At 39.9% G+C, this 60,556-nt stretch overlaps 2 protein-coding genes and 1 long non-coding RNA gene across 6 annotated transcripts in view; 2 read left to right on the top strand and 1 right to left on the bottom strand.

The window, feature by feature from the left end:
- The first annotated feature begins 243 nt into the window (after window positions 1-243).
- Window positions 244-30,177, top strand: LOC119741739 (DNA polymerase delta catalytic subunit-like). 2 transcript variants are annotated; one of them, XM_038217732.1, is made up of 23 exons: window positions 244-410; window positions 3,175-3,385; window positions 4,497-4,613; window positions 7,567-7,833; window positions 8,524-8,698; window positions 9,428-9,651; window positions 9,874-10,040; window positions 12,020-12,265; window positions 12,543-12,653; window positions 14,352-14,543; window positions 14,793-14,881; window positions 16,670-16,780; window positions 16,963-17,076; window positions 17,917-18,064; window positions 18,624-18,719; window positions 20,881-21,018; window positions 21,960-22,132; window positions 23,605-23,757; window positions 24,106-24,208; window positions 25,477-25,609; window positions 27,185-27,354; window positions 27,901-27,998; window positions 29,770-30,177. In XM_038217732.1, the coding sequence occupies exons 2-23, from the start codon at window positions 3,190-3,192 to the stop codon at window positions 29,864-29,866; spliced, it is 3,318 nt and encodes a 1,105-aa protein (XP_038073660.1). In that variant the 5' UTR covers window positions 244-410; window positions 3,175-3,189; the 3' UTR covers window positions 29,867-30,177. The 2 variants fall into 2 exon arrangements, with proteins under 2 accessions (XP_038073660.1, XP_038073586.1); XM_038217658.1 differs by having other exon boundaries at window positions 245-410; window positions 3,154-3,385.
- A 1,015-nt stretch (window positions 30,178-31,192) lies between these two features.
- Window positions 31,193-32,590, top strand: LOC119741687. Its single transcript, XR_005272767.1, has 2 exons — window positions 31,193-31,625; window positions 32,090-32,590. It is a non-coding gene; the product is annotated as an uncharacterized LOC119741687 (long non-coding RNA).
- Window positions 32,591-57,695: 25,105 nt separating this feature from the next.
- Window positions 57,696-60,556, bottom strand: part of LOC119741492 (protein C-ets-1-like) — a 12,057-nt gene continuing 9,196 nt past the window's right edge. For 2 of the 3 annotated variants that reach the window (XM_038217458.1, XM_038217304.1), the window contains exons 7-9: window positions 59,986-60,276; window positions 59,573-59,768; window positions 57,696-59,172 (exon numbers count right to left, since the gene is read on the bottom strand). In XM_038217458.1, the coding sequence (XP_038073386.1) occupies window positions 59,049-59,172; window positions 59,573-59,768; window positions 59,986-60,276 (611 nt within the window). In that variant the 3' untranslated portion in view covers window positions 57,696-59,048. The remainder of the gene's footprint in view (window positions 59,173-59,572; window positions 59,769-59,985; window positions 60,277-60,556) is intronic. The other variant, XM_038217382.1, reaches the window with a different exon arrangement.

Here is a 60,556-nt window from a genome sequence, read left to right as displayed (position 1 = left end):
AAAAGTTGACCTATACTTTTTTTATACCCAAGTTGGAAATCACAGCAACAAACTCGTCCAGTCTTCTTCACGTCATGTGCAGCTAGCGCAACCTCCCCTCCCCCCCCCCCAAAAAAAACCCACACACATTTCAATGTCCTTTTAGGAGCTCCGTACTCACAAAATTCGCAACCTGCGAGTAAAATGAAATATGAAAAGAAACGGCATGAATTCTTATAACCCTCACTACAATTGGACATTCAACGGCTTGGCACACTACCAGCACCAATCAGCGACGATGTAACAGATGTCTTCGTCGAGATGAATAATCGCGCCACTTTCGAAGGCGAGGGAAATGTTTTGACGTCGTCGAAAACGTAAGGCAATTTCTTGCTCCAGAGAGAGCGATTCGTCACCAATTTTCGTAGAAAGTAAGTGAATCATGCCAAGTATACTTTAGGCTGTAGTGATAAGAGGTTGTTTGGACAAAAAATGCAGAAGATTCTTGGCATGCTAAGGCTTAGGCCTAGTCCAATTTCCGGACATACAGTTTGTATGCAGGCCTGATTGTATGTCCGGAAATTGGGCGATCGTTTAGTGAAGGGCCCCTGATTTGTTTCGAAATAGAATCAAAGGGAAATGTCCATACTGGACCACAACTTTACCTGCCGCTAAACACATCTATTTCCACCTCACCTTGTGATTTCACCCAAGAGGAATCCAGGAAGCTGTAGGCAGGTAGGCCTAAATCAGTAAATAAATGCGAAAAATAATAATAGGCAAAATGTGTTTTTAGAGCACATTTTGGATGCACATGTCGTGCAGAACTAAGTTGAAGCAGCCGGTCAAAACTGATTGAAGTGGCTGAAAGACAGCGGTACGTAATACGCATGACATCGACAACCATGACGTTGCATGAGCCGGCCAATGATAGTGCAATACGTCATTATGAATAGCCTAATTATTTTCTCATGAATATTTAGTTTATTTCAATGGATACTTCAAATACGTCCAAAGATTGCTTATTGCAACAGCGATTGTGCGCGGCCTAGCGGTTAAAAGTGTCATGGTCATGTATCAAGCAAGAGTCCGGGGTTCGAATCCCAATGAAGTAAGTGACTGAGTAGGAATAAAGGAAAGGAGAGGGTGGGAGTAGAGGAGGGAAAGTGGAGGGAATAACCATAAAGGATGCAACCTTTTGGCGCTTGAAAATTAATTGAAAAAGCAGTGCGTGAAATTAGACAAAAAAAGTGGTCGGACAAAATGTCCGAGCACAATCAAAAGTGTTCTGCCATTGTCAAGTTTTGATCTGCCATTTAGCGTTCCAAATTTGAAGGTCACATGAGCAACCAAATAGGTTATCAACAGTCGAGGACTAGTTAAAACATACTTACATAGTGCTCTCTTCATGATTGAAAACTTGAAATGCGTCCTTTTTCCCAATTAAATTACTCTGTGAAACCTTGCGAGACAAACTTTCAAAAGGCCGCGTTTACTATACTTCAAACACGTGGACGGTACATACACGTGTGTACATGTACAGTATGTATGTTTACGTACATTGTACGTACGTATCCATAATACACACTATGTAGTTGCAATGACAAGCGCCGGGCATTCACGCGCTCGTTTCTGTAGTAAGCCACGTTGTGAGAATTTAGTAACAATCACGCACTTAAAGCATACCGCACAACACAACGTACTTTGATCTTGCTAAATTCTCATTACATGTATTGGGGTGTAAACGCGTTGCATCTATTGCGTGAATATAAGACAACACGTACATGTAGTTAGCAGCCGCTCAGCGTACGGTAAGTATTACAGACCGGATCATCAGAAATAAACAACAAAATACTTTTGAGTGCAAGCGTTTATTTCATACTTCTGAAAAAGACAACTCCACAAAGAATACATAAATCGCTCGGACATTTTGTCCGAGTACATCTGCATTTGGTCGGACAAACCATGAAAGTGGTCGGAAAATGTCCGATGTCCGACTGTAATTTCACGCACTGAAAAAGTGGTGGCCCAGTACGGAAATTTTTCCGAATCAGAATTTGATTTTATTACTAAAAAAGGACATTGTCAACCCAACAAACCTAAAGCAGATTTTGTATAGGCCCCCTACGTCATGTTAAAGCGTAAATCATTGGCTTTCCTGTGATACCAAATTTATTTCTGTAGCTTTATTTTTAGGAAAGATTCCCATATCTGGCCATTACTACTTTTTCCCTTCAGTGACCTATCAAGTATCAGCCATCAGAAAAAAGGGGCCCGCCTAGTGTGTATGTCCTTAAAAGTCACATTTAGCAGGGAAAATATTGAAGTACGCCTAGGCCTTGCCCTATTTACTGAAAAACACTGACTTACAATGTAGACATTTTCAGACCAGTCTCATACAGTTTGTGCACAGGCACGGTGAAAAGTGATGGCCAGATATGGGAATCTTTCCTTAATTTATTCCAAAGATATGACGCAGGAACTTCAACATTATCCTACCAAGTTCCGCTAACCTTATTTCGAGAAATTTGTGGGTTTTTTTGCATCTGCAACTGATTTCTCATCATTTATTTCTGGAATGCCAAGATAAAATTCCAACGTGAATGTTTCTTGGGGTGATTACAGTTACAAATCATTTTGTCTAAAAGTATAGCGAGAGAAATAGAAGGGTTGCGGAGGGGTCCGGGAACTCAAAAGACAAAATGGCGTACTTTCAGGCTCTATACAGGTACATATATAGCCTACATTGAGACTATACACTGTATTCAGGCCAAGCCAATTTTGGCTTGATTCTGTCTGTTGTACAGGGTGCGTAATTTTTATTCCTAGGAGGGTTAGGGGCAATGTCATGAATAATTCATGTTTATCCATGAGAACGGACAATGACATCAACAGCATTGTTGTTAGTTACTCAACTAGTTAAAGCATTTTAAAAGAACGGTTGTCGTCGAGCTACCACACAGTAGCCTAGTGGATAGCGAGATGAGCTATGGATACAAAGATCCCTGGTTCGAATCCACGTCGTCGCTGCTCATTTTCATCAGCTATTTTTCTTCTCCAAATTTATGACTGAGATAATTTTAAATTAAGGGGAAAATAGAACGAGAACCTAAGACTTCCAATGATTCAAAGGAAAAACTGAATTATTCATGACATTGCTCCTAACCCTCCTAGGAAAAAAAAGTACGCGTACAGGGTCCAGAAGCAGCCATGGATTCAAAGCGAAAGCCCCCGATGTCCACCGGTCCGAGTGCCAAAAGAGCACGGAATGACTTTGAAGATGATCCGTCCACATTCGAGGAAGAGTTAGCCCTCCTGGAGAAAGTAGAAGCCGAGATGTCGCAGGCCTCATCTGTTGGATCGCAACAGTCAACACCACCGGGAAGTCGAGGGGGAAGTATTCCTGGTAAGGCACCTGTTAGAAGACTGATCCAATAAGCCCCGCCCGATTGTGTTATACCAATCACAGTACAGTAGTGATAAACATAGCTCCATGAAAATGTGGCCAATTTACTGGACTAGCTTTGTAAATAAGGGCCATACTTGGAACATGTTCCTCAAAATGTAGAACTTCTTTAAAATTTGATTTTCACATTTAGACTATATTTGTAGTTGATTTACGCTTTAGAAGCACACTCACCCTCTTTCAGGGGTGTTTAATCTCAGTTTTAAAGCTGATTTCACCTTTTTTTGTTTTGGATTTCAGCTTTTTTCCCTCACTTGCTGTGTACCAACGTATACGAGATTTCCTAAGTTCAGCTTTTTTATGCCTTTTTCAGCTGTTTTCAGCTATTTTTATCAGTGGTCACGCACACCCCTGCTCTTTATAGTGATGAAGCCCCGCCTTTCTCAGAAGTCTATTTTTCATGTAATTTCCAGGTTCATTTGCACATGTTTGCTTATGTAAATTTCAACATTGAAAAGATCACGCGCGTACTGGATCGTCAGTCACGTAGACTGGAGTCAAGGCACACGAGGCAAGCCAGATATGAAAAAAGACCATGCGAGTGGTGGAGCTCGTTGGTTCCGTGCCCCGCCACTGCACTCGTGTGGTCTTTGGGCAAAACCCAATAGGCTGGCTTCACAAGATAGAATTTGCATCATAATCACTCGGGGGCAACTACGTTTATATAACAAAGTAGAAGCCGAGATGTCGCCAGTGACTTCCATCCCCACATCTGAAGATGTAGGGGTGAGGGAAACAATTGATAAGGCGCATAACAGTTAGTCAGCAAGTCAGGTACAAGTAGTAGTAGGCATCCGTCCGTCAATACTGACGATGGACTGCGCCGGGGGGGGGGGGGGGGGGATTGTCGTCTTTGTTGCAGCAGCGGCTGTGGCTGAGCAGTCCAATTCTTGCATGACAGTCTCTGCCGCAGTTAGCCCAGACGAAAGGAGGTACAAGTACAAAGCGAATAATAGGCTAGCTCATTTGTACCGGCAAAAAAAAGGGAAAAAAAAATACAAGTGAGATTTCCTTTTCTTTTTACTGATACCCATTTTTCTTTTTACCTCAGCTTCATCAAAGCTGGCTCCTTACTGGAACCCCAAGTGGATTCGACCGTCATTGCCGCCTCCAGATCCTAGCAAAGATGCCATAGTCTTCCAACAGATTGATCTAGAACACTACATAGGTGAGTGATGAAAATCATTGAAAGTAAACTAAAATAATCTGTTTCTTAGTTATCATTCAGTGGTCAGATCATGTCTGTTCTGATAAGTAAGAGTTTATGGGTTCAAGTCCCAACTAAGTCAGCTTGCATTTTTTTTTCTCCTGCGAGCCCTTTTACAGCACTAAGGCCAAAAAAATAGTTCTGCTTCCAGTTTCCCTACCTACCGTATTCTGAAAGCCCCTACCCTAATTTGTTTATGGGAAAAATGAGAAAAAACAACACCCAAAACCATCAATTTCTACCTTTTACCCTTTGACTCAAGCAGACACCTCCATATGATCGAACACAACAAAAATGGGCCCCCAAACAATTATTCCCTACCTACCTACCCTATTTTCAAATGCCATGTAATCGGAAGCAGAACTGTTATTTTTGTTGGGCCCGAAGTGCTTACAGAAAATAAAAGGGTCCATGTCATGGATTTTTCTTTGGAACACATTTTGTGCAACTATCTTCTCTTTGAAAACTATTTGATATCCCTTTTAGGTTAAATTTATTGTAAAGTGCGCTTCTCTAATCAACCCTAACCCTCCAGGGTATTTTGGCTAGTAACCCTGCCAAACGCACCAACATGCAACACTAAATGGCAAGCCTGCCAAGTGCAGCAAGATCCATCAGGCCAAAAGTCTCAAGGCCAAACTACCTCAGAGTCTGTGGTCACCGAATGCAGCAGGATACAACTGAGGCATTGTTCAATGGGACTAGCTGTCATTGTCTCAGACACGATCGGGCAGGGTTGGGGTTAAACATTTAAAATTGTCCTCTCTCTTTCTGGACAACCGAGGGCACTGTTGATGTGATGTCATTTTAGGAAGACACTGCTCAGTTTAGGGGTTTTCTGTTCAAATTGTGAACCCCCAAATTTGCTCGTATTTTTTAAGAAAAAAAAATGAGAAAAGTTTGGTCATCGGCTTACTGGCATGCAATGAAACAATAACGAATCACCAAAGAAAAGAAAATTTACAACAGCAAAATATCCAAAATCTAGCAACTACCAACATTGAGGTTTCTGCCTGTTATGACATCACACTTTTACTCGTGAATATGGAAGTTCTCATTTCAAAAACAAAAAGGCACCAAAAATACCCTTGGAAATGGCAAAAGGAAAATTGAAAATAAGGTTAAATGGGACACAGAGGTGGAATTTCAAGGATTGCACTATAATTGCATTGCGTGGGCACTTTAAGTCAGGATCAAAACAGGACATTGAATGAACATCACCCTGAAAAATCAAACACTTTCAATCTCAGGCTGTGCTCCTCGGTCATACATGTATATGGGTCGATGTGGCCTGCAGCCATAGGCACCTTTACGTGCCAGCGGCCCGACCACGTTGTAGCCGCGTCCTTCGCAATTCAGCATACCAGCTGCGAGTAAGGATAATTAGCCTCCCAAATTATTATTATTATTATTATTGATGCAATATTCCATCCTAGGAATGAGAGAGTCTAGTGCGAAGCCTTGATGTACTTTATTAGGCCTCTGCAACTCTCAGATGTCAAACTACATGTTCCAGCCACAAGCACGTCTTAAAGACGTGAACACAAGTCGTACTTTAGTGCACGTGTGTTGGAAATACGTCTTCTGGTAGGGCCTATAAATTGATGAGGCTATTGTCATTTTAGGAAAGCATGTAGTATCCAGACGCCATATTTTTGGTCATGCAAAAAGTCTATGGAGAGTCGGGTGCATTTACAAAGTATATACAAACAAAATTGGAAATGGTTTTCAGTCTCAGATTCATGTCTTTTCAACATTTTTTTTGCAATGACTGACCTTCATTTAACCCTTACCTCACCTAAAGCTACAAAAGACTAATGATTAATAAATACCTTGGAGAGTTGATGGTTTCTGATTGGTCGAGTCTCGATCACGTGGCCGTGCATTAACGGTGATAATGACCGGCTTCAAAGAACAAGCGAAAAAAATGGCCCCTGAACCAGCATTGATCCAGCCCCATGGAAGGCAATGATTGGCCAAATTTACAACAATCATACGGCAGCTTGTAACAATACAGCTCTGCACATGCGCTCAACCACCTTCGCGTGAGACTGACACACGCGTATGCAACACAGTTGCTATGGGTGCGCGCGCGCGCGTAAGGAAGTTTTAAAACGACTGGACATTGTACGTACAGCAGTGCAGTATACTGAGGATGTTTACGATGAAAGCGTAGATCTACGATTTATTTTCTTTAAACACTTTGCCCAACGACATATTTACCTTTCCTAAACCAAGAATCTTTGTAATTCTGGACACAAGGAGTGTGTAAACGAAATTTCAGCTTCCCCCATCAGGAAAAAATATGAAAACATTGTTGTAATTTGTTTCGCTACGACAGCAGAAGTCCAAACCCTGGACGTCGTACGCGTACGCAATGAAGACGTTGTCCAGCAATGTCCAGCGCATCCTGGGCCCGGCTGTGGTGTATATAACAATGCTTATCGAAGAGACAGGGTACCACACATAAGTTAAAACATGGCCCATGAACATGAACACAAAAAGTCTGGAAATATCGCCGAAAGAAAGTCACAAAATTGGAGCATTTTAACTGTTTTATTTCGTTAAAAAGGTATTTATTAATGGGAATAACAGTGTGAGGATCCGGTCTTCACTGCGTGATAATGACCGGGCTTGGGGGTGACCGCTGTTAATGGACCTCGACAGCGGTCACCCCCAAACCCGGTCATTATCACGCAGTGAAGACCGGCTCCTCACACTGTTATTCCCTTAGTAATAACCTGTAGTACCGGGATACATTTTTTTCCATACAAGTGTGCACAACACGTGTAGTATTCTGTGGTATTTGGTCCTTGACCCCCAAAGAGCCCTTAGGACGTTAAGGTTAAATATAAAAAAAACAAGTGGCGTCAGAATACAATATTCTTTCCTCCTTTTATCACTTCCGTTGTAGGCAGTCCCATCAGGGGAATGCCAGGATCCACCGTGGGCCCCGTCCCTATCATCCGCATGTTCGGCATCACCATGGAGGGCCAAAGCGTCATGTGTCACATCCACGGCTTCACGCCGTATTTCTACGTTCCCGCACCGGAGAACTTCCGTCCGGAGCACTGCCGGCACTTCAAGGACGCCCTCAACCACATGGTGATCAACGACATGCGGTCCAACAAGGATAACATCTCGCAGGCTGTGCTGGCCGTGGAACTTGTCACCAAAGAGAGTAAGGTCATATCCAAATTACTTTGCTACGGTTAGCAATCACACTTGTGCCACTTGTCATAGTGAAACCTCTTTTTCCCCCACCTGCCGTGATTGACAACCATAGCCTTTCACTCTGTGACAACTGACACCACAAAAACCACTTGAAACGTGGCGCAAGCCTCTAAACAGACCCTTTTCATAAAATTGGTCACTGCTCAGTCAACCGTGAATGTAATGACATGATCAGGGTGTCTTTTTAAAGAGGAGATTCAACCCTAACAGAGGATATCTCCCTTTAATTCACACGTGCCCTACTTCTGTTCCAATTAGCAATAATAACTCGTTTTTTTTTTTTTATCCACCCTGTATAATGAGATAACTGCTGAAAAGTTTGTGTTCCTCGTGCGTGTTCCATCTTTAGTGTGTGTCAAGTTTGCTTGAAGATAAATCTGTTATCCCACTCATGCTCGTGGTACGTGGGACGCAGACGCACAACATTATTCCGTGTTCCTCTCGCGCATGGGATAATTGAATGACCTCACAGTTTCTTTACATGTTCACTTTCCTATGTGAGCTCAGTGGCTCTTGTTCCCACCTGGCTCCCATAAGAAAGTGCACATGTAAACCAACCTTGACGCAGGACTACTGCGACAAAAAGATACATGTAAATCCCACACCGTCATTTAAACAATTTGATTTTGTTTATCAGGTATCTATGGTTATCACGGCCCAAACGGGATGCGACCTTTCTTGAAGATCACTGTGGCATACCCTAAGCTCATAGCGCCATCCAAACGACTGCTGGAGTCTGGATTTGCCGTACCCAACCTGTACCCAGTCAGGGGTTATCAAACCTTTGAGAGCAATATTGACTTTGAAATCAGGTGAGTGATAATGTGGAGTGCTGTGGCCTCGTGGTTAAGGGCTCTGATTCGTGGTCTGTTGGTAAAGCTGCAGGTTGCGGGTTCGAGTCCTGGCAGGGTAATGGTGCGTGTGCCCTTGGGCAAGGCACTTCGTCACTCATTGCTTCTCTCCACTCAGGAGTAAATGGGTACCTGTGAGGGCAGAGATGGTAATAATGATGTAGCGCCTTGAGCACCAGTCCTGGTGGATACGTGCGCTTTATAAATATCCACTATTATTATTTTATTATTATTTGAATAACTGAGTGAAATGCTATAGACTCTTTGCACAAGTACCCCCGCAATGGTTACAAAGGGAGAGTTGGGGGAGACCACTGGGAGGGACATTCAAACCCATTGCACGCTGCGCCTGGTGCCCACATCATGTACTGCACATGTTCTTTATCCCTAAGCCGGCCTGATGGCCACAGTGGCTCATGACAGACTTTACTTCCTTTTTTTTTACTAGGGGCTTGGCAACCCTAAAGAAAGGTAACAAAAATGGAAGGAGACATTTTTTTAAAGTGAGCAAAATTGATAGAATGGCAGCGTGTAGCTCTCATTTCTGAAAGCATAGCAGCTGCAGCTGCTATTGGATTCCTGGCTAAAACAGTTCTTTGAGTAATGGTTTGGAAAGATTCTGTCTGATTAAATTGTTTGTTTTTTTCTCTGTTAAAACTTTTATGATACAAAACAAACAACCTTGCATAGATTCATGGTTGACACGGACGTCCTGGGCTGCAATTGGATGGAAATACCCGCCGACCAGTATCGTCTCCGGTCCAGTTCGTCCATCCCGGCACCAGTTTCTCAGTGTCAGATCGAGCTAGACGTGGCTTACGATCGTTTCGTCAGCCACCCAGCTGACGGAGAGTGGCAAAAAGTGGCTCCCTTCCGCATCTTGAGCTTTGACATCGAGTGTGCTGGTAGACGAGGTTAGTTTGATGAAAAAACCCAAACAAACAAATAAATGAATAAATGCTGTTTTGGTATTTACCTGACCGTTTAATATTGTTGTTATTTTTTTTAAATTTTAATTGAGGCACGTTAGTTTTTGATGAATGTTTTAAAGTAAACTACATGTACATAACATAGCTGAATTATTACAACGGTGATGTCTTCATTTCTTTCGCCCTATTTTTTCCTCATAATTGTAGGTGTTTTCCCGGAAGCTAACAAAGATTCGGTGATTCAGATCTCCAATATGGTGATCCGACAAGGGGAGAGGGATCCCTTCATTCGTAACGTCTTCACTCTTAACACCTGTGCACCCATCGTTGGGTCTCAAGTCCTGTCATTCAGCAATGAAGCTGATATGCTTAAGGTACATGAAGCAGTATTCCTTCAGAATAAGCCAGTTTGTAATTTCGATGACCTGAGGTAATTCGGGATAAGGGCAAAAAAAAAAAATATTCGGTCTCTGGTCAGACCAAAGTTCCGGAATTGACGCGGCCACACGGCTTTTTTTTTTGTTTTTGCTTTTTTTTTTTTTTCTTCAAGCTTGGATTGTACAGACAAGGTGGGGTACTATTTTGCTTTTTTGGTGTCCTCATGTACATTGGTGTCCTCCATAATTTGCCTTGGTGCTTTCGATCATTTGCCTTGGTGCAATTTCCCATTCCTTGTGCTCTTTGGTAAAAAAAAATTGAGGAGGTGCGGAAATAGAGAGCGCTGTTGGAGCTACCGTGGAACATTTTGGAAAAAAAAAGATCGACGCGCATGATTAAATAGATGCGCGCGCTGACCAGAGACCGACTTATTATTTTTTTTGGCCTAACATCGCTGACGTAGTGTTGCTTAATACACGCATGCCCATTCTGCTGGTAATTTACACGCAAGCATCTTGCACCCCCATTATCATGCGCCTTCGAAACGTTCTATTATCCCGAATGACCCGTGACCCATATCATTGTGAACATGCAAAGTTGAAGCCAGTTCCGTATTTCAATGACCCGAGGTCATTCAGAATAACATCGCTGATGTGAAGTTACAGGATGTAACGTGCATGCCCATTCTGCTGGTAATTTACATGCAAGCATTGTGCACCCCCATTCATGGGCCTTCGAAACGTTCGATTATCTCGAATGACCCGTGACCCATATCATCACCGTCACCACGAACTGACACTCACGCATGCGTGAGTGCGCTGCACGTGAGCGTATTTACAGAACCAGGATATTTTGGGTTTCATGAACTGACATCCTCCACAGTGCGGCACTTTTAGAGCGCACCCCGTGCGTTTACGGTTTCACGAACTGACACCGATCTTAATTTTACCAATTGAATCGCTTTTTAATTAAAAATGTGTACAATCACACAAGTACACAGAAAGATTAAATTTGTGTCAAACCTTTCAAACCGTTTTTCTCCGTTCTGTATTGCCGCATCATGCTTGGGTGTCAGTTCATGAAAACGAAAATGTACGGGGTGCGCTCTAAAAGTACCGCACTGTGGAGGATGTCAGTTCGTGAAACCCAAAATATCCCGGTTCTGTAAATACACACGCGTGCAGCGCACTCGTGCTCGCATGAGTGTCAGTTCGTGGTGACGGTGACGATATCATTGTGCACAAGCGCAGTTGAAATACCAAACTGGCTTATTCAAAAAAAAATTTACTGACCAATATTTATTTTTCTCCAAAGTATACTTGATAACAAAGAAGATGAATATTGTTGTGGGTCTATTCGTCCCCTGTTACTTGTGACTGGACTAGTGAAATCACTTGCAGTTTACTAGTCTTGGCCCAAGACGTAAGTGACTAATTGCTAGCGATGGTTGCATTGTTGTAAAGTGCCCTTGAACAATTGTTTTTTTTTTACTTTCTCGCGCTGACATCATGGGAATCCTGCAGTAATGGGGGCGTGGCCGATTTATGTAAATTAGACCGTTGATGTAAAAATTAGCATCTTTGAACAAAACAGGTGCTTCCCATTTGATACTGGTGGTCCCTCGCGCGGGGGTATCACTGCATTGCATGTGCGATGCTTGTTCACAAAAGTAGCACGTATGTTTACAGCTGTCGCGCTCGACTGACTATAAACCATTTCACGATCGCTGATTGGTTCCCTATGGAAAGTCTAGGTAGAAAATAAAGAAAAAGTGAAACGACTACTACATGATTCTCAAGACGTTAGTACGAGCAGATGTGCTGGTCTAATCATGTCGTTAGATGTGCACGATCCACTGTCGATCACTAGCTTCTTGGGCCAAGACTAGCAGTTCACTTGTGACCGGACTTGTCATCTACTTGTGGTCCATCACGAGTACCTCAACTTCTAAACTGCTGTGAAACTAATCTTTCAGGCGTGGTCGGAGTTTGTCAACGTGGTCGACCCCGACATTTTGACTGGTTACAACATCGTGAACTTTGACATTCCGTACCTGATCAACCGTGCTGCTGCCCTCAAGGTCAGTACTTTCCCACTCCTGGCGCGTATCAAGGATTCTCGCAGCGTCATCAAGGAGTCGACCTTTCAGTCCAAGCAGATGGGCAAACGGGAGAACAAAGTCATCAACATTGAAGGGAGAGTACAGTTTGATCTTCTTCAGGTAAGAAAGAGATCCATCTTTTCAATTTTTGAAACCTTAGAAGCACTGCAGTACTTGATTACATTCGGGGTACACGTAGTTAAGTTTTTACTTTTCAATGACTGCCCGCTATATATTATGCCAATCATTGTTGATTATTTTATCATGTTAATCACGTCAATCTGCAGACAGAATGGGAACACGTCAGCCTTTGCTGAATGGCTAAACGTTTAAATGATACTTAAAATATTTGCTAAACGTTTACAGAATCAAACGCAAAGTCACATCCTTATTTCAGATCCTTCAGCGCGACTACAAGCTGCGTTCCTATCGGCTCAACGCCGTCAGTTACCACTTCCTACAGGAGCAGAAAGAAGACGTACAGCATTCTATCATCACGGACCTCCAGGTGTGTAGTCCTCTCCAAAAATATCCAGGAGAAGTTGCAGAAATGTTTATCCGCTACAGGCTAGGGCTGTGCTGCGCACACAGAGTGTTCAATTATCAGTGTGGTGCTGTGGTCCAGTGGTTAAGGTGTTCGACTCGTGTGCCGTGGTACATGGGTTCCAATCCCGACCGTGGGAACATGGTACTTGTTCTCTTGAGAATGGTTACTATGCTTTACCATTATTGCTTTGTCTTTCGGATGGGACGTAAAGCTGCAGGTCCTGTGTGTTGTGTAATGAACGTTGAAGAACCCAGTTACACTTATTACTAAGAGAAGGGGTTTGCCCCGGTGTTTCTGGCAGTGGCTGCAATATGCACCGCAGCACCTTGTAATTATAAAGGTGCTACATAATGGGCCCTTCTCATGTACTTCATTTACCTGTCTCTAATAATAGACATAATTTGCAGCACCTTAAGTACCTAATTGTTGGTAGATACATGCGCTATATAAGACTCTGGTATTATCAACGGAATAGCCGAGTAGCATTTTATTATTAAAATATTCGAAAAAAATTTGAGCAGTCTCAGGGAGATGATGATTGTTGTCAAAATGCCACACTTTTGTTGAATGCCACTTTTGCACCTGATTTGAGAGTTTCCAAGAGGACTATTAGCTCAAATTTTATTTTTTTTCCCATAAAAATCCGTCATTCTGTTAACGGTTCATTGTATTATTTTAACAAGCTGTTGCTCATTTTTCAGTTCGATCGACGACCACTTTAGGCTTGGGCGCTGGGCATGTTTAACTTGATCAGTGCATTTTGAAATTAAATATTCAAATATTCAATCAAGTCTACGTTGGAATCATTGAATACCAAATTATTCGAAAAAAAATGCACAGCTCATCGGATACGATTCTGTACAACTTTGTTGGAATCCCTTGTAATGAAGTTATCACCACTGTGGCCTGGGTATGATTCCCGGCTAAGGTCATATGTGACCGGCTCCACAAAAAAGGGTATTAAGTCGCACTGTGTGCATTACATGTATAGTGTAATAATGACCTGCTCAACATTGAGAGGGTGAAAATTTTGTCAAAATGTGAGTTTTTTTTGTCATGAATGACATCTTTAATACATAATGTTTCAGGTTTCATTCACAGAAATGTTGATTTTGATGAACAAAATTGAAGAAACAACCATTTGTGTGCATCGTTCTGTTGTTTGACAACAAAGCCAGCTATTTCAAAGCCTGTTTCCCCAGTTGTATAATTTGAACACCAAGGAATTAAGGAATATGCAAATATGTCATATCTCCAGAACGAGATGGGGCTATCGGGCTCTAATTTATACCAAATGAAAGCTTACAATGTGGGCTTTCCAACAATGCACATAACTCAATTTCACTTTGTTGTGACACAATATCCTCTTTTGTGGAGCTGGTCACGTATGTGAGTAGTGTTGTTTGTTGATTCTCTCCCGGGCCACGAGGGTTTTTTTCTGGGTTCGCCGGGTTTTCCTCCCTCTGCAAACATCACTTAACACCTGGCTGTGCTGTGTGGTAAGACATGGTTGTATGGCAGCTGCCCTCAAGGTGCCTTTACATGCTTTCGGCTCGACCACGTTGAAGCTGCATCCCTCACAACTCAGCTTCTGCTATGAGTGAGGACGAGCACAATTTGGCTTTAATTACAAGACTTGCCTTGTTTTCGTATTTTCAGAACGGTAATGACCAGACAAGACGTCGCTTGGCAGTCTACTGCCTCAAAGACGCCATGCTGCCCTTGCGACTTCTCGACAAACTCATGTGCATCATCAACTACATGGAGATGGCCAGGGTTACCGGCGTACCCTTGCCGTATCTGCTCACAAGAGGGCAGCAGATTAAAGTGGTATCGCAGCTCTTACGAAAGGTGGGTCTTCTAAATACAATGTATAAAGTTTGTGGTTGCACAATGTGACGTGAAATCTCTTGTACGAGTCTGTGTGGTTCTGAGAAGAACCGGAGAAAATCAACTTTTGGATATACAATGTAATATGCTCTTTCTGTCATCAGGAGCCTAAGGAATCCAAATGGTGCTGTGATTAAAAATATAAAAAAAACGATTTGTGGTTAAAGATTCTGACAAGAGTATTGGTTATGGTAATCGTTGCTATTTCAGGCCAAGGAGCAGGATCTCGTCATGCCGGCTCATAAAGTAGAAGCTGGAGAAGATTACACTGGAGGTTATGTCATTGATCCAACCAGAGGGTAAGCAGGGTGTTTTCCAAATCTCGGCTTAATTAAAGCTAAATCACTTTAAAAATACTTATTCATTGGGGACGAAAAGGGAGTCTCTCTCACATTATGAAAAAAAGTGACACTTGGAAAACTGCGTTGATCAGGCCAAAAAAAAAAAAAGTCTCCGGTTTCTGGTATGGAGCTTGCCCCAAAAGTGGTGCAGCGACGCGGCTTTTTTTTGGGACTTTTTTTCCCCTTCAAATGTCGGCTGATGACTGCAAATGATGGCCGACTAAATGTAGTGTTATAATTGTGCAGCAGCAGGATTCCAGTCAAACCAGTGAGTTTGCCGGTTTTGAGACATCATCTTACATTGAAAAAAATACTTTTTAATTGTTTGGCCTTAGGGCAGCAAGCAGAAATAGCAGCGTGGCCTGTATCGGTTTTCCACAGTGCTAAACTTGCACGATGCGTGAATGCGACTTTGTATCGTATTATTTAACTTCCCAAAATTTGTATTAATTCTGTTAGAAAGAACATCTTTGTAAATACTGTACCTTCCCGTCTTTGTTAAATCTTAAAAAAACAGACGTTCTGTCAGACAACAGTCCTATCTTGTTTCAAATCATGAGCGAAATTAGCTAATCATAAATCAGTAAGGACAAGAGTTCAATCCAACACACACAATAACTGCAACTGTAATCGACTTATCGGGTTTAATGGGAGACTTAAATGCACATTGAGCGATAAACGATAGAACGAAGGCAAAAGGTCGAAGGTCACGAACGCAAGAGGGCGTAATCATTACTACTGGCGATGCCCATGTACGAGTATGGCACAAAACAGTTGTCTGATTGTAGATCCGTACCTTGACATCATCAAAATGGGTTCTGACATGTTCACAACAGCTTTTGTTTTGCGGCCAGCTTTTAGCAGAAAACAGTAATTGAATGTAGTTTCAAAGTGTGCCTGTTAGCAACGGCATCCATTTATGAAACACCAAAAGTATAAAGCATATGTTTGCTGTGTTCTCAAAATGTATTGTAGCCACATAGCTAAAACTACAACAGCAGCCAATTTCATGAAACCCTAAACAATGGCGCAACTCTGCTTGCGCCACAATTTATTGCGTAAGTTGCGCAACATTGCACGCTGCGCAACATTGCACGCTGCGCAACATTTCACTTATGACACATTTCACGAAAGTCCGACTTGGCGCAATAAATTATGGCGTAACTTGCGCAATCATTTTAAGTGGCGTAAGTTGTGGCGTAGCGACTGAAAATGACACATTTTACCAGCAAATCAGGACTGTCGTGGAGCCCGTTTTTGCACAACTTATCAAGGTAGATACAAAACACTCACAACTTTATGTTTGAAGTAAATGGATTTTTATTTTACTCGTAACACAATTTTTAGAGTTGCCAAACTATTCCGAAGGAAGTCGGCCAAATAATTTTCAAAATGGCAAGCTGAGGTGCTCCAATGACTCTCACACAAACAGCTTAAATTCTCACTCAAACAGCCGTCGTAAATGTTGTTTTTATCCTCGTCCAAGATGTTCACATTATTTAAAACGTTGCGCACCTACGTCAAGTTTTGTGAATCAATTGTAAGTTTATTGTGCAGCTGCGCAACAAATTTGTTGCGTAAGTCTTACGCATGGCGCAAGCTGTGCAGTATTTTGCGAAATCAGCTGCGGGTTTCTTATGCACCCTTAAATTTTGAGCAACTTTATTGCTTCTTACAAAAAAAAGGGACAAAGAGTAAATGATCCTGTGTACTGTAAAGTTAATTTTGTGTCCTTGTTCCTTACAGATACTACAAGATTCCGATAGCTACTCTTGATTTCTCATCTCTGTATCCCTCCATCATGCAAGCTCACAATCTCTGCTATACATCGCTGCTCTCACCTAGCCAGAGAGAGAAGTAAGGAATCTTCCTTAAATATGCGCTCCATTTTGTGTTCATTATATATTTAAAAAGAAAGTCATCTTAGACATATTTATAAACTTGTTGGTTTTCAATTATTGATGCATGTATTAGCTTATTACATGTATACATTATTTCAACAAAAAAATGTACGACCAGAATTTTGTTTTCTCTCACAGGATGTCAGCTGATGAGTTCATCAAGACACCATCAGGAAACTACTTCGTTAAGAGCTCCATTCGCAAAGGCATACTCCCAGAAATCTTGGGAGATCTTCTCAGTGCGAGGAAGAGGTCTGAAAAAAACAACCCCAATTTCTCATGTTTTGATTATGTGAAAAACGTCACAGTCATTAAGCAACAACTCAAAAGTTAGAATGTTCAAACTGAAGGTTTGCAGTATCAGAATGGAGAGATTTGTAGTAGGCACCGGTAGGTATTTCTTGGAAGAACCCTTGGAAGAAACTCAAAATAAGATATTTTGGAACTTTGTAACAACCAACCTTCACTTCAACTTCTTCACCTTTGCATGCAACGTGTCAAATCTTTGAACAAGTTTAGAATTGCAGTTTGAACTTTAGTTAACCACAGAATATTTTAAACTACACTTGTCAACCCTAGTCGGACTAGACTAGTGTACTACTTGTTTTTTTTTTGAACACGCCTGAAACCGCGGTGCATTGTTCTCGCCGCAGAAGTTTGGACTTTCTGCAAGGACGTCAGGTGCATGTTTATGCATTCAGTCATCAACATCAGTGCATAAACAGCCACTTCTGAGACAATGAGAGCCAATCTCATTGAACAATGCCACAGTTGTATCCTGCTGCATTCTGTGACTACAGACTCGGAGGCATATTGGCCTCGAGACCTTTGACCTGATGGATCTGTCTACAGTTGGCAGGCTTATTATTTAGAGAAGCATGTTGCTGCATTTAGCAGGGTTTCTAGCAAACAAATCCTTGAGGGCTAGGGTTAATCAGTTGACCAGCTCTTTCTAGCAATTTGAACTTGGGAGAGATATGTAGATAACACCTGGTAATGGTAAGTTCTGAGATGAACTATCTTGACATTTTATGCTTTTATTATCATCGAGAGAAAATAAGATTGTTGTTTTGACTTTGTTTATAATCGCAGAGCCAAAGCTGATTTGAAGAAAGAGACGGATCCCTTGCGGAAGAAGGTCTTGGACGGTCGACAGTTGGCTCTCAAAATCAGCGCCAATTCAGTGTATGGTTTCACTGGGGCGCAGGTGGGCAAATTGCCTTGCCTTGAAATCTCACAAGTAAGCTGTTTTTATGTATCGACTTGAAACATTGCATAACACAATAATGCATTTTTAAAGTTTTAAACATGTTTACTGTTAAATAGCCAAAATAGCCCGGTGTCTGTTGTCTAACACACACTTAGAACACACAGTCGTTTTTTGCTATGCTTCCGAGGATTGGCTTTGTGTTTTCCTTTGTTCCCTGATCTAAACCTTTCCCATAGACTTAGTGCACAAACCGGCGTTCGAGGACAATAGGCACCGTCGTTCGAGGATGAATGGCCCCTTTGTGCTCCTTTTGTTGTCTGTCCTCGAGCGTAATACAATACAGGAACACACAGGTTTGTTTATGGTGTACATTGAGGATTTTCTATTGTTCCTCTGCCCTTTTCCTTTGTTTATACTCTAACTTTATTTGCAACAGCTCTCATTGGTTTTGTACGCGTTTTCTAATCGTGGTCGTCCCGGATATGGTTCCTGTCCTCAATTCATTGATGATGTTGCACGTGTGTGTGCTCGATTTACACCATAAACCTGCTTATCTAGACTTTCCTGTCTTTTGTCCCGTCATATTCAGAGTGTTACAGCCTTTGGTCGCCAGATGATTGAAACGACACGGCAGCTTGTGCAAGATAATTACACCATCGAGAAAGGCTACAAACACAATGCAGAGGTGAGAAATACGCTGCATCTAAATTGTGACCTGCCATATCATAATTTGAAATAACCCCCACCTTTGACTTTATCAGTTAAATGCATCATGTTAAAGAGCAAATCATGGGCTTTCCAGTGATACCAAGTGTACTTCTGTAGCTTAATTTATGTCAAAGATATGCCACAGAAACTTCAACAGTGTCCCACTGAACTTCGCAGACCTCATTTTGAGAAAAACTGCTTTGAAACAAAAGATACGCGTTGCGCCGCCAACGGCAGTGAAAAGAAAGTTCTTAAGTTTTTCCACTTTTGGGGGTATTTTTTCCTATTAACAAAAAGTTACAGTGTGAATCCTGGACACCTTGGTTACTCAAAAATAGGGGGAAAAAAGTGATATAGATTTTGACACAATTTTTCTGGTATACCCGACTTCAGGTAGTCTATGTATTCGCCGTGGTCTATTATGCGCGAACAGATTTGCTGATTAATTAGGCAAGACCCCGCCTCTTGACCTCCTAGATTTTGACCAATCAGCAGGTGCTTTCTATAGGTCTATCGGGTCTTCAGTCATTAACCCGTTGCGCATCATAGACATGGATTTTAAAAAAATGTCACGGCGCGCGGCGCTCGGTATCGTGTTTCGCGAATGCGCTCCCGGCTGTTGCTGTATTACAAAACGCTGCATTCGAATTGACCAATCACGGCGCGCGGCGCTCGGTATCATGTTACGCGAATGCGCTCCCAGCTGTTGTTGTATTACAAAACGCTGCATTCGAATTGACCAATCACAGCATTAGTCCTGATTTTGGGATGAAATGACGTCACGATTTAGTAAAGTCGACTCAGATTGGCTGGCCCGTGACTTGCATAAATCTGCATGCTTTGACATATCAGACGTTAAACAGGAGATGGCTCCGTGGATAACGGGTGATACTCGGACCTTTCTTCAGGTGTCGATTACTCAAAACAAGGTTTTGGGGACATTCCTCATTTTGCCACAGCAGGTCACAATTACTATGGCTGACTCTAACAGGTGCCACAATGGAAGGGTCTGTAGCCACTTCTCATATACGTGTGTCATACTGCCAGCCATGAATTTTATTCATGAGTCGGCTATATTAAATTGAAAGTGAGGTAACCTCTTCATTTATGGAACTTGTGAGCAGAAAGAAAGCAGTGAAATGAAAGTTAATTACAAAGTAATACCAATCTGCTCTGATGAATAATCTAAACTTTGTCAGTAAACGTACCCTAATGTGTTGAGCCACATTTAAAAGAAAAAAATAAAGCGAGGCTTGGAACACACTCCAAACATAAAATAATCTGGCACCATCCCATTCAACAGTTTACAGTGATAGGAACACGATCGAAAGTGGCTTCCTTGTGAATAAAGGTCTATAGCCATATTATGCAGTGTTGTAGTCGAGACCTTGCAAGACCTTCACAAGACCTTCACAAGACCATCACAAGACCCACACAAGACCTCCAGTCTTAATTCAAATACAAGCTATTCAAATGAACTGCATCAAAAGGCATTTCCTTTGTCATTTTTAGTGCCTGGTTACTTGTGGCTGGTCTTGTGTATGGTCTTGTGCTTGCTTTGCAACTGGTCTTGTGTCTGGTCTTGACTACATCACTGATATTATGTGGATGCTACGGTATATGTGGATGCTATATTATGTGTATGCTGATCACTAATGAGTTGTGGAGTTATGGGCTCCGTCCCACTTCAAGGGCCAGAAAAGGCGAGTTGGGGGAGACCTAGACTGGTTCATCCACTGCGTATTTCGAATGATCCAAAGTTATTGGGGGTTGGGATTAGTCTGGGAGACCATCGCATGTTAAATTCGAATGTATTCGCGTGCCGACAACGCCTGACGCTCATGTTAAGATGCTGTGGCTAATAGCTTTTTCACATCAGGAAGTGGCATGCGAACCAGTACGCAGACGCTGTGTGTCCCGTCCACGGAGCTCTTAAAAGTGGTAAAAACGCGCCCCCTTTTGTTGGCGCACAGAGCCAATATCAAAACATTGTATTATAATGGGTTGGCAATGTTTTATAGTAAAATTGGATGGAATCTCAACATTATTTGTTACCCCTTCTCATTGGGCCCATGAAACTTTCCAAAGACGATCTCAGTGGAAACAACTTGAGAAATCACGCTCTGTTTTTGTTACAGGTAATATACGGCGACACAGATTCCGTCATGGTAAAGTTTGGAGTGGATACTGTCGCAGAGAGCATGGAGTTAGGCAAAGAGGCCGCACAGATGATCTCTGATACCTTCCCTCATCCAATCAAACTGGAGTTTGAAAAGGTGGGTGTCATTTTGTAGAATGCCATGGTCCAGTTGTTAGGCCAAAAAAAAAAAGTCTCCGGTTTCTGGTATGCGCGCGCGTCACCGTAGCCATGCGCGTCGGCAAAATGAAAAAGTTTTTTTTTCAATGAAAGATGATGCCTCAAAACCGCCAAACTCACTGGTTTGACTGGAATTCTGCTGCTGCGCAATTTCAACGTGTTTTTAGATGGAGTTATAATCGAAAATAAGCTTTATGTGGCCTCTCTGGACTCCCATATATTTACACTAAGTTAAGTCGGGCCCCATTTGCAGTCACCAGCCGACATTTGAAGCAAAAAAGTCAGGGAAAAAAAAAAAAAGTCGGGTAAAAAAAAAAAAAAAGCCGCGTCGCCGCACCACTTTTTGGACAAGCTCCATACCAGAAACCGGAGACTTTTTTTTTTGGCCTTATGGTGTTTGGCTCATGTACGATGGTACGTGGGTTCAAACCCTGCCAGGAACATGGTGTTTGTGCCCTTGGGCAAGACACTTAACTGCTATTGCCTCTCTTCACCCAGGAGTATAAATGGGTACCTGTGAGGATAAAGGATCGAATATAGGTTGATATTGACTGCTGTGTGGTCTTGTGGCCTGATGAACGGGGGAATAATTGTAAAGCGCTTTGAGATTGTTGATATAATGGAAGGCGCTATATAAGCTTTACAATTAAGTTTTTAGAACTGGCCTACCCCAAGAGAATGGAGTTACTGTCTGGCAGCCAATAATTGAAATTGTAAAGTAAACATTCAATAACTAAACATGTGGCAGTTTTTTCAGTCGATGTCTCATTCAAAAGTGAATAAATTCTGTATTGCTAGAAAAATAGCAGTTCAGAAAAGAAATCTTTTTTTTTTTTTGGATGGAACTCAAAAACAGCACAGGGAATGTAAACTTGAACGCGCCGCCTTATCCCCCCTCAGGTGTACTATCCCTACCTGCTGATCAACAAGAAGCGATACGCGGGTCTCTTCTATTCCAGACCGGACACATACGACAAGATGGACTGCAAGGGAATTGAGACGGTCCGACGTGACAACTGCCCTCTAGTGGCCAACATGATCAACTCGTGCCTGCAGAAAATCCTCATCGGCAGGTAGGATATTACTGGCCAGGGCATTCGATGCACACAAATTTTCAGCCGACTTGGTGAGATCACCGTTGTTCTATTTTGACGATTTCGTGTGGTTTTTAGTGACCTATGAACCCGATAATGCTATTTTTTAGATCGGGAAAACACATGATAAACATGCTGTAACTTAGATTTTTCCAATATGGCGGAGAATAATAAAGAGGTAGAGTTTTTTTTTGGCTATTTCTCCCCAAAATAGCTGAAAAAGGGTCAAAAAACGACATCGTCTTTTTGACGATTTTGTCAGTTCCCTGTTTCTTTCAGCAAGCTGCGTAATATGAGTGTAATTTCAACGGCATAGCTAATACTTGACCAAATAGTGTGACATGCTTACTGGAGCAGTGTTGCAGTAGACCTTTATTCACGAAGAAGCCATTTTTGATCATGTTCCCTGAATCATTTTTGTAAATTGTGATCAATTGAATGGGACGGGGCCAGACTGTTTTTTAATTTGCGTGCGTTCCAAGCCTCACTTTCCAATTGTTTTACAAGTGGGTTAAAATTAGCGTATGTTAAATTTTTAATTATTTATCAGAGCAGACTGTTATTTATTTGTAATTAACTTTATTTCATCGCATTCATTTCTACTCGGAAATTCCTGACATGAAGACTTCACCTCGCTTTCAAATATGGCAGAATCGTGAATAAATTCTATTGACTCCATCTCAATTACATCACCAGTAAATCACCAGTAAATTCACAAGTCCGCTCACAAATCCGGTCAAAAAGTTTCATGACCAGAAAGAAATCAATAAAAAGGTACAGGGATGAACAAAACAAAGGAATTTGTTTTGTCACTTTTATTGGGCCAATGTGGTTGACAGATCTGTATTCTGTGGTCAGCGTATAAGTAGTTAAAACTATGTTTTGCCCTTCACCAACGTTTTTTTTTTAAACACTGTATACTCAGTGTGTTACCTCCCGAGTGAAAGTTGGAAAAATCACTCGGGTGGGACTCGAACCCACGACCTCCTGCTTTCTAGTGCAGATGTCTTACCACTCGACCACCGAGCTAACGGGATCGGTTGGCCTAGAAAGCAGGAGGTCGTGGGTTCGAGTCCCACCCAAGTGATTTTTTCCAACTTTCACTCGGGAGGTAACACACTGAGTATACAGTGTTTAAAAAAAAAATGTTGGTGAAGGGCAAAACCTAATTTGATTTATATCACCCCGACGCAACATTCCATCTTATAAAAGTATAAGTAGTTATTACCTTTTGGAGCTTGACCATGGCATTGTCCGATAAACTTTTCATTACTTTGTATCAATTGATGTAATTCCACATGCTTTTCTTCCCATGTGTAAATGTACTACCGTGTTATATTTTGCCATTCATTTCAGCTTTTTATTGCCGCGCTTCTGTATAATAAGGCCCTTTCAAGGCCCTCTTTAGTTCAAGATCAGAGCTGATAGTAGTTGAATGTTATTCCCCTCAGAGACCCGGAGGGTGCGGTTGACCACGCCAAGCAGACCATCTCGGACCTCCTCTGCAACCGGATCGACATCTCACAACTTGTGATCACAAAAGAGCTGACCAAGACCGGGGAAGAATATGCTGGGAAACAGGCCCACGTGGAGCTAGCTGCAAGGTAGGTAGTCTAGGTTACATCTAGGTAACCTGCGGAGAGGTCACATGTTTTGTATTGGTATTGACTGGTTCACCGTTGATTTCTGCAATACCTGTTAACTCAAAAACCCTTTTAACTCAAAAGTAAGAACTTATTCCCATCAGTTGTTGTTGAAAAGAAAACTCATTGGATAACTCAAAACTCTGCTTAACTCAAAATTTGAGCCACTTGCCCTGAGCTTTGACTTATCGAGATTTCACTGTACATTAAAAATGTCCTTCTGACTCACTTTGCTTAATCCTGTCACATATTTGCTTCTAAGTAAAAAATACCAACAATTAATGAGAGGAATCCTTTTATTACTTTCAGAATGCGAAAGCGTGATCCAGGCAGTGCCCCAGCCCTGGGTGACAGAGTGCCTTATGTTATCATAGCGGGAGTCAAGGGAGCGGCCGCGTTTGAAAAGTCTGAGGTATTGGCTTTCTTTCATCCATATGGCACCTGTTTCTAAATGCTGCCAGTTTCCTACCGAAGTTTGGTCGTGGATAATGCTCACAGTTCACATGTTGACTTTTGGATTGAAGAGGTAACGCGTTACCTGCATTCCAACTCGGTGATCTGGCTTCAGATCCCATCTTTAACAACACAGACTATCTTATGAATAGTTAATGCGGTACCTGCTGCTATGTACACCAGATTCAAACCAGCCAACCGATCCCGTTAGCTCGGTGGTCGAGTGGTAAGACATCTGCACTAGAAAGCAGGAGGTCGTGGGTTTGAGTCCCACCCAACTGTTTTTTTTTCCAACTTTCACTTGGGAGGTAAGACACTGAGTATACAGTGTTTATACGTCCGTGAAGGGCAAAGCCTAATTTGAATAACACAGACTATGTTGTTCATTCCCTACGTTATTGATGTGCTTCCCCTTACTTTTTGTTTCTTGTCCCTAGGCTTCTGCAGTGGCCTGATTTTTTTTTAACACTATGACAATCTGCCCAACAACAACATGCTCTTTTTTAAACTTTTTTTTGGGTTGATCCGTAAGGCCAGCCTTTTGTCCTCTGACTGAGTCACTGACTGAGTCACTGACTGAGTCACTTAATAATATAAATGATCAAGGCTTTTGAGACCAGTTAACTCTTTCAGTGCCCGCGAAATTTGAAAAGTTTAACCCTAAAGTGCTCAACTTCGAGCGTTTTTTTTAATTGTTCAAAATTCTGTAAAAAAAAAAAGTAAATAAGTTTTACTCACTAAATTTGTTGTTGTTGCTCTCTGGTATATCCTTGGTACATTGGAAAGTGAATAGTAGTCACGTACATAGTGCTACACCCTGAAACACTGTCCTGCACACCGGGGAATTCCGCACTTTTTGCAGAAAATATGAGTATCAGTGCTGTGCCCTCTCGCAAGAACTCGAATGAAACAAATAATACAGGTCGTACCTGAATGAAAATGATATTATTAGAAAGAGCGAGAGCTCCCCTTTGTGATACTCTACCTCGTACATGTACGAGGTTTGGCGATTTTAAATACGAACATTACCTCGTACATGTACGAGGTTTGGCAATTTTAAGTACGAACATTACCGCGTACATGTACGAGGTTGGCAATTGCGAACTAATAAATATACCTCGTACATGTACGACTTAGGCACTGAAAGAGTTAAACAAGGTGAACCTAGTCTTGTTTAAAGCCTTGATCATTTATTAAAGTTTTAAGAGGACTTGTATTTTCTTGTAGGATCCCATCTACGTGTTGGAAAACAACATCCCCATAGACACACGCTATTACCTTGACAACCAGCTGAAGATGCCACTACTTAGGATTTTTGAACCTGTGATCGGCGAACACAAAGCACAAGCTGTTCTCTTTAGTAAGTTCTGAAATTTTGGGATTTGTTTGAGCATTTGAGCAAGTGTTGTATCGTTGCAATTGTCACACTGTTGCTAGTGTTGTATTATTACAAGGGTTGCATTATTGCAAGTGTCACAGTGTTGCAAGTACCACATCGTTGCAAGTACCGCATCCTTGCAAGTGTCGCACCGTTGCAAGTGTCACATCATTGCAAGTATCGCATCATGCTCGCATCGTTGCAAGTGTGGTATCATTGAAAGTGTCGTATCATTGTAAGTGTCGCATCGTTGCAAGTGTCGCACCGTTGCAAGTGTCACATCATTGCAAGTGTCGCATCATGCAAGTGTCGCACCGTTGCGAGAGTCGCACCATTGCAAGAATCGCATCGTTGCAAGTGTTTCTTATCATTGAAAGTGTCGCATCATTGCAGGTGTTGCATCATGCAAGTGTCGCACCATTGCCAGTGTCGCATCGTTGCAAGTGTCGCATCGTTGCAAGTGTTGCATCGTTGCAAGTGTCGCACCGTTGCAAGTGTTGCATTGTTGCTGGTCCCAGAGGTCCAGCCTGGTTTCCATTTAGTACCTGAGTGACTGATTAACTAACTCACTCATTGATTGACTGACAGTCACTTGTGTCCTAGACTAGTGAAGAGAGATGGGCAGTGCTATCAGTGTGAGGCATTCTGGCAAAATGAGGTATTGCAGGTATTAGGAAAGAGATTAAAATTGTCCTAACAGTGCTTTTTGTTGCACTTCAAAAGGACATTTCATTCACAAGCTATGGGTATTAAAGTTGCATTTATCAACATGTCAAAAAAAAAGGTAAAATTCTGAGAAAAAGGCCTTTAAAGATTTGACTGTTTTGTAGTCCTGCAAATTGACAGATGTATAAATGTGCAAATTGTTTTTCCTTAAAAATGCTTTTATTCCAATTTTTTTCTTTGAAATATGTGTAGGAAAGATATCAAAGATTACAGATATCAAACCTGATAATTGGAAAATAATCACCCATGGCCATGCGTCCTTTTGCATTTTTCTCCATTACAGCCTGTGCCCAGTAATCACGTCCTATTTTGCCAGAAAGCCGCGCGTATAGGATTACCATTGTGTAGACCAGATGCATGAAAATACTTCCCTAAATTCACCTGTAGTTATACAGAAAACTTTCATTGGTTGGGGTGATCATAACATGTACATGATGTAGTTTAAGCTTCTACCAACCTGAAAATTAGTGGGCAAGCTTTCATCCACTCCTGTGGACTTTCTCAAGCCAAGTGATTGTGTACTCAGTTTCTTGCCGTCTGTTGTCCCGAGATCACTGGAGCGTAGATAGGTGATAATGAGTAACCAGAGTCCCTATTCAGTGAGGGATTAATCCTTTTGATCCAGATGGATTTTTTCACCTTTCTTGGCCCGAAATGTGTTTCAAAGTCGATAATGTGGGCACTGTCCCATCCAATGTTGTGTCCAGTATTAAGGGCGTGTTCTGCAACTGCTGAAAGAGATGGATTGTTCAGTCTAAGAGCTCGTTTGTGTCACCTTTAGTTGTTTGAAATATGTCACTTTACAAATAATTCAATTTGTTATATTTCCAGAGGGTGAACACACTTTGACCAAAACTAAAGTTACTTCCAAGATCGGCGGTCTGATGGCCTTTGCGAAGAAGCGAAGTACTTGCATTGGATGTAAAACTCCACTGGATAAGGACAACTCTGCTGTCTGCAAACACTGCAAGAATATAGAGACAGAAATTTATCAGAAAGAGGTATTGTGATGTTTTATTTTACTAACAGCTAGGATAGGGCGACAGATTTTGATAACTCCGTCCACAATAGGGCGACACACCTTATTAAGGCGACATATAACTGTCGCCCTTTTGTGAAAACGACCCTTATGACAAGGAATGTTGCTGTCGCAAACCATCTAGATCGATTCCTCGTGGTCCAATAAGTAAACATACTGAATTTTGTGGAAAAAGGATAAGGTGAACTTGGGTTAGGTGACAGTTTAGGTTTGTGCACACGTCTACGGGAAAGTCGCCCTAGTGTAGCAAAAAGAGTAATTATTATTATTAATATTATTCTGGTTTATTAAAAAACAAAAAAACAAGTCGGCATCCACTAATGTAGATTATGAGCCTGGCTTTAAAGTTAAAGATTACTAATACATAGTATCAATAAAAGAATATATATTCGTACAATTTTTATTATGCTCGTTAATAACAAGTACAATAAAAATGGTGGATTAAACACCTGATGTTGACAGTTTCCCCAATGCAATGTTTTCTTGCTTTGAACTAATTTCCATTCAGGTTATCCACTTGAATGCCTTGGAGGAGAAGTTTGGTCGATTGTGGACGCAGTGCCAACGGTGTCAGGGAAGTCTGCACGAAGACATCTTGTGCACAAGGTAAGCATTAAATAATATTTAAATAAATAAGACTGCTGCAAACTGCTTACTTATGAAGCCCGGGAAGGGACAGGGTAGAACTTTTTTGGGGGATTTGCTAATTCGTTCCCACGAATAATTAATTCGTTCGCATGAATTGCTAATTTGTTCGCACGAATTGCTAATTCGTTCGCACGAATTGGTGCTAATTTGTTCGCACGAATTGCTAATTCGTTCGCACGAATTGCTAATTCGTTCGCACGAATTGCTAATTCGTTCGCACGAATTGCTAATTCGTTCGCACGAATTGCTAATTCGTTCCCACGAATTGCTAATTCGTTCCCACGAATTACCAATGCGTTCCCACGAATTACTAACGCGTTCCCGGATGCACGAGTTAGCAATTCGTTCCCACGAATTAGGAAATCATGCGAACGAAATAGCAATTCGTGCGAACGAAAAAGCAATTCGTGCGAACGAGTTAGCAATTCATGCGAACGATATAGCAATTCGTGCGAACGAAATAGCAATTCGTGCGAACGAGTTAGCAATTCGTGCGAACGATATAGCAATTCGAGCGAACGAAATAGCAATTCGTGCGAACGAGTTAGCAATTCGTGCGAACAAATTAGTAATTCGTGGGAACGAGTTAGCAATTCGTGCGAACGAATTAGCAAATTACCAAAAATAAATTCCACCCTGTCCCTTCCCGGGCTTCATACTTACTGACTGGTTTGACGTGAAATATATCAATCAACAAAATTAATGCGGCCTGACGTTGCGAACTTAACAAGTTCTTCAGAGGCAAAATGTTGGAGGTACAAGAAACAAACATACATGTAGGGAATCACAAGCATGCAGGGTTCAGAGGAGAAACACAAATATGTGAGGCATTGTGGTAAAATGAGACAGAAATGCGCACAGGCCTTAGAGGAGAAAAAGAAAATGCACCAAAAAAAAAAAAAGGTACAGGGATTATTCTGTAAGTTTTAGATTTATCGATATTTGTAATTGTTGATTTGTTTGCTTCACATATTTTAAAGAAATAGTTCAAAATCGTGGAATGAAAGTGTTTTTACCAAAAAAAACCAATTAGCATCTATCATTTCCATGACTACAAATCGCGAATCTTTAAAGGCCTCTTTCTCATTATTTTACTTGTTTGACATGTTGATAATGTGAATTCTAAACAGCATTACTTGTCAACGGAAAGTCCGATTGAGACATGCACAATTTAACAGAATGGGTCAAGTTCTGCTGTACACAATAGCTTAGGAAAGTACTACAGTATGAACGCAATTAATGCAGTGAAGTACATACTAGTATGACAGGGTGACAAAAAGGGAAGTTCAGAAAGGATGGACATAATGTTCATAATGTTTGGTTTGGTTTGGACATCCATTAACAGAGTTGTAAATCACCCGATTTGAGGTATATTTGTTACTCATTCGTGACTAAATAATCATAACGCCTCAGGGATTTTTTTTTTGCTAGGAAGATGCATAAAACCGCCAGATGTATAACCATAATCATTATGACTGCCTACGTCAATGATTTTTTTATTTGCAAAGTTGTTTTGCTGTTCCTTGAAATGAATGAATTACTATACCCCTGGAAAAGGTGAATATATTATTAATATTCACTGCTAATTTGACAAATTCCAGATGTATACTTGAGGGCACTGCCTTGTGTCCAGATTTTGCCTTCTTCTGACACATACTGGTAGAATCTCTTGAACGTTTTTTTTCTTGAATTATAGTTTTTCCCATCTTGGTTTTGATAATGTTTTTAGCCGTGATTGTCCCATCTTCTACATGAGGAAGAAAGTTCAGAAGGACCTCGCCGACCAAGACGCAATCATCAAACGATTTGGCGTTCCAGTCTGGTGAAGCTTTGGAAATCCAAGGTGAGCCTGGAAATGAAAACAACAAAAACAAACAACAAACAAACAACCCCCCAAAATAACATAAACAACAGTAGATGATCTTGCCATCATTTTGTCATCTCCTTTTGAGTTGAAAGTCACCAGCGCTCTTTGTGAGTTTACAGGGCATTAAAAAGTTGCTGTCGTTAAGTTGATTAAAAAGTCAGCTGTGGAAGTTAGAGTGGACCATTTGCAGATATCCTAAAAGTAACCGTCCAAATTATTGTGAAAATACTTACTTGGTTTAAAGATAGTAATGACGCAAAACTCCCTGTTAAGGCCAAAAAAAAAAGTCTCCGGTTTCTGGTATGGAGCTTGCCCAAAAAGTGGTGCAGCGACGCGGCTTTTTTTTTTTTTTACCTGATTTTTTTGTTTCAAATGTCGGCTAATGACTGCAAATGGTGCCCTACTTAACTTAGTGCAAATATATGGGAGTCCAGAGAGGCCACATAAAGCTTATTTTCGACCATAACCCAATCTAAAAACACGTTAAAATTGTGCAGCAGCAGGATTCCAGTCAAACCAGTGAGTTTGGCGGTTTTGAGACATCATCTTTCATTGAAAAAAAACCTTTTTCATTTTGCCGACGCGCATGGCTACGGCGATGCATGTGCATACCAGAAACCGGATACTTTTTTGGGGGGGCCTAAACTATTCCTTCTGGCATGCTGTCATGTTGAAGAAAACAATAAAAGAAGGTCAATTCCACAGATTTATCAATTGACACATTTTTGGAAATTACCGTGAATACCGCCTCCATGAGTTCTATAAATTTGAAGTTGGTTTGTAATTGGGCAAATCCGTGAATGGGTGGATGCAAGCGAGCCGAATTGACCTCATGTCCCAAATGCTGATTTTTGGGATTGTGTCACGAGAGGTCGCAATAAGCCTTTTTGGAGTTCCAACTGCGCATTCATAACCTGTGACAACGCGCATTGTTTGTCTCAAATGGCCTTTGACATCATCGCGCCACTGACTTTACAAAAAGGCTGTTTGTGCGTTGTGGGTACTGTCAAAGGGCATTTGAGACAAACAATGTGCGTTGTCACAGGTTACGAATGCGCGCAGTTGGAACTCCGAAAAGGCTTATTCAAAATATGACTCATCAACTTTGGAATTGAAATCGAGATCCAGAATATTGTGTATATATTGTTCTGTTTTCTTGACATAAACAGCATTCACAGAGCTTAACTTCATCAGGTAACTTAACCCTAAAAGGGCCGGGGGGGGGGGGGGGGCACGGAATGCGCCCCCCCCACCCCCTCATTTTTTTTTTCAAAGCTATTGCGAAAAAAAGTTGCGGGGGGGGGGGGGCGTCTCAAGGTCTTAAGGTTTTGATAAATTTGTGGCTTCAAACGAAAAAAAAATGCACAAATTACAAATGGTCCATTCTACCTTTCAGAAAAATTGTTAAATATGATGCACATGTAACGAGCTTAAGAAAATCAAAAGTTTTTGTTATATTTTATACTTCATGCAAAGATTAACGCATGTTAATGCTAAAGGAAGCGGGAGTAAAATGCTTCTAATTAGAAGTTTGAGACCTTATTTGTTACATGTATTTTTGGCTTATTATTTTTTGAGGACTCATTACTTCGGTAATGCTAGAAAAGAAGCAATCATGTTTGATTATTTTTTTTTTTTCTGTTGTGCAACACCCCAAGAGCATGGATAGCAGGCCCATAGCATAAAGTATCCTGATACCACAATAGTGTTCTATTATGGTTGCAGGCCAGTAAATCGGTCCGAAATTGCCTGCGCCGGCCAAATCACGATTTGCATGCCCTCAAAATCTTCCGTATTTGAGCATGCTGTGGGCCATGAACTTGAGGGTTTGTAAAAAATATGGGTGGAAGCCTCGCACAGGACTGTGAGCTTGTAGTTCCGTTCAATTTGGATGAAATTGGGGCCCTTAAAGCGCTCTATTTTGCAATAGAGTGTAGGCATCGTTTTTCAACATGGCGATGGGCTTCAGGACTATTTTTAGGGGTGATCATCTTCGGATGGAAATTTCTCCTAAAACTCCCCGAAAAAATTGAAAAGAAAATGAAAGATGATGAAATAAGCTTTAATTTGATGTGTGTCTCGAACACCTTGGAGAGTTGTGAGTATTTTTCCCGAATTTTTGAAGTGTGAGCATTTACCATTGGGGTCTATGGAAGTTTATTTACTGGTCTGCTACCTTTAGTTCATGGTGATGAAACTCTAAAATATTGATCACTGTAATATGGTGTTGGCGCCCTCTCTTGGCCAGTCAGAGTTAGTTCACAGGTTTCTTGATGTTGCTCTTCTCCATTCTAAAACACGTTTATTTCCTTTGATGCAAGCTGAATATTTCTAGCCGAGTCTTGAATGTTTCAGACTTTCCATATAACAGACGTTTCCTTATTGCGGTTTAGCTCGGTATTGTTTTCGTAAAGTATGTCAGTGTTATTGACAGAATGTGTATCAAGTGTGGATATTCAAGCTGTATACATGTATTTGGCATTCTAGCAAATGTATATGCTCTTAAACTAATGTAAAACTTAAATTACTACACAATTACGTATTGAACAAAACTAATTAATCACGAGCAGTGATGTCGGATAACTATTTAAATTATTTGTAGTTTTTGTTGAACATTTATTGATTATTCTGGAGCATACCATTCAACAATAACAATATAATTGTATGAAGTCTCCCACAGAAATTTGTGTTGTTTTGGTGTCATTTTTGTGTGTTGTGCTGTCATTTATTTTACCTGTGCATGTCATTCATGTTCACAACTAGGCATTTTTACTCTCCTAAATTTATTTGGCTTAGTTGAATGTACATCACCTTGTCTTAAATTGGCAGTTTCACAAAGTTATTGTCCAATGAAAAGACGTAGCCAAAAACTAACCATCCCTCTGCCCTTTTGCCAAAGGCTTTGCACAAAGGCCTATGCCTTAAAGGGAAAATACAACATTTGCAAACGTCAAAAAATAAAACTACCAAATCATTTTGAAATACCTTGCTGGACTGTTAGTGAATGACAGTGTAAAGCATCCTGTAAAATCATGGCACCTGGTATACTGTCATTTTCAAGAAAAGTGGTATTTTTGTGTTTTTGTATTTTTGGCTTTTTTTCAAATACTGTCCCCAGTTGACCATCGCACTTGTTTACAATCGATTACACACCTATGAACGGGTACAAGCCAGCTAGACTGGGTCCCTGACCGTACAATTCCCTAATATATGTAAACTGCTCTGTTTCTTCTTAAATGGAGTCAGGGAACCAGACTACAGGAAAATGATTGTTTTTCTTGGTTTTTATAGCATTTTCGAACCCAAAACCTCAAAAAAGCCAGTGTAACTATATTTGCTATATATTTCCAACCCCCCAATTCCATCCATTTCTGAAAATTACAGCAAAAGCAAATGATGTATATTCCCTTTAACGTACCACTGCTGCGCTTCCATATATGTTGCAGTTTAAAGTTGGAGAACGGTCATACAAATTTCTCTTCAGTCAAACATAATCTTTCATCAGTTCATCGGTATTTTATCCTTTGCCTTTCCAAGATGACTTCTCTGTCTTCGGACGGTAATATCCTATGTTACCCCTTCAGCTATTAAAAGCTAGTTGTTAACTTTGGCCAATCACATTGGGTGTATTGTAGTACTGGTAGTGAAGATCTGTGAGGGGTGTGTTTCTTAGATAATCTTCTATTGGTCAGTATCTGCTCTTTTGGAAGAGAGTATCCAGTGTTACTCCTTCAGCTATCTCCTGTATAAACCTGATTATAAACTTAAGCCAATCAGAATGGACATACTGTATTTAGTGATGATCTGTGAGAGGTATTTTTTAACCGATCTCCTATTGGTCAGCATGAAGGAAAAATATTGTTACCCATTTTTTTTTTACTGAATTGTAGGCAGTTTGTATTTGTTTTTTTATGCATCCTTCATCTCAGCAATCTTTATGTTCGGTATATAAAATTCACTGGTTATTTATGCTTATATTTAAAAAAAAAAATTGGGGGTGGGGAGGGAGAAGGCAGATTTAGTTTATCCTACTTATTTCGTGTTCAGGATAATGACGGCACTTTATTTGAGAAATCATCTCTGGTGTAAAGAAAATTGGAATGTATTCTGCCCATGTATTGGAATATTTATTTTAGCTATTAGTCTTGGAGATGATTATTTCCTGGCTGACACTAGCAAATTATTTTGAGATGTTATTTTCCTTTCCTGCCATCCGGGTTGACAATGAGCCATGCGTGGGTGAGAATTTTAATCCCTCCTTTTAATAAACAGTGGGAGTTTAAATCTGGTGTTTTTCTGAGATAATGAGTCGCATTCATATCGATTTCCTAAACCTGCCGGCAGTGTGTCTTCACTGTTTTTTTTTATAACAATGATGTGAAACCTTTGTTGTGTTTGGCATCAATTGTCTTGTCTAGTCCAGTCTAGTCCAGTCTAAGTTGTTCCACTCTAGCAGTCATGATCTTTCTTTGACAGAAAATTGCGTAGGTGGGCCGACGTCATCAAGAGTTATTGTTTCTCTGCATTGTTAGCTTTCTGTTTTTCAAGAGAATGGCATTTTTTGCTTTCTTTTATTCAGTACATGATTCGTCATCCAATTGTTCACTGTTCAGTGCCCTATTATTCCTTCCACCAATCAGATGTCATGATACAAACAATCTGCTTCTATCCTGTCTTGTCATTGGTCATTTGTCTCCTCAACCAGTAGGTGTTTAATCCTAGTGTTTTTCCACCATAAGCTCGGTCTTTCATGTCTGTTTTTCCAAGCCGGTGGGAGGTCACATGTTATCGCCTTATCGTTTTTAAGTGACAGTAATTACGGTCATTGTTGGAGATAAGTGTCATTGTTCTCCGCAAGGTCACACAGATCCTCTTCTGTCTTTGTCACTATGGTGGCACAAACAAGTACCACTCTCGAGAACATGTAAACATTTTAGAGGCATCTTCTGTTCAATTTTAAATTACTTCTGAATCTGGTGCAAAGTACTTCTATTTTGGCATTGCACATCAAATTCCATGCAGATACTAACCCAACACATATCTTTATTGCAGAGATGTTTGACGTTAATAAGGCATGGGATTTTTCAGACTTTTGTCTGAAATCAGACTTTTTGCATCTGAGCGAAAGACATTAATTAGTATAGGAAGATATGCATCTTTCAGACATTTCATCAATTTTAAGACTTTTTTTAATGGACAATCTAGTCCCTGTTTAATAGAAGGGTGTCAGCCAAAAAGTCTTACAATTTTAGAACTTTTTTGGTGACCCCAAAGTTAAATCTGATTGGAATCATTTGTTAGGTTCAGAAGATTTTGTCCTGAAATTTGTGCAAAATATTTGGAAAAAATATTCAAAAAATGATGTGAGTGTGCACAGTAATGTTTACTTTGTAAACGATCACTCCAAACAACAACATTTGCGAGCATTGTGTGACCGTCTCCTTGCGCATTCAGGCATCTGCCATGGCTGTTCAATGGGCCTTATTCACGAGTTGGCCATTTGTGTTGAGGTTCCCTGAACGTATTTCATTAAGTGTTTATTTGTTCATTGGGATGGCGCCAGACTGTTATTTTACTGTTTTTTTTTTTTTTAATCAGGCTTTAAACATTAGGGAAATTGTAATTACAAATTTAGAGTTTTTCATTGAAGCAGACTGGAATTAATTAGGAATAAACTTGCTTTCATTTCTCTTAACGAGTTCCAATAATTAAGATTTTACCTCACTTTCAATTCAGTATGGCCGACTTGTGAACAAGGCCCATTATCCCGAACGACCTGTGACCCATATCATTGAGCGCTTGCGCTGTTGAAATACCGAACTGGCTTATTTTCAAATTTTTTTTTTTTAAATTGACAGTCTTGCCCCATCATTCTACTTAATTTAAAATAGTGAGAAATTGGGTTAAATGATGAGTAGATCCCCTTATCATAACAAAATTCATATTTTGGATTCTGTGATATACTTTTCCTTATTTACTTTTGTGTTTTCTTTTAATGGAGTATTATGTTCTTCCTTATTTTTGTTTCAACATTTACAACTTTTCCTGGCTTTGGGGTAATAATATCCTCTTACGATTCCAGTGTGTAACCTGCATATCCAACAGAATTAGAAAATAAAGTTGTCCGAGTCCTAAATAATCCAATATTGTACATCATGTCCATGACATATTGTTCAAAAGAACTAAATTGTGTCTGCCCCAAATTGCGTGGAATATTTCTCAAATATTTCCACAATATGTCCTTTCCTCCACTGCACCAACTTCAACCGAGCTTAAAAATAGACCACAGCTAGCATCATCCAAAGGGTAACTTGGCTCAGTGCCACCTCTCTTTAAGCGTACCTGGGAAATGTTAATATTGATGAGGCACAGACTCTCTGCTCATTGGTCATTCTCTCAACTCATGATTATTCATGAAGTTGTTCGTAGGTTGTGATTGGCTTGTGCCTTCGTGGTTGCATATGTATTGGGGGTTGAGCCTGAGCTTTTTAGTTCGTGATCAGAAGGCCTTATAAGGTAAACCACATGCAGTTACATATACGAACACAGGTTTGACCGCAAGAGCTAGGTGCTTGTCACAGGTTGTCTCTGACGTCAATGTTTAATTGTCAAAAATTAAGAGGATATTTTTCTGTCAGGAGGAAAAGAAAAATCAGTTGATTGTGGTCCTGAGCCTTAAATGGTAGCAAGCTAGAGGCTTGTGTCATATGTTTGCCTTTGGAACAATCATTGGTTGTAATAAGGTACGACAATTGTTGCATGGAGCCTGGGTTCTGTGTCACAGAAATTTTGACAGTGGAAATTATTTTTGTTAGGGCAACAATTTTTGATGCAACTGGGAAACATGCTTATGATATTTTACTTATTGGTGAAGTAGCCCTGGAAACTAGGTCAGCAAGAGCAGCATACCAGCCAAAATGCCATACAATTGTGTATTCATGGTAACCGGTTACCAGCTACTTTTTGATGAAACTATTGTTTGAAGTGGGGAGGAGGATAGGCTGGGGAAGGGTGGAGTGGGGTGGGGAGGGTTGGAGTGGGGTGGAGTGGAAGGGGAGGGACTGTTTGGGATAGGTAACTACTTTTGATCATACTGTATCTCTACATAAGGGGGAATCAGGTTGACATAGCAGTACTTTCCTTGCCTTCCACCGCTATGACCCGGGTTCAAGTCCTGCCTGGGCTAACATGTGGATTAGGTTTTCAGTCCCAAGTTTGTTTGGTTAGATAACACCTTCTTTCCATCATACTGTGTCTCTACATCAGGGGGAATCAGGTTGGTGTAGCGGTACTTTCCTCGCCTTCCACCGCTATGACCGGGTTCAAGTCCTGCCTGGGCCAACATGTGGAATAGGTTTTCAGTCCCAAGTCTGTTGGATTAGATAACACCTTCTTTTGATCATACTGTATCTCCACATCTGGGAGAATCAGGTTAGCGGGACTTTCCTCGCCTTCCACTGCTATGACCCAGGCTCAGATCCCGCCTTGGCCAACATGTTGATTGTGTTTTCAGTCCCTGCCTGAATCCGAGGGGGTTTCCCTAGGATATCATTCTGGGGTTTTCCTCCCACCACTAAACTATCGGTTCCTTTCACATGATCTACCAAGTCTTATCCGTCCCGTTCTGGTGCTTGCACTGTTGGATGTCAAAATAGGTAAATTAAACAAATAATTCCCTTTGCCGATTATTTTCGACTATTTATTTTGGTACATGTGCTTGAAATCAACAAAGTGAAAGTAAAATGATCACAGGGCAGTGGGTGGCGGGTGGAATTGTATGAAGGTTGAAATCTTGACTTCAAAGCTGATTCAATACTTTATATCATATCACAAGTTTAAACGCGCTAAAGTTCATTTGCACTTTTAAGCACTGAACTTTTAACTATTGTGTGTAGGCACTGGCACTTAACTTTTCAGCAATGAACTTTTAACTATTGTATGTAGGGTTCAGTGGCCTTTATTTGATGGATTAGGTTTTCTGTATGTTGTTCGTTCCAATTCATGTGGTGTTTCCCCACCGGTTTTCCCCAGATTATAAGCAATTGGTTGCAATATTCGAGTCAATTTTTCATCCCATTAAAAGTTGTCTTGATTTGACTTGTCTTCATTATTTGCATTATTTCTACCGGTATGTAAAGAAGAACTGTGGATAATATTCAGAATTGTTGACAACATATTTTTTTGAATAGGGATAGAGACCCCATGTTTTTGGTTAACCATTTTAAGAAACATCAGTAATTTTTGTTAGTGATGTTATTCTTTTCATTTATTCTAATTAGAGGTAACATGCAACACTGGCAAACATCAAAAAACAAAACTAGCAAATTATTTTGAAATACCTTACTTGTTTGCTAGTGAATTAAAGTCTCAAGCATCATGTGAAATTATGGCACCTGACGCTGTCATTTTCAAGAAAAGTGGATTTTTTTATCAATTTCCAACGATGTTCGGCCGACCATCGTTGGAAAAAACTGACTTTTTTTCAAATACTGCCCCTGGTTTACCAAATTCAGTTAGTCCACATTTTGTTTGTAAAGGGTTGACCTGACCTGACAAATTCCCTGACTTCTGTAAATTGTTCCATTTTGTCCCGAGTAGGGTCAGGGAACCAGATTATAAAACAGCATCTTTTTTTTAGGGGGGGGGGGGGGTCCAGCATCTACGTGTACGAACACACAACTTTAAACATGTCAGTGTAACAGCATTTTGTATAAAATACAAACCTAAAAATCCTTCCATTTCAGAAAATTGCAGAACATGTTGTACATATTACCTTGAAAGCTATCAGGAAGCCAGTTTCGGGACTACTTACATGTAGTTTAACATTTTTCTGTTAAGTCCATGTGTTGTAGACAAAGAGGCTTTGTAAAAAAAAATGAGGGATTCTCTCTGATGACATTCGTAAGTCAAAATGTTGGAAAATGGGGACACACTGACAAAGTGGATTTAGAGTTTGGAAGTTTTTGTTTTGTTCTCATGAAAGAATCTTTCCTGAATCTCAGAGGGATTATTTAGTGTTGATGAGTAGGCTTAGTTGGCTGATCTTCACAGCTATGTTAATATGCTCATAAACGAGGGGTGTAAAATCAATACTTTCCTGACGAAAAGGGGAAAAAAAAGGCAAAACTTTCTCAGAAATACAAAGAAACAGGCAAATTACTCATTTTGTCTGGGCTTCACCTGAGGACTCTGAACTCCTGAAATAAGATTTTGGATTAGATTGAGGATTAGGGGATTTAATCTCCTCTTGATCCCTCCCCATGAGTCAGCGGCAGTAAATAGTTTTTTGTCAGTGGCTGTAATCCAAAGCTAAACCAAAAATGAGTTGGAATTTGTCTTTAATCAATACCCTTTCATTCGCTTCAAAAAAGTGCTGTCTTTGGTATTCACTTCAGAGTGCCCAGGACCAAGTATTTGATTGGTGGTGGGGCTGGGTGGGGATGGTTCAGTGTTTGAACCCACCCTGCCAAAAACCCTCCCACCCTTAACTCAACCACCTTAAAATCATCAAATATCCGTACTCTCCAGCAAGATCTATCAACATGGGCGTCACCAGGAATTTTTTTTCTGGTGGGGGGGGGGGGAGCAATTTTTTTCCCCCAAAGTCCTTAACTTTTTCATTATATTCTCAATTTATCATTTTTCCGAGCATGAGCAGGGGAGCATTTGCCCAATCACCCCCCCCCTCCATCAAATTAACAGCAATATGGCTTTGCACCTCTTTCTTTCCTTTTTTTCACCCTTTTTCCTTTTTTTTTTCCGGGGGGGGGGGGGGGCCTTCCCCCCCCCCCGCGACACCCATGTCTATCAAGTCTGTCGAGATATCATAAAGTAAAAGTAAATTGTATTGTCTCTCATAATTACATTACTACATGTAAGATTTTTAACCCAGTTCTATAATTGGCGGTTTTCTTCTGTTGGATGTGGATATTACTGGATAATAAATATAATCTAAAATATAATATAATATAATATATAAAACAAGCCATTTTGTCATGGAGAAAAGCATTTGTCATTGGAGATATTGATTTGGAAGTGATTTCACACAAAATAATATCATGCCTCTGACATTGGTATAGGAAAAGTGTGGCTTTGTCACTGAATAATCATGGATTCGGAAAGGAAGCCATGGCATTGTGACTGGGGAAAAAAGGTTCTCACACTGAACACTTTTGGAATCGAAACAAAACAGTGCATCGGCACAGAATTTGGCATGGAAGAATTGCGAATTACTCTTATTTAAAACCAATTGTTATTTAATTTGACAGTTATCCTAACTGCAGTCCAACTTTAGAGATATTTTACTCAAATATCCAATGAGTAGCTCTCAGGCACCAGATCAGGGCGTTACAAGTTTTATTTGACTTAATTGAGCTTTTCATAGCCCTGCAACGATTGTAATCAATATCTGGTTGAAGTAGCTTCAAAGTGTAAAGTATGACTGACAATCATTGTTGTGATTCAGATTCCGTTCAATACGACCCAAGAAAGATGTCATTATGCGGAGATTACATGGTCGATGCTCGACTAAACAGCTTTTCTGCCTATTCGGTTTAATTAGTCTAAATCGGCGTGATCTGATCCCTACTTTCAGCTAATTAAGTCTGGCTGAGAACTTAATGCCCCTTAGGGAGACCATCATCGGAAGGACAGCTTGTGGTGATGAAGCAGGGAGAGGAGGGGGTTGGAGGAAGGGGTGAAGAATGATTCTGTGGGACTCGACTTAAGAAACCATTGTTACTTTTTAAAGGGAAAATACAACATTTGCAAACATCGAAAAATAAAATGACCAAGTTTTTACAAAATACCTTACAGGATGTTGGTAAATGACAATCTAAAGCATCCTGTAAAATTATGGCACCTGGTGTGAAGTCATTTTCAAGAAAATTGGTTTTTTTTTTTTTTTACATTTCCAACGGTGGTCGGCCGACCACCGTAGGAAAAACCTAACTATATTTCACTACTGCTCCAAATTTACCATTTTTTCAGTCCAATTTTGTTTGCTAATTGGTTTTATGTTCATGAATGGGTGCAGGTCAGCTAGACTGGTTCCTTTAGCGTACAATTTTCTGGCATCTGTAAATTGATTCATTTCATCTTCAGTAGAGTCAGGGAACCAGACTACTTGAAAATTTTTGTGTTTCTTGGTTTTTCCAGCATTTTCGAAAACAAAACTTCAAACATGTCAGTGTAACAATAATTTGATCTATTCCTTTACTAACCCCTCAAATAGTTCATTTCTGAAAATTAAAGCATAAGCCAATGATGTACATTCCCTTTAAACAGTGAAAAAACTCTCTGACTGAAACTGGGGACAAGATACGTAGAGTGAAATGTTGTCCAGTGAAAAAATTGAGTATCATTTTCAGTAGTGTCTTTTTTTCAAACTCTTTCAATGTTACACATTCTCCCAGTTATCCAGTCTCTAGATTGAGTGGATGCTAGGGCGGAATTTCACTCTTCGAAAATTAAAGACTCACTGTAGAGTTTTACATACATGATAATTTTTAAGCAATTCCAAGCTCTTACTTCCTCCCTGCCTCTTCCTCTAGGCTGTGTCCATCCAATTTCGGATGTACCGGTTGCCTTCCTCATGGTCCTTCCAAGGTGACCTGTCTTCTGCTTGTCTCACCCTTGTCGTACCCATGAAAGTTGTGAGGTCATCTCTCCATCTTCTTGTTTTGCCTGCCTCTTCTTCTTTTTTCCTATCCTTGGTTGCCATTCTGTTAATCTTTTTGCCCATCTGTTGTCATTTCTGTGAGCCAAGTGCCCAGACCATCTCCACTTTGACTCTTTGATCTTGATGTTGACATCCTTAACTACAAGCTCTTTAAAACAATATAAACTGACTCCTGAGAATTGAAAAAAAAGTAGTCTTGGGAAGATAAAACTTATTTTACAAGGTCAATTTGTATTGTCTGTGGTATCACTCATATCAGAGAGAAATGTACAACTATTTAATTGTCTCTGTCAAAATTGATAAACGACCCTAAAATGACCCTAAAGGTCTTTCAGAAGAGGAAAGTTTACATGCAATTAAATTTCTGTGTATTTCCCTATCCTGTCATTAACATTTTTTTTTAACAGAATTATCAGGGTCTTGTTCTTGTTTTTGTTTTTGAAGAGTTGCTTTAGAGATTGAGAACATAAATTTGATCTTTAATGATTTACTTAGCTTTTTGCGGCAACACCATCCAAGGCTAGTCCTTCAACTGATGACAATCAGACCTTACTGATCAGAATGTTGAGTGTTAATCCACAAAAGACATCTCAACAGAGATATATTTTTGTTGTTTGTCAATCAGTTCTCCCCTCCACTCAATCCTTTCCCCATCCCCTCCTCACCATCTTAATCCCCATCCTTTCCTCTACTCTCCCCACCCATGAGCCCCTACCTCTCCCCATACTTCACCATCTCGCATCCTCCACTCTCTACCCCAATGCTTCTTGATTTCTATACCCCATCTCCCCTCCTCTCCCTTCCTTCCTTCCTTCCGTAAAGTGCAGACTTCTACGATGAGAAGAACAACGCACTGCGGGTGGGGGGCGTGCTCCAAGAACAATAAATGCGCTTGACTCGCTGTGCTAATGAAAACAATATGTACACGTATAGTGCTGAAGTGCAGGTTAAAAACAGGACAACTTGAAGCTATATAGTGAGTACCATCCCTCAATGCTGATTTGAACGCATCGAGGGAGGGTAGACTGGCTGGGTCCAACGTCAGGGAGTTCCAGTCTCTGCAAGTTTGTGGGAAGAATGATGAGGAAAAGGCCAGTGTTCTCCCCTACCCAACCATCCTCCAACCCCTACCCCACCACCCTGCAGACCTGAACTCCGCACCCTGCAAAACCTACCCCTCCATCCTCCCCACACCAACCTGACCACACCCCATGCCATCACTGCCCCAACCATCGCCGACCCTCTCCCCGCCTCATCAAATCTCTTACACTAATACTTCTGACTTCCCATTGTCAGGACATCATAGTACACACACTCAAACTCTCAAGGGGGAGCAATTACACCTCTATTACTTCACAAACCATGGCCATAATACCCCTCCGCTGATTACGTACACCCCTCCTGTTTGTCGTAATCACCCTGCAAACTGCAAACCTTCCCGACAGCTTTACATCCCGTAGTACCATTGTTGGCATTTTTAACAATGGACTTACCTCGGTGGGAATATGGGGCTTTCAGTATGTCTTTTCGGGTCTGACTTGTGATCGCGTTCCCCTTGCCACTGCAATAACTTACATAGTTCTCTTTGTGCCCTTCTATTGTCAGGTTAAGCACCCGCCAGACAGGGCCTATTAAACTGTTCCCCGGTTCCATGCAGCGTCTTTCACAAACTCCTTTTCAGGGGGTCGTTGTGGCTCGCTGTTGTAAGCTTTCTGTTTTTCCTGTGCAATTCACTTTTCTTTTTTTCTTTTTTTACAAAATGTCAGTCAGAAGTGGAGTAAACATGTAAACAACAACTGCAGCTCCCTAACCAACAGCAGCTCAAAAAGTGTATAAAAAAAGAAAAGAAGTGCAACAGAGTTAAGTATGTGAACTGTCTGCACTTTATAGCAGGACGTCGTGGGTTCGAGTCCCACCCAAGTGATTTTCTCACTTTCACTCGGGGGGGGGGGGGGGGGGGGGGGTAACACACTGAGTATACATCAGTGATGAAAGGAAAAACCTAATATTGAATATGTGAGTTGTGTTGTCAATTTGAAAATAGCCATTATTCTCAGAAGATGAAATTTCTAGCCATTATTCTCAGTAGATGAAGCATTTATGTACATGTACACGTACAATTAGAAAGCATTTTCTCCCTGTGAAAATGTCAGAGAAATAATGGAAACTTTGACCCCTATTTGGGTTGTTTTTCCATGAAATTCTCCTCCAAACATATAGGCCTACAAAGCTAGTATTCTCAGTAGGTGCATGACGCATACATGAACAATTAAAAAAGCTGCATTTTCTGCCTGTGGTCTGTCGGGAAAACAAAGTTATTTTGCAGGCAATTTTAGGCCTATTCTGGTCTGCAAACCTTTGCCTTTGCAATTGTAATTGCAGAGGCTGAGGGTTGCAGACCAGTACTTTAAGGCCTGAAATTGCCTGCACTAACCAAGTCACCATTTGTATGCCCTCATTTAACTTTCTTAATCGAGAGTTTTGTGGGGCCTTGGACTTGATGTTTTGTAACAAATAAGGGTCCAAGGCCCTATCCAGACTTGGAACTAAAATTTCTGAGAAAAAACTGGATGAGATTTGATGGGGAATTTAAAGTTGCTCTATTGTGCAATGGACGGTGGATGGATCATTTTCAAATGGCAGTGGAGTTGAGGACTTCTTTTCAGGAGTCGTCAACATTGTAGGAAAACCACCCCAAATGTCCCCATCGACCCCAGAAAGTATTGTACAGGACAGTGAAAGTGGGTTAATCAAGCGTAAATTTGATGTGTGTCTTGAACACCTTGAAAAGTTGTTTTTTTTTTCTGTTTTTGTTTAATATAAAAGTGGGGGTATTTATCATGGGTGTTTCTATCAGTATATTTAATGGTCTGTCCTCATCGACCCCAGAAAATATTGAACAGGACAGTGAAAGAGGGTTAATCAAACGTAAATTTGATGAGTGTCTTGAACAACTTTAAAAGTTGTTTTTTTTTGCTGTTTTTGTTTTTATCATGGGTGTCTCTATCAGTGTAGGCCTACACTCAACCAAAAAAGAAATCCCCCCCCCCTTCCCACACTTTTTTTTGTTTAACTCAAAAACTACTGAGCACCTCTCGCTCAAATAACGACTACAGAAATTCTTTAGCAATCCAGCCATACTCTTTATTTGGCCCAAAACAGTAATAATGTGTACAAATTTATGAAATTTATGACAAATGATACCGAAAACAGTTGCACTTTTGTATACGTGCATGTTGCGGGCCACACTCGCCTTGCAAGTGTACAAAAGTGCAACTTTTTTTTCGGTACCACTTGTCATAGATTGCATCATTTTGTACACATTATCACTGTTTTCAGCCAAACAAAGAGTATGGCTGGATTGCTAAGGAATTTCTGTAGCGATCAGTCGTAATTCGAGCAAGATGCATGTGCCAAGTAGTTTTTGAGTAAGACAAAAAAGCATTAAGGGGGGACTTATTTTTTTGGTTGAGTGTATTTACTGGTCTGCCCCCTGAGCCTGTTCATAGGATCCTTCTAATGAGTTTCACATGAAGATGTTCCCAAGCACACATGAAATTGTTACTTGCTCCAGCGTGGGAACTCTCCCCTCCTACGCACTGCTAACACAAGGGGTATTTGCAGACATGAAAGTCACACCGTCTTAGAGTTCAGTAGAGCTCTTTAAAAAAAGGAAGATATCTTTTGTGAAGGAGTTCTTCAGGGGGCTTCAAACCCTCTTTATTTGTCATCCATTGTTTTCTCAGATCACCTGGAGAAACAAACCACAGCGGTATCATTGAACTTTCTTATGTGTTTGTTGACATAACTCTTCTCCCAGGTGTCCAAACCATTGTATTCAAGTTCCCCCTGAATTTGGGTCGCATCAGTTGGACCACCGTTGAGTGAGGGAAAATCACAGTTATCTGTTGCTTCAGTTAAGCCTTTGCTAAGTTTTTGTCAAGAACACGTCAGTTTTCTTCTGCATCCAAAGTAGTGATCTAACTAATGATTTCATGTACATACTATATAGGAGCTAATACTGATCAATTGATGTGTGATGAAGTCCTGAAATGTACATGTACGCACAATCCCTGTTCAGTGAAATTTGGATTGAAGGAATTTTCTCAGAAGAATGAAAACTGTTCTCAGTAGTGATTAGCTGGGGCCTGAGATCTCTAACAAAGCCCTAGTCGTAATTGTGACCGAGGAATTGAAAATTAAACTGAAGGAATTTAGAAAAATGGAAATATTTTCAAGAAATGATAACTGGTCAATACATTGTATGTCTGAGCTCTCTGAAAATCAATTAATATCTGAGTTATTGAACGTTCTGTATTTTCCAGGGATCACATACACTACTACAAAATGTTCTGTTGTGAAGGTGAAATCTAAAACGTCTCAATCTATGTTCGAATAAGGAGTGCCTAAAAAGGACAGCTGAAGAAAAATCCACAAACTTTTTGGTAGTTTATAGGGATTGTCCCGGATCATGGGATGGTTGATCCAAATAATCTTCACCGTGTTAAAAAAGAAATTTAAATTGAAGCACATGATGTATTTCAAGTTAAACTTCTGATGACACATACACACCTGAGCATACATTCGAAATGTTGACATTACCATGTATGGTCATCTTCATCAAAGCAACACTTCAGTGGGTTTTGAAAACTTACACAAATGCCCTCATAGAAGGTAGTCTGGTTTCAGAAGCTAAAACATTTCACAATAAAAAAAAAACTATTTGTCATGATCACTTGCTATGTTATTATTATTTATTTTTTCGTGTTCCCTCAGGGAAAAAAGTTTCTCGTCTGTTATTGATTTCATTGTACAGAACTTACTCAGAGGGTTGAACGAATGAGTAACAGACAATTGTCTATTTAAAATGGGTGCTAAGTCCCTAGTATCGCTGAAGTGATCAAAAGCTGAAGTTATCACAGGCAAAGGATTCTACCCACACTAGTTATTCTGTGAATATGTAAAAACTGTTGTAAGTAGGCCTACGATTTATCTGGATTGCTTTTGTGATCAAATCCTGTGAACCCAGTCTCAAACACAGTTGATTTTTTTCCTTTAAATCTTTTCAGAATTTGAGGTTATTATTTTGGTGTCGTTCCCGTGCACAAAAGAAAGATATGTTTCGCCAAGTCTTTTCATACTTTATAGCGTAATACATGTAGGTCATTATTTCTGTGTCATTGCCATAGGCCCATATAAAATAAAGTTGAATTTTCTTTTGGTCAAAGTTTAGAAATTACATTTATAAATGTAATTTCAATGTAAAATAGGGCTGTCCCAGATATATACCGAATATTCAAATATTCCATAATCAACTGAATATTCGAATAGCTTTTTGCCAGTTTTGGAGTTTCGAAAAAAAAAAACCCAAAGCATGCAGTAATGCACGTGCACACATCACTGTGAAGTTATTTAATCATACAGTTTCGTTTTTTATTGTCAGATGCCATTTTTTGGGGTCAATGGTAACTTTTTGTCGACGCCTATTGATTGGTCCCATGCTTTTAGCTGGCTAAAGCCCCTTGACGGTTATACCGCACTAACCGTGCAAAAGTCTCCACAAATGGCGCATAATATCCATCGTGGCACACAACTTTTAACCGGCGTGCTTCGTATGCAACGTTTGCAGGGCTGCTAACTCTCAAGCATTGAGTGTGAGACTCACGCATTTCAGGTTGTTCTCACCACAGATCTAGAATCCAACAATTTGGGGGCCCTTAAGCGGGCTCCAAACCCACGCTGTTAGGGCTTCGCACTTTGCGCTCGCATTAGCATGATTACTTCTGATCAAGCGCCATCGCCAAATTCTCACTCTCAGCTCTTACTAAAAGTTGGCAGCCCTGCGTTTGACCAGCGAGGAAGGCAGCTGCAGCCGGCATGTGTAAAACTTGATCGGCGAGTTTTGAATATTCGAATATGCGGTCAAGTGCAGTTTTGAAGAATCGAATACTAAATTATTCCTTACTGGAGAGCCCTAATGTAAAAAAAAGTCACTTCTGGGTTATAATATGTAATGTTCAAAGTTGTATTGGTGAATATCCACACAAAATGCTCATGTTTTTTTATGAAAATCAAGCATGTTTTGGTTTGAAGTTTGCGGATAGACATTTTATCTAATTTGAAGGTAGCCTTGCCTGGATTTCCATACAATGCACAAGTGAGGAAGAAATTGTAATCTGTCTTGGTTGACAACAAAAAGTTGGTAACATGGGGGGAGGGGAGAAACTGCATATAAAGTGGAATTGCTTTTTATTTCAACAGATTTTCAGAAAATAACCCTAGGCTTTAAATTCCGTGTTGGATTTTTGGAAACAATTTAAAGTGCCCCTTTTGAAATTTACCAAAGTTTTCTCTTCAGGGCTATGACTGAAACTGAAACTGATTCTTTTTTGGACCACTCCCTTTTAATCTTTTTTTAATCAAGCGGTAAACCATGTGCGTGCGATTGGGGTCAGAGTAAGCCAATTGGGTATTCCAATTGCACCTTCGTTAAATAAAGCAGAGCAAATTCATTCAGGATAAACATAAATGGGGATCAAGACAACAAGTGTACACTCAACCCAAAAAGAAGGTCCCCCCTTCCAACACTTTTTGTCTAACTCAAAAACTGCTGAGTACCTTTCGCTCAAATAACGACTAATCAGTACAGAAATTCCTTTGCAATCCAGCTATACTCTTTATTTGGCCCGAAACAGTGATAATGTGTACTAATTTATGCAATTTATGACAAATGGTACCGAAAACAGTTGCACTTTTGTATACGTGCAAGTTGTGGTTCACACCTACCTTGCACGCATACAAAAGTGCAACTTTTGTGTTGGTACCATTTGTCATAAATTGCATAATTTTGTACACATAATCACTGTTTTGGGCCAAACAAAGAGTATGGCGGGATTGCAAAGGAATCTCTGTACTGATCAGTCATAGTTTGAGCAAGTAGTTTTTGAATTAGACAAAAAAGTATTGAGGGGACTTTCTTTTTTGGTTGAGTGTATTTTGTTCTCTGTGGTACCGTACTACAATTTCCTGTGATTACTGTAGTTCAACATTTAACCAATTTCACGATTACAAGAGTCATCATCCACCACCAGATTTGAATTCTGAAAGCACTTCATCAACATCTATGTAAATAATGAAAGGTTTGCGGAAACACCATGTGCGAATAATTTCTCAACTAAGAGAATGGTTCTGAAAAGAACCAGAGGTATAAACTCAGAGTTAAAACTCAGAGTTTATACCTCTGGTTCTTTTCAGAACCATTCTCTTAGTTGAGAAATTATTCGCACATGGTGTTTCCGCAAACCTTTCATTATTTAGTATCTCCACCATGCAAAGCCTCAAATCTTACTTAACATCTATGTAAGATTGTCTACTGCCCCATTTTGTCCCGGCCCATTTCAACTCCAATCACTTCAAAACATGATAAGAGTGAGGCCCCGCAAAGTTCAATGGGTCATGAATGAAGAAGCCATAAAAGTTGGGCCAAACAAGAATCTGTCTGCATCACCCACCCCCACACTTGGACCCTGGAAGCAATATCCTTGTCCAAACGTCTTCCCTTGCCCTGAACCCTATCCCCCTTGTCATAAAAGCCATAAAGACAGTACAGACACTTTCACACAATTACCAGATCCTGATGGGCTCTCTGCCAATTATCCCGGATTTCTGCTGCCTGATCCAGGCAACCGGAAAAGCTTGTTTTGAATCCAGGCAATGTGACCACTTCAACCATTAACCACAGCTGTTGATAACATTTCTGAAACAACACTGCGTATGTTTTGAATAAAATTATTAAAAGCAACGTTGTTCAGGATTGATTAAAGGCATTGAGCAACATTAGTAATTACCCGGAAACAAACTAGCTATTTAATGAATAAAACCTTAAGAGACAAGATAAGTTTGCGGTGACACTATGTGAATAAATCTCTTTTGTGAGTATGTGTGGTTCTGAAAAGAACCGGAGGGACTCATCGTTTTCGAACAGAATAAAACCTTGCTCAAAGTGAAGATAGCACTGGCCCAAAAATACCCTGTCAAATGCTTTTTGATTAAAAGAAAACAATAAGGGAACGAGGTTTTAAAAAGTGTGCCCTTGGGTATACAATTGTTTACGTGTGTCAGCAATGGAATCCAGTTATTAATTAGACCCACTAGAAACCCCCCCCCCAAAAAAAAAAAAGTTGATGTATTTTCTCTGCTTCCTCAACCTGTATAACTGCCAATGAGCTAAAACTTCACGAAATAGTTGTTATAATTATGCACCCTTTAAATGGAGCAAATTTGTTGATTTAAACAGAAACAAAATTGCACAAAGTGCAAATGAGGCAATGTACCTTTTATAATACCACAGTGTAAAGTGAGGGTAGTTGCATGAAAAACAATGGTAAAAATATCTTCACTTGTCCTGTTGTTTGGGGGTGACTTTGGTTTGGAAGGTCAGAAGTTTGAATCCTGCTGCTGGCTATATGTTGTGTCCTTTGGCAAGCTACTTAATCCAACTTGAAGCTCTCCACCCAAAATGATTACAAAATTTATCAGCATTAACTGGAAGAAGCGTGCAATAAAGTGTCAATCCGTACAGGAGGAATTCAAACATTCTCAGTGGTTTCGTGCAAAACCAGAGAAAAATGTTGGCATGGTGAGTCATATTGACTCTGAAACACTTCTTACTTTTAGCCATTGTTGAATCCAATTTGAATGCCTATTTTTATCCCCTAGTCATATACTGCATTTGAATGGAGTCTTACCAAATTTATATATCACTGTTTGTAACAGATTAATTTGAATCTCTTTAATACATAGACAGAAATAAAAGTGAAAGTCAGAAAAGTGACTTACAACATTTAAACAAATACGGACCCAGTCAAGGAACACTTTCAATTTCACGTAAATAAACAAATTGTGTATGCAAGTTAATGGCTAATACATGTGTGTGTTAAAAACTGCAAAATTTGCTTTGGAATGCCTATCAGCCAAAAAGTTACCAGATTACAATGGATTAACAGCTAACAAGCCATTCCCAAATTCCCTTAAGAATACAACACCAGACAGTTATTGAATTTCCGGAATGTGCCGCTTTTGTTTTGTAAGACTGTTGATCCCTTTGTAATCTGGTCAAGATTAAGGGATCAGAGGATAAACAGGTTGCTTATCTAAAAAAAAAAGAAGATAAGGTTTTATTAGTCTTGGTTTGATACTTCATGGAATGTGTTAATAGCTTTTGCTTTGTGGAGATTTGTTTAGGCCTTGTTTGGTAGGTGTGGCCTGGGAAAAGATGGAGGTGTTTTGGCAATTGTGTACATGTAATTTAAAGATATAATTGTGAAGATTTGTTTTGGAAACTTTTTGGTAAAAAGTGGAATATATAATGGCTCTTTTTGCACAAGCTGTATCATCGACAATGGGGGTTCACTGATGCATCACGTTCTTATTGAACGTATTCTATCACACAGTCAATGACACTGATCTAGTTTCCAACTGGAAAAGTACTAGTAGAACTACCAGAAGTCAGATGACAAGCATGTTGTTTTCAAAGTGTTGAATTTGAGACAACTTTGTTCATCCCAGCTTCTGTTTTGCTGTCATTTCTTGGACAGTGTTTTCTTGAGTCCGGTGACTTGCAATTTCTTCTCTCAAAGCGGAATCTGTTTTTGAAAGCAGTGGAAGCAATTCGAAGTATTGTGTCGGCTTTTGGCATTTGAGTGTGTATTTTTGGAACTTGCGGTATTCTAGTGTTATTGTGCCTTTCAACAATGAATTGTACCTACAAATATTGCGGATAAGGCACAGTGACGTAGGTAGGTCTTTGAGAAGGGGGTTAAGGTTTGGTAAACACAAGTCAGACAAAAAGGGCCCAAAACTTGGAAAGCATCGGGAAAATACCTTTCCTTTACCAATTGTAACTGCCAAGACAAGTGGGTGTTAGAGAAAAAATAAAGTGATTTAACTTTAAAAAGTCAAATATTGTGTTGGGCTTAGGAAAGGTTAGGGTTCAGTAGCTCCTCGAAATTTGATACTTTTTTTTTTTTTACAGATTCTTATAAGTTGATATTAGGTCGGTAGATCACGCCATGTGCACTTTGATGACACGTTCATGTGCGTCATCAACGATTTGAAAACTCCTTGCCTAATATGGCTGTCGATGACCCTGTCTTGGTGAGTGTTGCATTCATGCTGAACAACGGATTTTGGTAGACAAAAGTCTTAGTTCATTACCTCATTATATTTGCCTTGCAAATTTTGCCCTAAGAATTCAGTGCATGCTGTATGCGGCTCTTTGACAGTTCTCTTCAAAGGGCGTGGCATGGTTGGTAAAAGAGGAGGATGCATCCAGGGTTTTTCAAATGAAGTGCCGACCATCATAGAAACCAATTTCACTGTTGATTAAGTCTTAAAAGAGAGACTTTATGGTATGAGGAAGGAAAAGGGGTAACATGTCCCCTCCCAAATTACAGGCATTCCACAGCAGAAATGAAGTATGAAACTCTCCTTTGGATCTGCTGATTTCCTCGTTCTGTGTATTTACTATTTCAGTTTTACCTTTGAAAACTGTAAATTGGAAGTATTGTGCAGCTGCAGTTTCCTCTTCCCAAACAGAAGTTACTTAGTTTAGCCATGCTCCTCACCCCTTTCTTCTTTTCAGTTTTATCCACTTTTAATTTCACAAAAGTTGCTTTACGGCTCCATGCTTTCACTTTCCCATGGCAACATTCCAACTCCATCCAAAAAAAAAAAAAAAAAATCCTGATCCTGAACAACAGCCCTGCTCTCTGGTACAATGAACCACCGCCCAACTTTTGAACCCCGTCAACAATGCCCGAGTAAAATCCCCTGTTCAGCCAACCGTGCCGCCATAGATTTTGGACAAAAAAGCACTTAGCTTGCAGAGTTCATGATCGCTGGTCGGGGCTCATAGGGGAAATCCCCCGATATGCCCTGCGGCCTGAGGCCTGCAATGTGTTCAGTGTGATAACCAACTGCAGTTTGCACTCTCTGCATATACCCGGCCATGTGTTTACACTCGTTATCTTGTAACTCAGACTAATGATACTTCATATCTTATTTCAATTCATTTCACCACTGTCTTTGTTGTCTAGGGTAGGATATCTTGGCTCTAATAGACTAAACTATAAAATTATACCCTGGGTATGATTGATAAACAAAAGAAGGAGGTCATGGTGGGATGAAATTAACAAGGCTGTTCGCACATTTGTACTCATGCAAGTACAAATGTAAGCTTACAAAGTTACATATAATGCACATGTAGAAAGAATAAATGCAGCGAACATTGTAAGATTCAGTTACAAATACATGCATGTTGTCTACGTGTATTGGGAAGATGTATATTATGGGATCCTATTGAATTTATCAATATCTTACTTGAAATGTCGATATTAGGCTTTATATACTCAGTGTGTTAGTGTTACCTCCCGAGTGAAAGTTGGAAAAAATCACTCGGGTGGAACTCGAACCCACAACCTCCTGCTTTCTAGTGCAGACGTCTTACCACTTGACAACTGAGCTTGCGGGATCGGTTGGCTGGTTCGAATCTGATGTACATACATGTAGCAGCAATTCCATCTTATGAATAGTTTACTTGAAAAGCTATCTTCTTCTTTTTTTTTGAAATCAATCGTTTACTTCAATAGTGACCACAGCAAAGTAGATGAGCTTTGCATGGTGCACAGAACATCTTTGGAGAAATTTGTACCTAAAGTTTGTAAACTGAAAACATTAAGTTCTGAAGGTAAAAAAAGCCCACAAATTTGGTGATTCGTTTAACTAGCGAAGTTTTCAGCCCTTCCTTAAGGATACTTTGCAAATGGACGATGTGAAAAACAGTTGTTCAAACTGCAAATTATGTCCAAAGGCAGGGAATATTGTTTGTTTAACATCTAGGGACATGAAAAATAGATTTCATATCTACATTTACATTGTAGGGCCTATATAAACTTCAGAAACCATTATGCCCACAGAAAAAGAAAAAAAAAACACCACTTTTTAGAGATGTTTTGCACACCTGTTTGCATCCTCTGTATGAGACTATGCACGTTTGTATGGTTGGTTTTGATGAGTGGACAAACAACCAGCTGTTTTACTTTCTGCCACTTGTGATGCTTTGTCTCACTCTCTGTTGATTTAAACATTGCTGGGGTCCTGACATTTCTGGAAATGATGATTACAGTGGTGCATAAGTAAGATCTGAAACTGTACATGGTGCAGAACTAAAACCATTTAAGGTTGTGGTGTCCAATCATGGGAGGATGGCTCTTAGTTTAAGGAGATGGTTCTGAGAAGAACACAATCATGTATCCAGTGCCCCAAAGGAAACCAGTTTTAACAGTTACACACCTATGTTCCGACACCCTTATGTTCCTGACACCCCTATGTTCCAACACCCCTTTGTTCCGACACCCCTATGTTCCGACACCCCTTTGTTCCGACACCCCTATGTTCAGACTGCACATATTCCTGACCCAAACCCTAGCCCTAACCCTAACCGGGAGTAACACAATCTAATGTGCGGGTTGTCGGAACATATATTTCGAAACATCTAGCAGTCACTTTAACACTTTTGGCTTACCCAAAGTAAAGAAATGAAATAAATAAATTGGTGGGATGCACTCAACATTTCAGTCAATTTGCAATGATCATCTTTAGTAGAAGTGATGTGTCCTTTGTAGTGAAACAAATGATTAAGCCAGGGTTTGGGTAAAACCATAAATAATTGGCTCGAATCTAGCCAGATTAGACGATTATGAAACCAGTGTCCAAGAGAAGGACACATTGCACCAATATGCTGCGTTTAACAGTGCATTAGTTTTTCTTCACCCTTTTTTTTGGGTGGTGCTCAAGCAAAGCAATATTTTCCAATCCCCCTGATCCATATTTAGATTATTCAAAGACTGAGTCAGACATCTATTTCTGTCTGAGTCCATTGTAAGGAGAGCACAATAGGTCAACAACTGAAATTACCCACCACAAAACCAAATGTCTCGTAATATTACTTTCACCCGTGGTGTGCGTGAGCTACTAGACACACACCGATGACCAGCCACAAAAACGGCCAATGTTTTTTTCTTTTTTTTCCGTGTGCTACGTGCGTCACAAACTACCATTGGCAACCCAACCATGCATGAATTAAGTTGAATTGCTGTCATGACTTGCAGATTATTATTTTATCCTGTGGTTCCTCTTTCACATGTTCCAATTTGTGTCTGTATTGTGGGGGAGGGGTTAGGGTTGAGGGGGGGGGGGGGAGTGAGAGGTTTGCTCTCCAACCATGCACAGGAGAGTTTTATGGTGTAAAGAGGTATTAATTGGTGAATGAATGGGAGGTTTGCTGTAACACCATGTGAATGAAAGTCATCACTTAGTGAGTTTTGTGGTTCTGAGAATAATACTACTAATAATAATCATAATTTTATGAAGTGCCAAATTCTTCAAAATGATGCTCAAGGCGCTTAACAATCAATGAAAATAAATAAAAACCTGAAAAACCTTTTCAAAAAAGAGAAGTTGTTACCAATCATAATAATAATAATAAAAAGAACCAGTTGGTTTAACTCGAGGTTTCAAGCAGTATGCTCTGCTCGTCAACAGAAGACACTATTAATTGATGGTATACTTTCTTTGAATTCATGGTGGTTGTATCATTCCTCAGTATAATGCCTCTGATATTTTTATTTTTTTTCAAAACTAAAAACAGAATGTGATTATGGGCAGTCAGTAAAAAAATGTGGTTTGAAAATCGCAGATCGTGATTGTATATTGGAGTACTAGTACTTGTTTGAGTTAGGGACTTACATGTAGCTCACTTTTTGGATTTTGTTTTTCTCTGGATGATTGGAGGTTTTGGATTGGTTCTTTTTATCACTTTTTGCATTTCTTGGCTGGCTGGCTATCAGCGTCTTGCGCAATACTTTTGCGTGTGCAATCAGTTTTAGATTTAAAACAAATGGCCGAACGTGACCCCAGAAAACCACACATTCCAGCCCAAATTAGCAGAAGAAAAGTGCTGCAGCCATCCTGTAGGATGTACACGTATTTTGAGGTTTCCATATATATGTAATTTTAATTTCCATATATGTAATTTCATGTGGTTAACTGTTTTCCGAGAAAATATCTACAACAATAGGCCGTGATCTTAAAAATTCACTTTTTTTCTCAGAAATCCAGACACTTCGGAAGTTAAATGATTGTCAAGTTCCTTGAAATGGCAAGGAATGTGGCCCCCTGACACATATTTTTCCCCCATCATAATTCCAGTGAAGTTCAGTCATTGCAAACATGTTCAATCTAACTGGCACACCACTCAAGTAAAAGTTTTTGGAGGATTGAGATGGTTCCTAGTAAAAATGCACTTGGGGGTTAGTTAAAGGTGTTTTATTATTTCAAGGTTCCGCGTCGTCCAGCATTCTCTACAATTGCTTTGCATTTATTGAAAAATGCAAAGGATTTAATAAATAAGTGCCATTGAAATGTGAGTTCTCATTTAAAATTATCAAAAAATGAATGCAATTTAAACAATTTGTCAGTTAGCCCTAAACTGTGCATAACTCCCCCCCCCCCCCCACAAATCAAGTGAAACACATTAGGTCCCTTTGAGCAAAATTACAATGTATACCAGTGGGGCTTTTTTAAGTCAGGAGTTTTGTGTAAATAAATAAGGCTGGGGGGGGGGTGGTTATAGGATTTTTAAGACTTGTGTTGACAATTCATGTGTATTTCAGCAAGTGCAGACATAACCAGTGGTGTCACTAACAGTGACATATGCGTTACCACAGACAGTGACATCTAGGAAGAAAGAGAGAGACAGACCAAAAAAGTTAAAACAGATAACAAAATGACATCATATTACAACATGCAATCCTTTATTTCTTTAACGCTTTAAACCAATTAAATACAAAAGTGTATCAAATAGTACTTTGAAGTGTTACAAAATTACACTGTACTAAATTGCAGAATTCTGTACTGCTCAAAAAAGGGTGACACACGCTTTAACAACCTTATATCAACCTTAGTTATGTAATAGGGTTGTGTACAAAATTTGCTATGAGAAAAAAGGCACATCATTATTTTTCAATGGTTCAAACATAGTGCATTGAAGGTGGAAGAACATATAAATATCTGTTTACAAAACACATAAAACTGACATCTGTAGGCATTTCCTGACCAGCAGGCTATAAAATAATATAAAACAAAAAATACAACTACAAAATGCACTTCGTGGTACCTAACTGATCATTTTCTTAGTGCTAAAAATATAATAAAAAATTATTTCACACTCTTTACACTTGACTCTTTTCAATCCAATGACCAAATAAAATTGTTATGCCTACATAAAGTATTTTTGCTTTCTTTCTTTTATCATAAAAAAAACAATTCTGATAGCCAAAATTGCATTTCAAGTGATGACCGAATCTAAAAGAAACGGCCAACAATGAAAAAAATATTTTGCCAATGACAAAAAGGATTTCACAATGAACAAGAAAAGTCCCTGTATTGTGAAACAACATTTTTTGTTCCGAAAAAAATATTCTTGATTCATCTGGCAACAATGCCCGGTTAGCAGCATACTCTTTGTGTTGTTCCTAATCAAAGCATGCCATTTTTAACATGCGTTTCAACGTGAACTGTTCAGTTGGTGCCACCCAAGTTCAAAGAAAAAGGTCCCCAAAGTAGGCCCCCTACCATTCAACAGGGACTAATATCGATTTAATATATGCTGTGCCAGACAAGTAAATGCTTGTTGGTGTTTTGCCAGTTTAGTTTCTAAAGGTTACTCGAAAGGTTTGCAAACACTCATATTTTGTTGTGTCCCTATCACAAATACAAAGATGAATAGGGTGTGAGTGGGTACAACTTGGCACATACCATTATAATGAACTTTGACCTTAGATTTGCATCCGTTTGAAAGCATCTGTATTGGCTTTCGACCTTGCAAAATCCTAAAAAGTACCCTGGGAATTTCCAAGGGGACTTCTTCTTTCGATTTTGATTCTTTGAAATGGTTCCAGGTATAAGTCATGTTCTATTTTGAGGATATTTTTATGTGTTGGCAAAAGCTAAAAGTTAGTGCTTAAACATGTATAATTTTCATTTCTGGTTTTTGGAATATGAACAATGAAAAAATTCATAAATTCATTCAATTTACTTATCTATTTCCTCAAACTATAAAAGGTAAGTACTCAGCTGACTTGTTTCCTCATATTTTATATTTACAGAAATCTTAACTTGTAGCTGTGTACATGTATAGTGCATTATTTACGTTTTTCTACCTTTGACATTCCAATCAGCCATTTCATGAAAAGTATAAACTATATTTACATTTTGCAATAGAAAAACAGTAAAAATTATAAAATTGTAAAAAAAGGTTGGAAAATACATAATATAAGTTACAATAATAAATCTTAAATACAATGCTTAATAGTACATCAATGCATAACTGTACATTTGTTTGTAATGGTTGCAAAAAGTATTCTTCCAGCATAAAGATATTTAACAAATGCATAAGTACTGAATAAGTATTATTCATTATCTACATTAATTTTGTTATTAGAGACTTTATGACCATCCATATTACATGATTATCTCAAGGATACAACTTGCTTTGAGATTTGTAACATTTTTTGTTATCAAGTGAACACAAATTCAAATGATTTTCAATCCAAGACAGTTGCTACTGAATGTCCTTTCACAATAAAGTTTTATATTTGGAATGTGAACGATACATTCTTTGAAACTGTCCCAAATTAAAGTTTAAAGTTTGGAATAAACTTTATTGTAATTACCACATGAAATGGAGGGAATTCCCATTAACTATAAACAGGTTCATTACAAAATACATTTGGTAGGTCTCTTAATCTTTGGGATGTATTTGTACAACTCTGTGGATAAATGCCAGCTTTAAGTTTGAACCTCGCCTTTTAAAATATTTTCTTTCTTTACAAGACCAAGAAAGATATTTCAAATTTGTTGTGTAGGTGCAAATTTAACTCTTCTACTTTTCTGACATTTGCTCCAAAAGCATTGTTAAAAATCTTTCTCTCTGACTTTTTTTCCACAAAAAACTATCATTCAGTTTACTGTCTCTATAGACCTAATTGTCTTCATTTTGTTTTGACATTGATTTGTGTCCAATTCTTTGTTTTTCACCAGTATACAAAATATAAATGTCTTAGTCAGTCTACTGCATAGCATAAGTATAAAATGCATGTATCAAGCAACATCATGACAATGAATGGAAAAACTTTAAACAAAAAACATCCATTAATAAAGAATAGATCCTTACGTTTCTGATATTTCGTTAATACTTTAACACCAGTCTCGGACATTAATATTTGTACATGTATATGTGTATTTTTATTAAATCCATCACTTATGCCCATTACAAGCCTTATAATTTCAGTCTAAATGTCTCTTTCAGTCTGTCTACACCTTTGTTGTGGGTTCTATCAACCTACATGCTCTCGGTATCGCTGTCTAGCCCTGCAGCTTCTCTCCACCCAGCCGCGTTCTTCCCAAACTTGTAGACAAGACGTCGGCCATCGACCCTTTCAAGAATCTCGCGTTTGTAGTAGTACCTGAGGAAGAATTTGGAAATGGATCAAAAGTTGGCAAAAGTTAACTCCTGGAAAATTTGGTTTCAAATTAGGTTTTTTGTTTTATTGGAATCTGGCCTGGTTTTCATCTGCTTATGATTTCTTTTGTCATTTAAGCACTAAGGTGACTGGACAAAACTGATTTGTTACAAATGTCAGTGAGGATAATAGTCTGGTGCCTGGTAATTTTTAATGCAGATAACAGCAGTGTATAACTGCACCATTCTCTAAACAACGGTGGTCCTTTCTTTAATTAATACACTTCTACTTGTCTTTCAGCCAAACTATGACTGGTCTCTGCCACTGACAAACATTTGAAGTGATTGTCCATCATGTGTTAATTAAGGAACTAGACCAAGATGGTGTCGGACAATGCCCTCACCTCATCGCACGGCTCAGCTTCTCGTAGGTCATCTGCGGGTTGTTCTTCTTGCGACCCCACATGGTGGCCACGGCCTCAGAGTTGACAAAGCGGAACACCCCGTCTTTTCTGTCCTCCCAGCGGATGTACTTGGGGCAGCACATGCTGTCCTTCAGGAGGTCGCGGATGAACTCCCACAGATGGTTGCCGCGCATGGCTGCATATTAAAGAAAATGGACCAAACATTAATAACCTCTGAAAAAACCCTTTACTTTATTAAACAATCAATTCTATCTGTTGTTCATTGTCTTCTCTCCTCATGACTGGTTTCAGCAGGCTTGTGAGCCTGGGCATCAGTGCAAAGGGACACTTGAGGCATCTTTGGACTCATACCAGAAATATATAATAATAATCCAAGCAGAAATGATAAGTACCTTCTCGTCGGCCACGTCCACGTCTGGTTGTGACCTCCTCATCACTGTCATCACTGCTCGTGCTGGAGATGGGATGCATCTTACGTGGGCGGCCACGCCCCCTCTTGCTGTCTTTGTGGGTCACGCCCCTGAGGAGGGACAGGCTCTTGTCAATCGTCTTCCTCTGGTAGTTGTGGGTGCGGTGAGCATGAGCTGTTGGGTGTTGGCTGATGGACAGATAACCCTCGTCCGATGTGGCCGGGGAGTTCGGGAGGGTGAAACTGGCTTCACTCTCGCTTTCGAACTCTGTTTCTGGGAAAAATCAAATGAAGGCTAATTAAATGAAATGTTAACTTGATGGCATTTAGTGGAAAAGGGGAAATACAGTTCCTAAAGGGAAATACAGTTCCTAAAAGAAATGTCAAGTTGGATTGCTGAAGCAGAGTTAGGTAAATAGGAAGTGACTTATAAGTTTGTTTCTTCTGTAGGGTGATGAAAGCTGGTTACAATATGTATTGTCAGAACCAAATCTATACTGGGTACCAGACCAATATGGCTGACCTGTCCCTGTGATGTAGGATATGTTATTAGT

The sequence above is a fragment of the Patiria miniata genome, unplaced genomic scaffold (genome assembly GCF_015706575.1).
Source record: "Patiria miniata isolate m_02_andy unplaced genomic scaffold, ASM1570657v1 HiC_scaffold_1, whole genome shotgun sequence".
NCBI lineage: Eukaryota > Metazoa > Echinodermata > Asteroidea > Valvatida > Asterinidae > Patiria > Patiria miniata.
Note: the sequence above shows the minus strand (reverse complement) of the source record. Positions and strands in the feature narration are given on the sequence as shown.

Coding starts and splice junctions, on each gene's coding strand:
- LOC119741739 (XM_038217732.1), top strand. CDS start 3,190: ATGGATTCAAAGCGAAAGCCCCCGATGTCCACCGGTCCGAGTGCCAAA. Junction 22,133..23,604: donor CAGAAAATCCTCATCGGCAG/GTAGGATATTAC, acceptor TATTCCCCTCAG/AGACCCGGAGGGTGCGGTTG. Junction 27,355..27,900: donor CAGAAATTTATCAGAAAGAG/GTATTGTGATGT, acceptor ATTTCCATTCAG/GTTATCCACTTGAATGCCTT.